This window comes from Anolis sagrei, chromosome 11 (assembly GCF_037176765.1).
Source record: "Anolis sagrei isolate rAnoSag1 chromosome 11, rAnoSag1.mat, whole genome shotgun sequence".
NCBI classification, from domain to species: Eukaryota; Metazoa; Chordata; class Lepidosauria; order Squamata; family Dactyloidae; genus Anolis; species Anolis sagrei.
Window position 1 is genome coordinate 32,491,716 of NC_090031.1, and position 70,000 is coordinate 32,561,715.

Consider the following 70,000-nt stretch of genomic DNA (forward strand, 5'->3'; position numbering starts at 1 on the left):
GCACAGCTGGCTCCGGGGGCCCACGCCGGGCAGGGAGAGCCCCGCCAGGTGACCCACCGTGGCGTGGTTGGGGACGACGGCCCGCATCACTTCCCCTGCAAGAGGAAGGAGGGTATTGGACGTGGAAGGGGTCGGCATAGAAGATACCCCACTGAGACACTTATGGATACAACAACAACAACAATAATAATAAATACAATACGTATCTATTATTATTATTATTATTATTATTATTATTATTATTATATTTATACCCCACTTAGATCCTTATATATACTTATGGATACAATAATAAAATAATAATAATAATAAATACATATCTATTATTATGATTATATTTATACCCCACTTACATCCTTATATATACTTATGGATGCAATAATAATAATAATAATAATAATAAATACAATACGTATCTATTATTATTATTATTATTATTATTATATTTATACCCCACTTAGATCCTTATATATACTTATGGATACAATAATAATAATAATAATAAATACAATACATATCTATTATTATTATTATATTTATACCCCACTTAGATCCTTATATATACAGAATCGACATAGGAGATACAACTAATACAATACATATTATTATTATTATTATTTATACCCCAGTTAGATTCTTATATATACAGAATCGACATAGAAGATACAACTATTACAATATGTATCCATTATTATTATTATTATTATTATTATTATATTTATACCCCACTTAGATCCTTATATATACAGAATTGGCATAGAAGATATAACTAAAACAATACATATCTATTATTATTATTATTATATTTATACCCCACTTAGATCCTTATATATACTTATGGATACAATAATAATAATAATAATAATAATAAATACAATACGTATCTATTATTATTATTATATTTATACCCCAGTTAGATCCTTATATATACAGAATCGACATAGGAGATATAACTAATACAATACATATTATTATTATTATTATTATTTATACCCCAGTTAGATCCTTATATATACAGAATCGACATAGAAGATACAACTAATACAATACATATCTATTATATCATTATTATTATTATATTTATATCCCACTTAGATCCTTATATATACAGAATGGGCATAGAAGATACAACTAATACAATATTATTATTATTATTATTATTTATACCCCACTTAGGTCCTTATATATACAGAATGGACATAGAAGATGCAACTAATACAATATTATTATTATTATTATTATTATTATTATTATTATTTATACCCCACTTAGGTCCTTATATATACAGAATGGACATAGAAGATACAACTAATACAATATGTATCTATTATTATTATTATTATTATTATTATTATATTTATACCCCACTTAGATCCTTATATATATATACAGGAATCAACATAGAAGATACAACTAATACAATGCGTATCTATTATTATTATTATTATATTTATATTTATATCCCACTTAGATCCTTATATATATACAGAATCGACATAGAAGATACAATTAATACAATACGTATCTATTATTATTGTTATTATTAATATTATTATTATATTTATACCCCAGTTAGATTCTTATGATGCACGACGAAAGAGGCGGGCGGCTCCTACCTAACAAGCAGGAGAAGGGGACGAAGGTCATGTAGGCCATTTCTGGGCTGAAGACTTTCTGCAGCTCCAAAAGAGCCAAGGGGTCCGGGGGAGACGTCCTCACACCGGGGGGCTGCAGCATCACATCCTGGGTGGGAACGAAGGAAGGAAAGAAGGAAAGAAGAAGAATAGCAAAGCAATCACTGGGCCATGAAAGTGCCATTTATTATCATTATTATTATTATTATCAGTATTATTATATTATATATTATTATAATATATTATTATTGTGTATTATTACCATTACCAGTATTATTATATTATGCATTATTACAATATGTTATTATTATGTATGATCATTATCAATATTGTTATATTATATTATGCATTATTATTATGTATTTATATCTCACCTTTTCTTTTCGCAAGGAGACTCAAAGTGGCTCTGTATGCATTATTAGTATTAGAATGAATTATTATTATTATTACTATTATTATTATATAATTATTATATTATACTGGTTGCTCTGGTTGCTCTGACTGGTCGCTCTGACACAACAAATAAATAAATAAATAAATAAAAATATATTTTACTTTATTATTATTATACATTATTATTATTATTTTATTATTATTATTAATACTATTCTATGATTATTATACAATATTACAATTTATTTATTTATACCCCATTTTTTCTCTCCACCAGGAAACTCAAAGTGGCTATGTATCCATGATTAGTATTACAATTAATAATAATAATAATATGTGTATTCATACCCCACCTTTTCCCTCCACCAGATGACTCAACATGCCTATGTATCCATGATGTATTAGAACGTATTATTATTATTATTATTATGTGTATTCATAGCCCGGCTTTCCCTCCCCCAGATGGCTCAACGTGCCTATGTATCCATGATTAGTATTAGAACATATTATTATTGTTGTTGTTGTTGTTACTGTTGTTATTATTATTATTATTATTATTACGTGTATTCATAGCCTGCCTTTCCCTCCCCCAGATGACTCAACATGCCTATGTATCCATGATTAGTATTAGAACGTATTATTATTATTATTATTATTATTATTATTATTATGTGTATTCATAGCCCATCTTTCCCTCCTCCAGATGACTCAACGTGCCTATGTATCCATGATTAGTATTAAAATGCATTCTTACTATTATTATTATTATTATTATTATTATTATTATTATGTGTATTCATAGCCCACCTGTTGAGACTCAGCGTCTGTCTCATGCACCTACTACTAGTAGTAGGAGGAAACGTAGCTTAGAGAATGATGAAGCTCAGCGGCAGCTGAAAAGGATCAGGGATTTGTTCCTAGAGACGACCGATGAGGAGGATTTTGCAGGTTTTACTCGCGAGGAGATGGAGCTGGATGATTACAGAGGTGTAAAAAGAGTAGCCAGCAGCTCAAATAGCGATGTAGGATCTGTTGCTAAACGCCTGAGAGATGTAGCAGATTGTGGGGAATTTGACAGTGAAGAGGAAAATCTGGATTGGACTAAAGTGCAAGAAGTCATGGATGTCCTTAACGCCCCCACCTCAAGCGATGAATTCCAGGGGTTTCAGGATAGTTGGGATGTAGATAATTCCTTGCAGGATGGAGCACGGAGTGCTGACTGGCAACAATGGCGCAGCATGGATTCACCTGAGGAATTGGACCCAGCTGACAGTAACTCCAGCGATTCGGATGAGATTTAAGCAGCAGCTTGGGGACAGACTAATCGCAGAGTTCAAAGTGTCGCATGCCGTGTGCCTTGTGTTAACTCCTGCCTGAGTTCTTGTGGCAGCTTCGTGTTACCTGATCCTGTGAACAACCCTGCTGGTTCCTGACTCGTGAGTCTTCTGTGCTTTGACCCTCGGACTGCCTGACTACGCCCCTGCTTAATCCTGATAACTTCGTTGAACCGCTCCTCATGAGGATTGCTGTATGCGGTTTCGTTGGCTTTTGGAATGGACTATGTTTTCCTGCTGAATTCAAGCTGTTTGTTTTAGTTTAAGACTGACTTTCCTTTTCGTCAGCCAAAGCTGACGGGGACCGCTTTGTTTACTTCTCTGCTGCCTGCAAGCCTCTTTAATTTAAATCTCTGAAGTGAAGAGTCTCCTTTTGTTTTGTTAATAGACATTAAACACCTTCTTTTAACTCTAACGGTGCCGTTTGTGTTCCTGCCTGGCCTGGGTCTTGACACCACCTTTCCTTCCACTAGATGACTCAACGTGCCTATGTATCCATGATTAGTATTAGAACGTGTATTATTATTATTATTATTATTATTATTGTGTTCATAGCCCGCCTTTCCCTCCACCAGATGACTCAACGTGCCTATGTATCCATGATTAGTATTAGAACGTATTATTATTATTATTATTATTATTATTATTATTATGATGTGTATTCATAGCCTGCCTTTCCCTCCATGATTAGTATTAGAACGTATTATTATTATTATTATTATTAATAATAATAATATGTGTATTAATGCCCTGCTTTTTCCCTCTACCAGGAAACTATATATCCATGATTACCGTAGTATTGAAACTCATTATTATTATTATTATTTAGTAATAATAATAATAATAATAATAATATATTATTATTATTATTATTATTATTGTGTATTCATACTCTGTGGCTCTGAATGCATGATTAGTTTCCCTGCCTTGACCTGGCCAGAAGGATGACCCTTCTCTGGGCGACTCACCTGCTCCGAGACGGAAAAGCTTTGGAAGAACATGCGCAGAGTGTCGCTCAGGTGCAGCTGCGCCATCTCCGCCCCGATGCGCAGGCAAACCAGGGCAGCCAGACTGGCGGTCTTGAGGCAGAGGGCGGTCCGGGCTTGGGCTCCGCCGGGGAAGCTGAGAAGGGAGGCGGGCGTTAGGCCCGTCTGGATGACCTCTGGTGGTCCCAGTCTCAGCCAGTTGGGCTCCAGTATGGCCAAGTCCCCGCTTTACCTGATGGTGGGCGAAGTGAGGAAGTCGAGGGTGGGCAGCAGGACCTCCTGGCTGACTTTGGGGAGGATGTCCATCAGCGTGGAGTCCGAGAGGGAGGCCACCGCCTTGCGGGTCAGCGTCACGGCCGCCAGGAGAGATGCCTCTTTGCGGCTGTTCAGTCGCCCGGCAGACGCCCCACTACCCGGAGCCACCTAGGAGGAGAAGGTGATGTATAGCTCATTAGTCCCCATTGTCAATAATATTAAAAATTAACTCGGTATTTGTAATTACAAAAACGTGAAAGGGTTCAATGGATGCAACGATTCAGCAAAAGCTGCAGTTCAATATAAGTAGATGTGCCTGTAGGTTGGTGGGCCTCTGTGATAGTTTGCCTCAGTTGGAGAAAGGTCTCAGTCTGTGAGAAGGCCTCCCAGTGTGAGGCAGGCCTCAGTCTGTGTGAGAAACCTCTGTGTGAGATATGAGGGGCATTCATTAAAGATTTCCCCTGACCCACTTCTATTTATCACAGGACACATACCAAAGGAGACGTTTGCCTCAGTAGGAGAAAGGTCTCAGACTGTGAGAAGGCCTCACAGTATGAGGCAGGCCTCAGTCTGTGAGAGAAGCCTCTGTGTGAGATGCGAGGGGCATTCATTAAAGATTTCCCCTGACCCACTTCTATTTATCACAGGACGCATACCAAAGGAGAGGTTTGCCTCAGTGGGAGAAAGGTCTCATTCTGTGAGAAGGCCTCGCAGTGTGAGGTAGGCCTCAGTCTGTGAGAGAAGCCTCTGTGTGAGATACGAGGGGCATTCATTAAAGATTTCCCGTAACCCACTTCTATTTATCACAGGACGCATACCAAAGGAGAGGTTTGCCTCAGTGGGGGAAAGGTCTCAGTCTGTGAGAAGGCCTCGCAGTGTGAGGTAGGCCTCAGTCTGTGAGAGAAGCCTCTGTGTGAGATATAAGGGGCATTCATTAAAGATTTCCCCTGACCCACTTTTATTTATCACAGGACGCACACCAAAGGAGACGTTTGCCTCAAGTAGGAGAAAGGTCTCAGTCTGCGAGAAGGCCTCGCAGTGTGAGGTAGGCCTCAGTCTGCGAGAGAAGTCTCTGTGTGAGATACGAGGGGCATTCATTAAAGATTTCCACTGACCCACTTCTATTTATCACAGGATGCATACCAAAGGAGACGTTTGCCTCAGTGGGAGAAAGGTCTTAGTCTGTGAGAAGGCCTCACAGTGTGAGGTAGGCCTCAGTCTGTGAGAGAAGCCTCTGTGTGAGATACGAGGGGCATACATCAAAGATTTCCCTTGACCCACTTCTATTTATCACAGGACGCACACCAAAGGAGACGTTTGCCTCAGTGGGAGAAAGGTCTCAGTCTGTGAGAAGGCCTCACAGTGTGAGGTAGGTCTCAGTCTGTGAGAGAAGCCTCTGTGTGAGATACGAGGGGCATACAAAGCAGTTATGTATCTGTATTAGAATGTATTATTATTATTATATATTATTATTATCACGTTTATTTATACCCCACTTTTTCTCTCCACAAGGTACTCAAAGCAGCTATGTATCTGTATTAGAATGTATTATTATTATTATTATTATTATTATTATTATTATTTTGATTATTATTGTTTATTTATACCCCACTTTTTCTCTCCAGAAGGGACTCAAAGCTGCTATGTTTCTGTATTAGAATATATTATTATTATTATTATTATTATTATTATTATTATGTTTATTTATACCCCACTTTCTCTCTCCACAAGGGACTCAAAGCCGCTATGTATCTGCATTAGAATGTATTATTATTATATTATTATTATTATCATGTTTATTTATACCCCACTTTTTCCCTCCACAAGGGACTCAAAGCAGCTATGTATCTGTATTAGAATGTATTATTATTATTATTATTATATATTATAATTATTTTGATTATTATTATGTTTATTTATACCCCACTTTTTCCCTCCACAAGGGACTCAAAGCAGCTATGTATCTATTAGAATGTATTATAATTATATATTATGATTATATTATTATGTTTATGTTTATGTTTATGTATACCCTACTTTTTCCCCTCTGCATAAGGATATCAACACACCCAGGGAAAGCAATAGACAACCCCATGTCTGCGAATGCTTGCTTTGCGCCGATGGTGAGACTGACCAGGTAGGCAGCATAGGGCAGGTAGAGGTAGGTGAGGACAGGCTCCCCGTAGAGGTGTGCCAGGTGTGCCAGGCAGGCCAGGACGGGCTCCGAGACCAGGTCGCCCTGCACCAGCCGCTCCTGGAAGATGCTCCCGCCGCCCGGGGGTCCGCTCTCCTCAGACACTGCTCCGGGCACAAGCTGCTGTCTGGCGGGACCTGCAAAGAAAAAGGGGCGGTCAGAGCAGCGCCACACCGGCACGGACCCCCTCTTCCCTCTAAGGGACGACCCTCTTACCAACGTAGCAGGAGGTCAAGAGGCGGAGGAGGTTCCTGGCGATGTAGCGAGATGCCGTGGTGGGGCCGAGCTTGGCCGAGAGCCAGCGCACCATCTTGCAGGCCGTGTCTAAGGGAAAAGGAGACATAGGGTAACCCATTGGGAGAGGACGACAGCGCTACTCTCTGAATACACAGATAAATGGGAGGCGGGGCTCACCCAGCAGGACAGTCCGCTCGTTGTCGCCTGGGGGGTGCGGCAGACCCCGCTCGTCCCGCTCGGTCCCAGCGGTCGCCCCGCCATCCTCATCTTCGGCCTCGTCTAGAGAATGGCCGGCGGGTGTTGCCGTTGACAGGCCGTTGATGGGCCCTTCCTCCTCTTCTTCCTCGTCCTCCTCCTCCATCCCTTCTTCTTCCTCCTCTTCTTCCTCTGCGGGATGCTCTTCCTCCTCCTCGTCTTCCTCCTCCTCGTCTTCCTCGCTGTGCTTGAGGTCCTGGCTGCTGCCCAAGCTACGCTCCTTCTGGTCCTCCGCCTCGCTGGCGCTGCTCCGGTCGCTCGCCCGGCCCAGGCTACTCGAGTCACCTTCCTCGCCCGCTGGAGGACCCTCCGAGGATACGTAGAGTCCGTTCGGAAAGTCCTCGCCCTCCGTCGGGTAGCCCTGGTCGTGGAGGCTGACTCCGGAAAGGAAGTCCAGCAGCCGTTCGCGAGGGGCCGCCGACCCCTTGTCCTCCTCCTCTTCCCCGGGCCCCCCAACACCAGTTTCCTCCTCCTCCTCCTGCAAGGCGTCCGCACCGCCCCCCTCGGCCACCAAGACCTGCAGGATGTGGGGCAGGAGGCTGGAGAGGAAGACGGGCAACCCGAGACGGACCAGCAGCTGGGCCACGAAGCAGTCCGTGTAGAGGTAGAACCGGCCGCGGGGTCCACGGGGGTTCTCGTAGGCGGCCACCAGCAGCTTCAGCAGGTACTTGTTGGCGTTACGCGGGCCCAGCGCCCGCGCGACAGGCTCAAAGAGGTACCAGGCGGCGTGTACGGCGGTCTGCTCACCGGACATCAGGGCCAACACAAAGGGCAGCAAGATCTCCAGGCCCTCGGGGGTGACAGCGGCCAGGACGGCCTCCAGCTGCTGCCACAGGCGGAAGACCAGCTCGCGGCCGTGACCCTCCTCCGCCCGTGCGGGGCGCAGGCAGCAGGTCAGGACGAACCGGTGAAGCGCCGGGAAGTAAGCCGGGAAGGGCAGCACCCCACTGAAGGGGCTCAGCAGCTGTGCGGGGCTTGGTGGAGGCAGTCCCTGCCGTACCGGCTCGTACGCGAACAGAGGACCCTTCCGCCCGGCGGCCCCACTCCACGGCTGGCCCTCCTCCCGGAGCTGCAGCAATGTGTCCAAGAGGTGTTGCAAGGGTGGCGGGATCTCCTTGGGGTGCGAGCGGCACAGAGCAACGGCTGCCTGGTGGCGCTCCCAAAGCGAGGCCTCAGGACCCAACGTCCGCAGCCTGGGGGCGAAGACGATCTCAGCCACCAGAACGCCCAAAGCCTGCATGTCCCGTTGGAAGAGGTCCGAAAGGGAGACGGGCGTCCCGTCGAGGAGCTCCTCCGCCTGTTTTCCGGTCCCTTGCACCGCTCGCTGAAGGAAGGCGTGCAGCTTCTCCAGCTCCTCCAGCGGCTGCAGCGGGCGGAAGCCGTCGGGGAGGTGGATCTTGGCCTCCCCGGTTTCTGCAGCCAGACCTTTGTTCGTCCTCCGGCCCTGAGTCTTGCTTTCCGTGGGAGACGGGCTCGGAAGCTCCACTGGTGTCCCGCCTCGCCCAGGCGCAGGGAGGGCCTCCAAGGCTTCGGCCCCTTGTTCCACCTCCTCTTCCTCCAAGGTGATGTCGGAGGGGGGTCCCTCGAGGACGCGGGCCTCCCGGACGGCGGGGAGGAGGGGTCGGGCAGCGAGGGGGGCCTCGGGTGGGGGGAGTCCCGCTGGACGCCGGGGGTGTGGCTGATCGAAGAGCTGGACGACCCCAAAACTGGTCAGGTGGGTGTGGTTGTCCACCAAGTGGAGGCAGACGTTCTTCTCCTGCACGGCCGCCTGGCCCTGCAACTTGTAGCCGAAGGTCAGGTCGATCCAGTGGTGGAGGTCCTGGGACACCTCCTTGCTCTCCAGGAGGGCCCGGTGCGCGGCCACGAAGGCCTCCCCAGAGCCAAACCAAGGGGGCGCTTCCAGGTCAGGCATGTCTGGGTGTATGGAACGGAAGACGTCCGGGTCCGAGAAGAACTCGGGGATGCACTCGTCGGGGGTCCAGCCCTGCATTCGGCCCACGCTGGCCGGGTACTCGTTGGGCTCCCACTGGGAACGCACGTGGGCGCACAGCACCGACCGGGGCGTCCGGCGGGCCGTGTAGACGTAGTAGGTGATGTCCGAGAGCACGTCCGAGACGTGGTGCGGCACGTGGGGGGGCTCACCCGACCCCGGCCCCCCACCCCCGGCCGCGAAGGCCTGCTTGGTCATCTCGTAGGTGAAGTCCAGCTGCTTGTCGCCCTTGTTGAGGCGGAACTTGGACTTGCGGAGGTCGCGGAACTTCCCCTCGCGGGTGCTGAAGTCCACCACCCAGGGAAGCACCGGGTGGTAGTTGGGGTCGCCCGCCCGCCGGCCCGCCAAGCGGTTGAGATGCATCAGGTAGTCGAAGTTGCTCAAGCGACCAGAGACCCAGTCCTGGACCAGTTCTCCCAGCGATGCGCTGCCGGACGGCGCGTCGACCGGACAACGTTCAACTGGACTCGTGCTCTCTTCTTCTTCCTCCTCCTCTTCGTAGTCCTGCAACCGGACCCTGAGCCAAGCGCAGAGCTTCTCGTCGACGGCCACTTCGCGCAACGAGAGGGCACCACACGCTACCCCGGCTCGGTGGCAGGCCTGCATGGCTTGCAGCACCTGAAACAGGACGAAGAGAAGCTTGGCATGGCTGTTGGTCAGCTTGGCCGGGCTGAAGGTCACCACGTCATGGAGGCAGTACTGGACGTAGGGGAAAATCACATAGAGCATTTGGGGCGACTCCAGCAAGGCCTCCGCTGGAAGGAGGCTCGGGCAGGGCGGCGAGGACGAGGGGAACTTGCTCGGGGCGGGACCCTCTTTCGGGAGGCCGGCGCATGGGAGCCAGGGGCAACCATACAGCCTCTGGAGAGCCCCCCGGAGTGCCTCCAGTGCTGGGGTAGAGGTCACGCTAGGGGCCCGGGAGTAGGGCCGAGCGTGTAGGCGGTGCGCCCGCCGCCAAAGGTTGCGGTAGTTCTGGGCGGCCACTTGGCGCATGAAGCCGTGCAGCGTCTCCGGCCCCTCTTTGGCCTCGGCGCCGTGCCCGACCGCCATCCGGTAGCGTAGCCGCTCCTTCCGCAGGCCGTGGATCTCCACGCGCACCCATCCGGCGGGCAGCTTCTGCACCGAAGGCTGCAGGCAGGTGCGGACCTCCACCTCGCTCAGACCCTCCGGCCGCGGACACGGACCGGGTGGAAAAGCAGGACGCTCCTTCAGGCTGGACAGCCACTTCTGAGGCACCAACGCCACCAGGTGAGCACCGCCCGCCGCGGCCGCCAACTGACCACGGCTGATGCCCAGGTCCCTCTCCACTTGGCCTAGGAGGGCCTCCATCCTGCGGGAAGAAGAGGGCAGCCGGTCAGACTCCGGCCAACACAGTAGCCTCCAGTTACTATTACTAATATTTGACTTTATTTTTACCCCACTTTTCCCATTATTATTGTTATTATTATTATTATTGTCGAAGGCTTTCATGGCCGGAATCACTCAGTTCTTGTGGGTTTTTTCGGGCTATATGGCCATGTTCTAGAGGCATTTCTCCTGACGTTTCGCCTGCATCTATGGCAAGCTTCCTCAGAGGTGAGGTTCCTCAGAGGACCTCACAACCTCTGAGGAAGCTTGCCATAGATGCAGGCAAAACGTCAGGAGAAATGCCTCTAGAACATGGCCATATAGCCCGAAAAAACCCACAAGAACTGATTATTATTATTATTATTATTCTGCCTTCTTCCCTATATAGCACACATGGGCAAACTTCGGCCCTCCAGATGGTTTGGACTTCAACTCCCATAATTTCTAACCACTGGTTGTGGGAGTTGGAAGTCCAACTGGAGGGATAAAGTTGGCCCATACCTGGTATAAATAAATACATAATAATAATAATAATAATAATAATAATAATGTGTAATAATAATAATACATTTTAATACTAATCATGGTTACATGGTTTCCTGAGTCTTCGGAAAGCAGCGTATGAATAATAGACCAATAGATATTATTATTAAATTATTATTATTGTTATTATTTAATTATATTTAATAATAAAGACCAATAGATATTATTATTTAATTATTATTATTATTGTTATTATTTAATTATATTTAATAATAAAGACCTACAGATATTATTATTAAATTATTATTATTATTATTATTATTATTGTGATTTCATACCCAAAAATAGATATTATATTATTATTAAATTATTGTTATTGTTATTATTTAATTATATTTAATAATAAAGACCTACAGATATTATTATTAAATTATTATTATTATTATTATTATTATTGTGATTTCATACCCAAAAATAGATATTATATTATTATTAAATTATTGTTATTGTTATTATTTAATTATATTTAATAATAAAGACCTACAGATATTATTATTAAATTATTATTATTATTGTGATTTCATACCCAAAAATAGATATTATTATTATTATTATTATTATTATCTAGTCTTCTTCTCTATATAGGGTCTATATAGGCAGCTACCAGCAACAATACAACAGGTCCACATTATCCCTTCAATGGACTTTACAAAGATATTATTATTATTAGATTATTATTTATTATTATTTCCGCCTTTCTCTCCATAGAGGTGGGTGACAGCAAAAAAAAAAAACTTAGCACACAGAGCCCCCATGACCCACTCTACATCTTGGTGCAGTTTGGAAGAGGACAGACCATGGATGATGGGACATCAAGTACCCTTCCCAAGATCCACTCCCTTCCCAAGATTGCTCAACCCTCATCTAATGACCAATCTAGACCAAACTTGGCACACAGAGCCCCCATGACCCACTCTACATCCTGCTGCAGTTTTGGAGGAGAGTTGACCATGGATGATGGGACTTGCAGTACGTCTACTCACTTACTGAAACCACTACGACCCTAATCCAATGACCAGTCAAGACCAAACTTGGCACACAGAGCCAAGTTTCTACATCCTGCTGCAGTTTGAAGGAGGATGGACTTTGGATGATGGGACTTGCATTACCTTCACTCACTTACTGAAACCACTACCACCCTCATCCAATGACCAATCAAGACCAAACTTGGCACACAGAGTCCCCATGACCCACTCTACATCCTGCTGCAGTTTTGGAGGAGGGTTGACCATGGATGATGGGACTTGCAGTACGTTTACTCACTTACTGAAACCACTACGACCCTAATCCAATGACCAATCAAGACCAAACTTGGCACACAGAGCCCCCATGACCCACTCTACATCCTGCTGCAGTTTGAAGGAGGATGGACTTTGGATGATGGGACTTGCATTACCTTCACTCACTTACTGAAACCACTACCACCCTCATCCAATGGCTGATAAAGACCAAACTTGGCACACAGAGATCCCATGACCCACTCTATATCCTGCTGCTGTTTGGAGGAGGGTGGACCATGGATGATGGCACTTCAAGTACCTTCACTCATTTCCTGAAAACAATGCAGCCATTATCCAAAGACCAATAAAGACCAAACTTGGCATACAGAACCGCCATTACCCACTTTCTCTAGCCGGGTCCCCAAGCTAGTATATGTATAAATTCAACATTATCTCTGCAATGCAGCCCCAATATTTATATTTATTATTATTAAATTATTATTATTATTAATTTTATTTTTATCCTGCCTTTCCTTCTATATAGGGACTAGTAGCAACACACACACACACACATATATTAATTCAACATTATCTCTGCAATGCAGCCCCAATATTTATATTTATTATTATTATTAAATTATTATTATCCTGCCTTTCCTTCTATATAGGCACTTAAATGGACTAGCAGCAATATATATATATATATATATATAGGAATACAACATTATCTCTGCAATGCAGCTCCAATTCAGACTTTGCAGATATTATTATTATTATTTTACTTTATTTAATCCACTTTTTCCCCATTGCAAAACATACCTATATATATAAAACAATTCAACCTTCTCCTTGCAATGCAGCCCCCATTGCAAATATTCTTGCATTGCATTGCATAAGTTATTATTGTTGTTGTTTTGCTTTGTTTCCAATCCCACATTTAATAATAGAATAATGCTAATATTGAAGGCACAGACCTTCCTGGCTTCTGCTCTTCGCAGGTCAGCTGATCAGGGCAGGGTCACGTGACACAGAAGGAGAGAGAGAGAGAGGAGCTTGCAAAAGCAGGAGAGGCCCGCGCATGCGCAGAGGAGGTTCCCTCTTTCCCTCTGAGCACTGCAGCATTGGAACTTCTTAGAACTATTTTAAAAATATAATAATATATAATAATACCATTCAGACTTATAATACTTATAAGATTTATTTGTTGTAATAGTTTTTAGAGATTTATTATATCATTTATTATAGGGATTTATTGTATTATATTATTTTATATTATTTTATTTATATTATATATTTATATTATTTGATTTATTATATCATTTATTATAGAGATTTATTGTATTATTTATGTATTTATTTATATTATATATTAATTAGATTTATTAGAGTATTATAGAGATTTATTTATTATATTGTTTATATATTATTTACATTTATATCTATATTATATATTTATATTATTTATTATATTTATATCATTATAGATATTTATTATATTATTTATATATTGATTAATGTATATTATATAGTTATATTACTTATTATATTTATTATATCATTTATTATAGAGGTTTATTATATTATTTATATATTACTTATTTATATTATATATTTATTATTTATTAGATTATTTATATATTAATTAATTTATATTATATATTATATATTTGTATTACTTATTATATTTATTATATCATTTATTATAAAGGTTTATTATATTATTTATATATTACTTATTTATATTATATATTACATATTTATTATTTATTAGATTATTTATTATAGGGATGTATTATGCTATTTATTTATTTATATATTTTAGATTTATTAGATTATTTATTATAGAGGTTTATTTATTATATTATATATATTAATTAATTTACATTATATATTATATAATTATATTATTTATTATATTTATTATATCATTTATTATAGAGGTTTATTATATTATTTGTATATTACTTAATTTATTTAATTATATATTAAATATTTATTATTTATTAGATTATTTATTACAGAGATTTATTTATTATAGATATTTATTATATTGTTTATACATTATTTAATTTATATTATATTATTTATATATTATTTTTATTTATATCTTTATTACACATTTATATTATTTATTATAGGGATTTATTTGTTGTCATATTTTTGCCTTTGGTCCCTGTATCAGGAGAATTGTAGTTCCATAATAATAATAATAATAATAATAAGGCCTTGCCGTGGTAATAATACTTTATAAAGCAAATTATTGTAATATTAATTAATAAAGTAAATTAATAATAGCAATAATATTTTTGCCTTGAGTCCCTATATCAGGGGAAAGGGGCAAAAATCAATACTACTACTACTACTACTACTACTACTAATAATAATAATACTTATAGAGATAGCATCACTTTATTGGTTTCTTGTGAGTGTTCCGGGCTGCCTGGGCATGTTCCAGCAGCATTCTCTCCTGACATTTTACCTACATCTATGGCAGGCATCCTCAGAGGTTGAGAAGCTGTTGGAAAACTAAGCAAATGGGGTTGAATAATGTCCAGGGTGGGAGAAAGAATTGTTGTCTGTTGGGGAGCAAGTGTGAATGTTGCCATTGGACACCTTGATCAGCATTGAATCGCCTTTCAGCTTCAAAGCCTGGCTGCTTCCTGCCTGGGGGATCCTTTATTGGGAGGTGGGCGGTCAGTGTTTCCCTTAATGTATGGTAAGGACACTTTTCCTCTGGGTGGATCTTTGCCTTGACCCCCATGGCTTTGTCTTAGCCTTGCAGCTCTTCTGAGGAAGGAAAGGAATTACCAGCTGAAAGAACCCTTATCAAAAGACACTCTTTGCATGGACAATAACAAAGGCTCGTGACCTCTGGCCTCGGAGGTTTTGGCCACCAGAGGAAAAGGCCACTTGGCAACTATTGATTATATCACAATGGGACGGAGAGGAGCCTTCAGAAAGCCATACCTCGTCCTGATCTGTCACCAATTCAATCCCTCTCACTGAGGCATCCATCTAAGTTTCCCACATTGTTCCTCTGTCTTGGCATGGAAGAAAATCGGGATTATGGCGATATCGCCAGATAACATTGATATCTGGTGATACCGCCATAATCCTGATTTTCTTCCATGCCAAGACAGAGGAACAATGGGGGAAACTTAGGTGAATGTTTTAGTTGCAGCCATTCAGAACAATAGTCTGGCTAGCTTGTAGGCCTTTAGGACTCGCCAGCCCCTTGGACATTTCCTGAATTTCCATAATCCACTCAAAAATACATTGTATTCCCTTGTCCCGCCTCCCTTCTGATTCGTCAAAGCGCCGAGGCGGCGGAATCCCTCTGATTGGCCCAGGCGTGCGGCAGAAACCTTGTGATTGGCCCAGGCGCTCGAGAGGCGGCCGAGCCTCCTCCCAGATGTTGAAGTGCCAGCCAATCACCTTCAAGCTGGGCGGAGGGCGAGGAGCGGGAGATTCAAACCGGGCAACTCTGTGTCTCTATTAAAATGGCTTTTATTTGTACTCATGCATGCTTAGCTTGGCGAATGATTGCTGCTCTGCATCCTTTTCAGCTGAATCGCTAATAAAACATCTCGGTGGCGCTTCTTCAACTTTGGCGAGACCTTGATTAGCATCGAATGGCCTTGCAGCTTCAATGGCCTTGCAGCCTGGCTGCTTCCTGCCTGGGGGAATCCTTTATTAGGAGGTAGGAGGTCAGTGTTTCCCTTAAAGTATGGTAAGGACACTTTTCCTCTGGGTGGATCTTTGTCTTGATTCTCATGGCTTAGTCTTGGCCTTGCAGCTCTTCTGATGTCTTTGGTGGAGTCTCCATTGGCCTGAATTGGGGCCGCAGTACCAAGGTCTAGCCAGGAGATGGCAGCAAAGGGCATGTCTGGAGGAAAGGGAAGGGCGGGGTCGCATTGCTGGCATTCCAAGGCTCAACGTCATTGGGCCAGGGAGGGGTATCATCATATTTATTATATTACATTATATATTATTATTATTATTATTTTATTTTTTTATTTTTATTATATTATAAATATTACAAATATTATTATAATATTTATTATATTATTATTATATATTTATTATATATAAATAATATAATAAATATTATAATAATATTTATAATATAATATTATTATATTTATTATATTATTATTTATATATTTATTATATATATAAATAATGATAATATAATAAATATAACAATAATATTTATAATATAATAATAATTTATATTATTTATATTATTATTATTTTATATATATATAGAGAGAGAGAGATTTTTACTTACTAGTATTTATTTATCATATGTTATTAAATTAGGTTAAAAAGGTAATATTATAATATTAGGTAATATTATAATATTATCAGTTTACTTTCATTATGTATTATTATATTTTTATATTATTATTATTATTATTTTTATTATGTTATTCATTTTATTATTATTATATTTAATTTATTATTGTGTATTATTATATTATTATTGTTATATTATAAATATTATTATAAATATTATTATTATTATATTTATATAATAAATAATAATATAATAAATATAATAATAATATTTATAATATAATAATAATGTATTATTATTTATATTATTATTATATAGAGAGAAAGAGAGAGAGAGAGAATTTTACTTACTAGTATTTATTTATCATATGTTATTAAATTAGGTTAAAAAGGTAATATTATAATATTATGTAATATTATAATATTATTAGTTTACTTTCATTATGTATTATTATATTTTCTATTACTATATTATTATTTATTTTTCTTTTATTATGTTATTCATTTTATTATATTAAATTTAATTTATTATTGTGTATTATGTTATTAATTGTATTAGTTTTTCTCATTATTGTATTGTAATTTATTCTTATGTGTTATGCTATTATTTTTATTACTATTTTATATTTATATAGATAGATAGAGAGAGAAATTTTTTTACTTACTAGTATTTATTTATCATATGTTATTAAATTAGGTAAAAAGGGTAATATTATAATATTACCTAATATTATAATATTATTAGTTTACTTTCATTATGTATTATTATATTTTTATATTATTATTTATTTTTCTTTTATTATGTTAATCATTTTATTATTATTATATTTAATTTATTGTGTATTATTATATTATTATTTATTTTTCTTTTATTATGTTATTCATTTTATTATTATGATATTAAATTTATGATTGTGTATTATATTAATAATTGTATTAGTTTTTCTCATTGTATTGTAATTTATTCTTATTGTGTGTTATTATTTATTATTATTATTATTATTATATATATAGAGAGAGAGAGATTTTTACTTACTAGTATTTATTTATCATATGTTATTAAATTAGGTAAAAAAGGTAATATTATAATATTAGTTTACTTCCATTATGTATTATTATAGTTTTATATTATTATATTATATTATTATTTATTTTTCTTTTTTATTGTTATTCATTTTATTATTATTATATTAAATTTATTATTGTGTATTATATTATTAATTGTATTAGTTTTTCTCATTGTATTGTAATTTATTCTTATTTGTTGTTGTTGTTGTTCATTCGTTCAGTCGTCTCCGACTCTTCGTGACCTCATGGACCAGCCTACGCCAGAGCTCCCTGTCGGCCGTTACCACCCCCAGCTCCCTCAAGGTCAGTCCAGTCACTTCAAGGATGCCATCCATCCATCTTGCCCTTGGTCGGCCCCTCTTCCTTTTGCCTTCCACTTTCCCCAGCATAATTGTCTTCTCTAGGCTTTCCTGTCTCCTCATGATGTGGCCAAAGGACTTCAACTTTGTTTCTAGTATCTTTCCCTCCAATGAGCAGTCAGGCTTTATTTCCTGGAGGATGGACTGGTTGGATCTTCTCGCAGTCCAAGGCACTCTCAGCACTTTCCTCCAACACCACAGCTCAGAAGCATCGATCTTCCTTCGCTCAGCCTTCCCTAAGGTCCAGCTCTCACATCCGTAGGTGACTACAGGGAATACCATGGCTTTGACTAGGCAATGGATCTTTGTTGCCAGTCTGATGTCTCTACTCTTCACTATCTTATCGAGACTGGACATTGCTCTCCTCCCAAGAAGGAAGCGTCTCCTGATTTCCTGGCCACAGTCTGCATCTGCACTCATCTTTGCGCCTAGAAATACAAAGTCTGTCACGGCCTCCACGTTTTCTCCCTCTATTTTCCAGTTGTCAATCATTCTTGTTGCCATAATCTTGGTTTTTTTGACGTTTAGCTGCAACCCGGCTTTTGCGCTTTCTTCTTTCACCTTGATTAGAAGGCTCCTCAGCTCCTCCTCGCTTTCGGCCATCAGAGTGGTGTCATCTGCATATCTGAGGTTGTTCATGTTTCTTCCAGCAATTTCCACCCCAGCTTTGCATTCATCCAGCCCCGCACATCCACGCATGATGTGTTCTGCATACGAGTTAAAAAGGTTGGGTGAGAGGATGCAGCCTTGCCGGACGCCTTTCCCAATCTTGAAAGCATTATGTATTATATTATTATTATTAGTTTATATCATTATTATGTGTTATATTTTTATATTACTATTACATTCCTTTTCCCTTAATTATTTTTATTACATTTAAAATTATATTTTAATTTATTATTATATTATCTACATTACTATTGTATTGCTTTTCCTTTATTATTATTATATTTTAATTTATTTTATACAATATATTTATTATTTTATTATATATTATTACATTTTATTTTTATTATTATGCACTCTTATATTATTTATTTTATTATTATATTAATTTCCTTTAATTTTAATATATCATTACATTATTTGAATATTGTTTTATTATATATTATTATATTTAATTTTTTATTATTCTGCGCCCTTATTTATTTTATTAATATTTTATATTATTTATTTTATTATATTAATTTCCTTTAATTTAAATTTATTATAATATTTTATTGTTTTATATTATTATTTTTTATTTTGTATATTATGCACTCATATTATTTATTTTATTATTATATTTTATATCATTTATTTTAGTATTATATTTTATATTATTTATTTATTATTATATTAATTTCCTTTAATTTTAATATATTATTATATTATTTGAATTTATTATTTTATTATATATTATTACATTTTATTTTTTATTATTATACACTCTTATATCATTTATTTTAGTATTATATTTTATATTATTTATTTATTATTATATTAATTTGCTTTAATTTTAATTTATCATTATATTATTTGAGTTTATTATTTTATTATATATTATTACATTTTATTTTTAATATGCACTCTTATATTATTTATTTTATTATTATATTATTTGCTTTTTTAATTCTATATTTTTATTTATTAATTATTATTAATATTATTTAGGTTGTTTATTTATTATTATATTTTATATTATTTATTTTATTATTATATTAATTTGCTTTTATTTTAATTTATTATTATTATTATTATTTGAATATACTATTTTATATTATTCTTATTTTTAATATTATTCACTATTTTATTATTTATTTTATTATTATATATTTTTTGTTTTTTTAATTCTATATTTTTATTTATTATTATTTATTATTATTATTTAGTTCTTTTTCCTTCTTTCTCTGATTTCAAGCCGAAAGGCATGATGGGAGCCCTCCCCCTCCTCCTCCCCCCTCCCTTCGGGAGGAATCCGGGAAGCGGCGCGTGGGCGTCACGTGGGCGGGGTGTGGAGGCCTCCCATTGGCCCTCGCTCTGGAAAAGGGCGCCTGTCCCTTTAAATAATCTGCGCCGTCATCCTCCTCCCGGCCAGGATTGCCAAGTCACCGGGTTCAGCCGAGTTCCCTCGGCCACGCCCCCTCGCCTCGCCCTGATTGGACGGAGCCGGCGAGCGCAGCCGCTTCCGATTGGCCCACGCACTTTGCAGCAACTTCTCGGAATCGGGCGCCTACGTCACCGCCGCCGGGGAGGGAGGGGCCTCGGAGGGAGCCTCTCAAGGACGGAAAATGCCAACTCACAGCCAGCTAGAGCCCGCCCCTTTCCTCGCCATGGCAACCGGGCGGTGGCCCCGCCTTCTCTGTCAATCACCGCAAAGGAGCCGGCTTCTAAGCGGAGAGGGGGCGTGGCCGGGGGCGTGGCCGAGGTTTCTCATTGGTCCAAATCTCCTGCCAATCGGTGGGCGGTGCGGCTGGGCGGGGCTCAGGCTCACAGCTGATCAGAAGCAGAAGGGAAGGAAGGAAGGAGCAGCAGCAGCAGGCTGGCCAGGCAGAGAGATTATATATTATATAAATATAATATAATATTACATACTATATTATGTATTATAACATTGATATATATTGCAATTAAAAATATTAATAGTATATATTATATTATTATTATATATTATTGATATTATATTGAGACAATATTACATTATATATTATATATTATTGATATTTTTGTTATTATATATTATAACATGTCATTGATGTATTATAACATGATATTATATATTATTGGCATTATATTATAATAGTATTATATTATATTATATTCATATTATATTATATTATATATAATTGGCTTTATATTATATTATGTATTATTGGTATTATATTATATATTGTGTATTATTAGCATTATATTATATTATATTATTATATTGGTATTATATTATATTATGTATTATTGGTATTATATTATATTATATTATATTATATTATATTATATTATATTATTGGCATTATATTATATTATATTGGTATTATATTATATTATGTATTATTGGTATTATATTATATTATATCTAATATATTATTAGTATTATATTATATTATATTATTATATTGGTATTATATTATATCATATCATATCGATAATATGTTATAATACAATATCATTGATATTATATTATGTATCCTAACACATAATAACATGTTATTTATATAATATAATATTCTTATATAGTATATATTATATATTATTTATATTAAGATATATAATGTAATATCCATAATGTTATAATATTGATATTATATATTATAGCATATTATATATATATATATATATATATATATATATAGTTATGGTACTGTTTTATTGATATTATAATAAATCATTGATATATTACATAATAATCATAATATATTGCTATGGTACTATATTATTGATATTATATTATATGATTGATATTATATTATGCAATAATCATAATATATTGCTATGGTACTATATTATTGATATTATATATTATATATTATACTATAGTATTGATATTATATTATTGATGTTATATGACACAATAATCACATTATATATTGCTATGGTCCTATATTATTGATATTATATTATATTATTGATATTATTATTGATATTATATTATATTATTGATATTATATTATGCAATAATCATAATATATTGCTATGCTACTATATTATTGATATAATATTATATTACTGATATTACACAATAATCATATTATATAGTATAATATATTGCTATGGTACTGTATTATTTATATTATATTATTGATATTATATGACATAACAATCATATTATATTGCTATGCTACTATATTATTGATATATTATATTATTATTGATATTCTACGACATAATAATTGTAATATATTGCTATGGTACCATTTTATTTATATATTATTGATGTTGTATTATATGATTGATATTATATTACATAATAATCACATTATAATATATTGCTATGCTACTATATTATTGATATTATATTATATTATTGATATTATATTACATAATCATATTATATTGCTATGCTACTATATTATTGATATATTATATTATTGATGTTAAATGACACAATAATCATATTATAATATATTGCTATGGTACCATATTATTATTATATTATATTATTGACGATAATCATATTATATAGTATAATATATTGCTATGGTACTGTATTATTGATATTATATTGTAGTATTGATATATTATACATTATATTGATATATTATTGATCCTATATTAAATATTATATTGTTGATATTATATATTAGACCATATTATTGATGTTATATATTATTATTATATTTATTATAATATCATAATGGACCATGTATTTTTCTTCTGAGCCTTTGGGCCTTGCATGCAGTCTCTTTGGCCTTCTTCTCCTCCTTCTTCCTTCTCTCTCTCTCTTATGCAACTGGAGGGAGGGAGGGTTCAAAAGGGGAGGCGCCGGCCAGCCGGGCCATGATGATGATGCTGATGATGATGAGGATGATGAGGCCGAGGTGACCTTCTCCTTTGGCCGAAGGGACAGCCAGGCCTCTCCCTCTCTCCCTCCCTCCGCCATTGCGGCTAATCCACTTCTAGGAAGGAAAGAAGGAAGGAACGAGAAAGAGAAGAAGAAGGAGGAGAAGAAGGAGGCCTCGTCCCACCCTTTAGCCCCAGGAATGCAAAGAGGGGGGAGAAGAGCAAACACGCCTGGAATGAATGCCCTTTCGGTCGGTCGGCTGGGTAAGGAGATTTCCCTTTGGAGCCGGGGGACGGATGGCCATCTGCCGGGAGGGGTCGAGTGCTGCCTCTCCTTCTTATGCCCAAACTGGGTGGGACTGGGTGGCCTCGAGGGGTCCCTTCCAAGGCCTGGGTCCTACAGCTAGAGTATATAATAATTAATACAGTTAATAATAATTAGTTAATAATTAGTTAATTAATAATCAATAATGATCAGAGGGTGTCTCCCTTGTCATGGCGGGACCGGGTGGGACTGGATGGCCTCTGGAGGTCCCTTCCAAGGCCTGGATCCTACAGCTAGGGTATGTAATAATTAATAAAGTCAATAATAATTAGTTAATAATAATTGATTAATAATCAATAATGATCAGAGGGTGTCTCCCTTGTCATGGCAGGACCGGGTGGGACTGGATGGCCTCTAGAGGTCCCTTCCAAGGCCTGGGTCCTACAGCTAGGGTATGTAATAATTAATAAAGTCAATAATAATTAGTTAATAATAATTGATTAATAATCAATAATGATCAGAGGGTGTCTCCCTTGTCATGGCAGGACCGGGTGGGACTGGATGGCCTCTGGGGTTCCCTTCCAAGGCCTGGATCCTAATAATAAAGTTGATAATAATTAGTTAATTAGTAATAAATAATAATAATGGGAGGGGGTCTCCCTTTTCATGCTAGGACCAGGTGGGACTGGATGGCCTCTGGGGGTCCCTTCCAAGGCTTGGGTCCTACAGCCAGGATATGAAATAATTAATACAGTTAGTAATAATTAGTTAATAATAATTAATTAATAAGAAATAGTGATCGGAAGGTGTCCTCCCTTTTCATGGCAGAACTGGGTGGGACTGGATGGCCTCTGGGAGTCCCTTCCAAGGCCTGGGTCATACAGCCGGGCTATCAATAATAAAGTTAATAATAATTAGTTAATTAATAATAAATAATCATGGGGGGGGGTGCTCCCTATTTCATGGCAGGACTGGGAGGGACTGGATGGCCTCTAAGGGTCCCTTCCAAGGCTTGGATCCTACAGCCAGGATATGAAATAATTAATAAAGTTAATAATAATTAGCTAATTAATAATAAATAATAAGAGAAGGGCACCTCCTAATTAATTAATAATAAAGGGAGGGTGCCTCCCTTGTCATGGCAGGACTGGGTGGGACTGGATGGGCTCTGGGGGTCCCTTCCAAACTCTAGGGTCTTTTAGTCAGGGTATAAAGAAATAGTAAATAAAGTCACTACTAAATATAAGTAATATAATATTATAATAATATAAATAATAATTGGAGCGTGTCTCCCTTTTCAGTCTCACCCGACAATACTGGGTAGGACTGGGTGGTCTCTAGGGGTCCCTTCCAAGGCTAGGGTCCTACAGCCAGGGCATATAGAGTTCACAATAAATAAAGTTAATAATAATCAATGATAATTGGAAAGTGCCTCCTCTTTTTATGGCAGGACCAGGTTGGACTAGATGGCCTCAGGGGGCCCCTTCCCAGTCTCCGGGACTCCTTTTCCCGGCCCCTGCGCAGCAGTTCTTCAGCGGCATCGCTTTACGTCCCCTTTAAGAAGCTAAAGCTGCCAGTTGAAGAACTGTTGGCCGGGGCCCCAAGCCACGAGGAAGAGGAAGAGGAAGAGGAAGAAGGACAAGAGGGTGAGTCCCGGGACCCCCAGTGGGACCCCCCCCCCCCCGTATTATATCATTATTATTAATGTGTATTATTATTATTATCATATTCTATTATTATTATTATTATCATCATATTCTATTATTATTGCTATTATACTAGATTGTTATCTTATCATATTATTGCTGTATTTTATTATTTTATTATGTTATTATAATATAATTATATTTATTTTATGGTATTATTATACTAGGTTATTATATTGTTTTATTATAGTATTGTTATTTTAGTATATTATTTTTACTAGATTAATATTATTATATTTTATTATAGTATTCTTACATCATTATTACTTTATTTCATTATTATATTATTACTGCATTGATATTTTATTAGAGTATAATATTACATTATTATATTTCATTATAGTATTCTTACATTATTATTTATTGTATTATTGTATTATTACTGCATTGATATTCTATTATATTTTATTATAGTACAATAACACAGTATTATTATATTTTATTATAGTATTCTTACATTATTGTTACTTTATTTTATTAGATTATTATATTATATTTTACTAGATTAATATTATTATATTATAATATTATTATATAATTATATTACATTTTATGGTATTATACTAGGTTATTATATTGTTTTATTATAGTATTATGTTATTATATTTTATTATATTATTATATTTTATTAGGTATTATTATACTAGGATATTATAGTTTTATTATAGTATTATGTTATTATATTTTAGTATATTATTATTTTTACTAGATTCATATTATGTTATTGTATTTTATTATAGCATTCTTACATTATTATTACTTTATTTTATTATTATAATATTACTGCATTGATATTATATTATATTTTATTATATTATTATATTTTATTATAGTACAATATTACAGTATTAATGTATTTTATTATAGTATTCTTACATTATTATTACCTTATTTTATTAGATTATTATATTATTACTACATTGATGTTATGATATTATATTTTATTATATTATTATATTTTATTATAGTGCAATATTACATTTTTATATTTTATTATAGTATTTTTACATTATTATTACTTTATTTTATTACATTATCATATTATATTATTACTACATTGATATGATATTATATTTTATTATAGTATTCTTACATTATTGTTACTTTATTTTATTAAATTATTAGATTATATTATTACTACATTGATATTACGATATTATATTTTATTAGGTTACAATATTTTATGAGAGTACAATATTACATTATTATAATATTTTATTATAGTATTCTTACATTATTGTTTATTTATTATATTATTATATTATATATATTGATATTATGATATTATATTATATTTTATTATTATATTTTATTACAGTATTCTTACATTATTACATTCTTACATTATTATTACTTTATTTTATTAGATTATTTTATTATATTATTACTAGATTTATATTTTATTATATTATTATATATTATTATAGTACAGTATTACATTATTATTATATTTTATTATATTATATCACTATATATTATATATTACTAGATTCATTTTTATTATATATTATATTTTATTATCATGCTCTTATTAAGCTATTATTATATAATTACTATGTTCTTGCCAATATATTATTATTATTATTATACATTATTATTTTACATTATTATTATTATTCTCTCCAGAAAAGAGAGTTGATGGCCATTTCCAACCCCACTGCGCCCTCTCCTGGCTGTCTGCAGAATGGCAGCTGCTTCCTAATAATAATAATAATAATAATAATAATAATAATAATAATAGTAAATTTTAGTTATTACCCACCTCTCCTGATGATGATGATCTCCAATATCAGATGCCGACAAGGGCTGATGAGCTCCGTAGTCCAGCCGCATGGGAGAAGATATTTAATATAGAATAATAATAATAATAAATTATATTTATTTCTTTAATATTTTGTAAGCTTTGGTTTCAATGGCTTTGAGTGTTGTGAAAAGTTTTGATTTCTTGCTAAAGTAAAATTAATTACATATGTGTGTATGTATTCCAGTTTCTTAATTATATATTATATAATATTTTATATTATTATTATTATTATACTATATATATAGCTTCAGTTTCAATGGTTTTGGTTTCTGGTTAGTTTTTTAAAGATTATTATTATTAATAATAATAACCTGCCGTCTATGTGTGTGTGTGTATATATATATATTTAAAGTATATTATTATTATTATTATTATTATTATTATTATAACCTGCCATCTGTGTGTGTGTATATATATATTTAAAGTATATTATTATTATTATTATTATTATTATTATTATTATAACCTGCCATCTATGTGTGTATATATATATATATATATATATATATATTTAAAGTATATTATTATTATTATTAATAACCAGCTGTCTATGTGTGTGTGTATATATATATCTATATATTTAAAATATATTATTATTATTATTATTATTATTATTATTATTATTAATTATAACCTGCCGTCTATGTGTGTGTGTGTGTGTATATATATATATATTTAAAGTATATTACTATTATTATTAATAATAATAACCTGCTGCCTAAGTGTGTGTGTATATATATATATATTTAAAGTATATTATTATTATTATCCTGCCGTCTATGTGTGTGTGTATATATATATATATTTAAAGTATATTATTATTATTATTATTATTATTATTTATAACCTGCCGTCTATGTGTGTATGTGTGTGTGTATATATATATATATATATATATATATACACACACATATATATACACATACCTATTTTAAGCTTCAGTTTCAATGGCTTTGAATATTGTGAAAAGTTTGTATTCCTCAATAAAGTAATATTATTTTCAATTATATATTATATTTTTTCGTTTTTGTCTCGATGGCTTCGACTGTTTTATAAAGTTTGTATTCTGGGTCAAAAAGTCCTGCCTCCATCCTCTGTTGGGAGGGATCGGATGGTGTTCTTCCACCGTGTCAGAAGGGGGTTGGTCTGGATGGCCTCTAGGTGCCCCTTCCCCAATCTATTGATTCTATAGCCTTCACCATTGACCTGGTAGTATCTATGAGAGGATGGATGTCGAAAGGGAGTTGGTCTGGATGACCTTTGGGTGCCCCTTCCAACCCGGGGATCCCATGATTGGTTGGTTGGTTCACTCATTTGAGTGTATGACAGGCTAGATGGCTCTCTGTTGGGAGGGATCAGATGGTGTTCTTCCTCCCATGTAATGAGATTGGTCTGGATGGCTTCTGGGTGCCCCTCCTCACTCAATTTGAGTCTATGAGAAGCTGAGTGGCCCTCTGCCGGGAGGGATCAGATGGTGTTCTTCCTCCCATGTAATGGGGGTGGGGTCTGGATGGCCTCTGGGTGCCCCTCCTCACTCAATTTGAGTCTATAAGAAGCTGAGTGACCCTCTGCCAGCAGGGATCGGATGGTGTTCTTCCTCCCATGTCGTAATGGGGTTGGTCTGGATGGCCTCTGGGTGCCCCTGCTCACTCAGTTTGTGTCTATGAGAACCTGAGTGGCCATCTCTCGGGAGGGATTGGATGGTGTCCTTTCATGTCGTAACGGAGTTGGTCTGGATGGCCTCTGGGTGCCCCTCCTCATTCAATTTTAGTCTATGAGAACCTGAGTGGCTATCTCTCGGGAGGGATCGGATGGTGTTCCTCCTCCTATGTTGGGATGGGGTTGGTCTGGATGGCCTCTGGGTGCCCCTCCTCACTCAATTTGAGTCTATGAGAAGCTGAGTGGCCCTCTGTCGGGAGGGATCGGATGGTGTTATTCCTCCCAGGATACTATTAATATTAATATTAATTATTCTTCATGTGAGTCTATGAGAACCTGGGTAGCCCTCTGTCGGGAGGGATCGGATGGTGTTCTTCCTCCCATGTCGTAACGGGGTTGGTCTGGATGGCCTCTGGGTGCCCCTGCTCACTCAATTTGAGTCTATGAGAACCTGAGTGGCCCTCTGTCGGGAGGGATCGGATGGTGTTCTTCCTCCCATGGTGTAATGGGGGGTCTGGATGGCCTCTGGGTGCCTTTTCTCACTCATGTGAGTCTGTGAGAAGCAGAGTGGCCCTCTGTCAGGAGAGATCGAATGGTGTTCTTCCTCCCATGATGTAATGGGGGGTCTGGATGTTCTCTGGGTGCCCCTGCTCACTCAATTCAAATCTATGAGAAGCTGAGTGGCCGTCGGGAGGGATCGGATGGTGTTCTTCCTCCCATGTCGTAATGGGGTTGGTCTGGATGAGCTCTGGGTGCCCCTCCTCACTCATGTGGGTCTATGAGAAGCTGACTGGCCCTCTGCTGGGAGAGATCGGATGGTGTTCATCCTCCCATGTCGTAATGGGGTTGGTCTGGATGGCCTCTGGGTGCCCCTCCTCACTCATGTGAATATTATTATTATAGTAATAACGGTGTTATGTTTAACAATAATTATTAATATTATCTGAAAATAATTATATATTATTTATATATTATTATAGTAATAATAGCACTGTTATGAGTAATAATAATAATAATAATAATATATTATTATTATTATTATTATTATTATTATTATTATTATTTATTCTTCATGTGAGTCTATGAGAAGCTGAGTGGCCCTCTGCCGGGAGGGATCGGGTGGTGTTCTTCCTCCCATGTCAGAATGGGGTTGGTCTGGATGGCCTCTGGGTGCCCTGCTCACTCAAATTGAGTCTGGGCAGCCCTCTGTCGGGAGGGATCAGATGGTGTTCTTCCTCCCATGTCATAATGTGAATATTATTATTATTATTATTATAGTAATAACACTGTTATGTTTAACACTAATTATTAATATTATCTAAATGTAATTATATATTATTTATATATTATTATAGTAATAATAACACTGTTATGACTAATAATAATAAGAGTCTATGAGAAGCTGAGTGACCCTCTGCCGGGAGGGATCGGATGGTGTTCTTCCTCCCATGTCGTAATGGGGTTGGTCTGGATGAGCTCTGGGTGCCCCTGCTCACTCATGAGAGTCTATGAGAACCTGAGTGGCCTTCTGCTGGGAGGGATCAGATGGTGTTCTTCCTCCCATGGTGTAATGGGGTTGGTCTGGATAGCCTCTGGGTGCCCCTGCTCATTCAATTTGAGTCTATGAGAAGCTGAGTGGCCCTCTGCCGGGAGGGATTGAATGGTGTTCTTCCTCCCATGGTGTAATGGGGTTGGTCTGGATGGCCTCTGGGTGCCCCTGCTCACACAATTGGATTCTATGAGAAACTGAGTGACCCTCTGCCAGGAGGGATTGAATGGTGTTCTTCCTCCCATGGTGTAATGGATGGCCTCTGGGTGCCCCTGCTCACTCAATTTGAGTCTATGAGAACCTGAGTGGCCATCTCTCGGGAGGGATCGGATGGTGTTCTCCCTCCTATGTCGTAATGGGGTTGGTCTGGATGAGCTCTGGGTGCCCCTGCTCAATCATATAAGTCTATGAGAAGCTGGGTAACCCTCTGCCGGGAGGGATCGAATGGTGTTATTCCTCCCAGGATACTATTAATATTAATATTAATTATTCTTCATGTGAGTCTATGAGAACCTGGGTGGCCCTCTGTCGGTAGGGATCGGATGGTGTCCTTCCTCCCATGTCGTAACGGGGTTGGTCTGAATGGCCTCTGGGTGCTCTTTCTCACTCATGTGAGTCTATGAGAACCTGAGTGGCCCTCTGCCGGGAGGGATCGGATGGTGTCCTTCCTCCCAGGATACTATTAATATTAATTATTCTTCATGTGAGTCTATGAGAACCTGGGTGGCCCTCTGTCGGTAGGGATCGGATGGTGTCCTTCCTCCCATGTCGTAATGGGGTTGGTCTGGATGGCCTCTGGGTGCCCCTCCTCACTCAATTTGAGTTTATGAGAAGTGGCCCTCTGCCGGGAGGGATCGGATGGTGTTCTTCCTCCCATGTCGTAATGGGGTTGCTCTGGATGGCCTCTGGGTGCCCCTCCTCACTCAATTTGAGTCTATAAGACTATCCTTATTGGGTTTTTTAAATTATATATTATTGTTTAATTAAATTAAGGTAACAGCCTGAATCCCAAAGAGATGTCCACTCGGTCCCATTGTCCACCCGGAAGGGCTTCACTTCTCCATCGACCTGGAAGGAAGGAAAGGGCCGAGGGGTCAAGGTAGCGGGGGAATATGGTTGGGTTGGGGTCTCTCTCTCTCCGGGGGTCTTGGGGACTGACCACTGCCTTACTCACTCGGCCTCCTCCTTGGAGATCCTCCGGCCTGAGAGCAGGACTTCGGCCAGCGAGGCCACCGCAGGGTCAAAATTCAGGCTGGCCGCGGCCGTCACAAACCCTTCCCTACACAACACACAAGCGAGGTACAAGAAGACTAATTAATAATAATATTAATAGTATCCTATTAATAATAATAATAATAATATATTATTATTATTATTATTAACAATAATAATAATAATAATAATCATAACAGTGTTATTACTATAATAATATATAAATAATGTATAATATTAATATAATATTAATAATTATTGTTAAACATAACAGCATTATTACTATAATAATATATTATCCAGATATTATTATTATTATTATTATTAATAATAATGGTAATTATACGACTTTAATGATGTTCAATTAATATAATTAAATATATTTATAATACAATAGTTATCAATATAATAATAATATAATTCTGCTATTATTACTATAATAATATATATATAATCTAATAATAATAATAATAATGGTAATTATACAACTTTAATGATGTTCAATTAATATAATTAAATATATTTATAATAAAATAGTTATCAATATAATATAATCATTAAAATATTAATAATTATGTAATAATTACTATTAATAATATATTGTTAATGATAATATATTTTTCAGATATTATTATTAATAATAATAATTGTAATTATATGTCTTTAATGATGTTCAATTAATATAATTAAATATATTTATAATAAAATAGTTATCAATATAATATAATCATTATTATATTAATAATTATGTAATAATTACTATTAATAATATATTATTAATGATAATATATTATTCAGATATTATTACTATTAATAATAATGGTAATTATATGTCTTTAATGATGTTCAATTAATATAATTAAATATATTTATAATAAAATAGTTATCAATATAATAATAATATAATTCTGTTATTATTACTATAATAATATATAGTAATCTAATAATAATAATAATAATGGTAATTATACAACTTTAATGATGTTCAATTAATATAATCAAATATATTAATAATAAAATAGTTATCAATATAATATAATCATTATTATAATATTAATAATTATGTAATAATTACTATTAATAATATATTATTAATGATAATATATTATTCAGATATTATTATTAATAATAATAATAATCGTAATTATGTGCCTTTAATGATGTTCAATTAATATAATTAAATATATTTATAATAAAATAGTTATCAATACAATATAATCATTAATATAATACTAATAACGATATTATAATATCAATATAATATAATTATTGAAAATATATTAATAATAATAATAATATAATTCTATTTTTTCCTATTATTATAATGGTATTATCATTATTCAAAATGTTATGTTACGTTATCTCACACCAGAAGCAACTTGAAGTTTCTCAAAAAATAAAAATTATATATATATATATATATATATATATAAACACATACAGACCACACACATTCACCCTTGTAATAATAATAATAATAATAATAATAATAATAATAATAATAATAATAATATAAGCACCTGAGATAGAAAAGGAGGAAGCGCTCCTGTTCGAGGCTGCCCTTCAAGACGGTCTCTGTGTATCCCATGCCGAAGCCTGGAAACAGGAAGGATAATATATAATATAATCTATAATAGATCTATTATTTATGGTCGTTATATCGTAATTATTGCATTTATTCCCTCGACAACCAAGCCTTGGACTGACCTGCGTAGCGGATGGTCTTGCCTTGGATGCGGGTCCAGAAGAAAGGGACCGTCTGGAGTGCCTTTGGCTGCCCCAAAATGTTCAGGGCGGCCACGCGACCTGCATTGGGGGGGATCACACAGCCCAAGAGTGAGGAGGGGCACCCAGAGGCCATCCAGACCAACCCCATTACGACATGAGAGGGAGAACACTATCCAATCCCTCCCGACAGATGGCCATCTAGCCTTTCATAGACTCAAATGAGTGAGGAGGGGCACCCAGAGACCATCTAGACCAACCCCATTAAGATATGGGAGGAAGAACACCATCTGATCCCTCCCGACAGAGGGCCACCCAGCTTCTCATAGACTCACATGAGTGAGAAGGGGCACCCAGAGACCATCTAGACCAACCCCATTAAGATATGGGAGGAAGAACACCATCTGATCCCTCCCGACAGAGGGCCACCCAGCTTCTCATAGACTCACATGAGTGAGAAGGGGCACCCAGAGACCGTCTAGACCAACCCCATTAAGATATGGGAGGAAAAACACCATCTGATCCCTCCCGACAAAGGGCCACCCAGCAGACCAACCCCATTAAGACATGGGAGGAAGAACACTATCTGATTCCTCTCGACAGATGGCCATCTAGCCTCTCATAGACTAAAATGAGTGAGGAGGGGCACCCAGAGGCCATCCAGACCAACCCCATTACGACATGAGAGGGAGAACACTATCCAATCCCTCCTGACAGATGGCCATCTAGCCTTTCATAGACTCAAATGAGTGAGGAGGGGCACCCAGAGGCCATCCAGACCAACCCCATTACGACATGAGAGGGAGAACACTATCCAATCCCTCCTGACAGATGGCCATCTAGCCTTTCATAGACTCAAATGAGTGAGGAGGGGCACCCAGAGGCCATCCAGACCAACCCCATTATGACATGAGAGGGAGAACACTATCCAATCCCTCCTGACAGATGGCCATCTAGCCTTTCATAGACTCAAATGAGTGAGGAGGGGCACCCAGAGGCCATCCAGACCAACCCCATTATGACATGAGAGGGAGAACACTATCCAATCCCTCCTGACAGATGGCCATCTAGCCTTTCATAGACTCAAATGAGTGAGGAGGGGCACCCAGAGGCCATCCAGACCAACCCCATTACGACATGAGAGGGAGAACACTATCCAATCCCTCCTGACAGATGGCCATCTAGCCTTTCATAGACTCAAATGAGTGAGGAGGGGCACCCAGAGGCCATCCAGACCAACCCCATTATGACATGAGAGGGAGAACACTATCCAATCCCTCCTGACAGATGGCCATCTAGCCTTTCATAGACTCAAATGAGTGAGGAGGGGCACCCAGAGACCATCTAGACCAACCCCATTATGACATGAGAGGGAGAACACTATCCAATCCCTCCTGACAGATGGCCATCTAGCCTTTCATAGACTCAAATGAGTGAGGAGGGGCACCCAGAGGCCATCCAGACCAACCCCATTATGACATGAGAGGGAGAACACTATCCAATCCCTCCTGACAGATGGCCATCTAGCCTTTCATAGACTCAAATGAGTGAGGAGGGGCACCCAGAGGCCATCCAGACCAACCCCATTATGACATGAGAGGGAGAACACTATCCAATCCCTCCTGACAGATGGCCATCTAGCCTTTCATAGACTCAAATGAGTGAGGAGGGGCACCCAGAGGCCATCCAGACCAACTTATTACGACATGGGAGAAAGAACACCATCTGATCCCTCCTGACAGAGGGCCATTTGGCCTTTCATAGACTCAAATGAGTGAACCAATCAGAGTGGGTAAGGGGGCCCAAAGCCCATCCAGACCAACCCCCTTCCGACATCCAGCCTCTCCTAGGTGGATGGAGAAGGCTATAAAAGCAATAGAGTGGGGAAGGGGCACCTAGAGGCCAATCCAGACCAACTCCATTACAGCATGGAGGGAAGAACACCATGCAATCCCTCCCGAGAGAGGGCCACCCAACCACATAGATAGTAACAGGTTGGTGGAGAAGGCTATAGAATTAATAAGAGTGGGGAAGGGGCACCCAAAGGCCATCCAGACCAACCCCATAACAACATAGAGGGAAGAACACCACACGATCCCTCCCAACAGAGGGCCACCCAACCACATAGATAGTAGCGAGTTGGTGGAGAAGGCTATAGAATCAATAGAGTGGGAATGAGGTGCCTAGAGGCCATCCAGACCAACCCTCTTCCGACATGGAGGGAAGAACACTGTCCGATCCCTCCCGGCAGAGGGCCATGCTCACCGTGGGCCTGGGCGATCTGCCAGTGCCGGATGGGCGCGCTCTTGCCACCCAGCAGGGCTACGGGGAAGGAGACCACGTCCCCTGCGGCAAAGACAGAAGGGACGTTCGTCTTCATGAACTGCGGGAAGAAGAGAAGAGAACGGGTTCAGAAAGGAAGGAAGGAAGGAAGGTAGGAAGGTAGGTCTTTCCTCAGTCTCCTCCTTACCAGGTCCACTTGGACATTTCCACCTTGGTCCAGCGCAATGGGCGTCCCTTGGAGGAAAGCAGAGTTTGGGACGACACCTGCGAGGTGGGAGGAAGGACAACTTCAGGTCTCTTGGATGACCTCCCTTCCGGGGCAAACATGAGGTTGGACTAGATGCCCTTTGGGGGACTCTCCTTCTCACCCTTCTAAGCCCACTCACCGATTCCCACCACCACCACATCCGCTGGGATCGCGTGCCCGCTGCCCAGGACGACGTGGGTGACCTAGGAGGGAGGGACATCACAACAACAACAATAGAATGATATAATAATAATAATAATAATAATAATAATAATAATAATAATAATATCTTCTTGGGGAACGTCACTACAACTCCTGGAACCTCCAACAAGGTCTTCCGTCTCACAATGAGGAGATCTTGAAAGAGGTTATGCCAGTGTCCAACCATCCGGACCAGGTGCTTTGCCAGATCTCAACTCCTTAACCTCTGTCACAATAACGATGTATTACCCGCCTCTCCTCTTTGCTCAAGACAATGTACAACTGGGCTAAAACAGAGAGGGGGGACGTCACTATGATTCCCGGAACCCTCCAGCAAGGTCTTCCATCTCACAATGAGGAGATCTTGAAAGAGGTTATGCCATTGTCCATCCATCCGGACTGGGTGCTTTGCCAGATCTCAGCTCTTTAACCTCCTCCATAATAACAACAATGTATTACCCGCCTCTCCTCTTTGCTCAGACAATGTACAACTGGGCTAAAACAGAGAGGGGGGACGTCACTACGACTTTGGGGAAAATCGACCTTGACATTTGGGAGTTGTAGTTGCCAGGATTTATAGTTCACCTACAATCAAAGAGCATTCTGAACCCCAACAATGATAGAATTGGGTCAAATTTCCCATGACCAACAGAAAATACTGTGTTTTCTGATGGTCTTTGGTGACCCCTCTGACACCCCCTCGCGACCCACCCAGGGGTCCTGACCCCCAGGTTGAGAAACACTGGCTTAAGACAATGTACAACTGGGCTAAAGCAGAGAGAGGGAACGTCACTACGACTCTTGGAACCCCCCAGCAAGGTCTTCCATCTCACAATGAGGAGATCTTGAAAGAGGTTATGCCAGTGTCCATCCATCCGGGCCGGGTGCTTTGCCAGATCTCAACTCTTTAACCTCCGCCATAATAACAACAACGATGTATTACCCGCCTCTCCTCTTTGCTCAAGACAGTGTTTCTCAACCTTCCTCCTGCTGCGACCCCTTAATACAGTTCCCCATGTTGTGGTGACCCCCAACCATAAAATTGTTTCCGTTGCTACATCATAACTGGAATTTTGCTACTGTTGTGAATCGTCATGTAAATATCTGATATGCAAGATGGATTGTCATTCACTGGACCAAATTTGGTCCAAATACCCAATACGCCCACATTTGAATACTAGTGGGGTTGTGGTGGGGATTGAATCTGTCATTTGGGAATTGTAGTTGCTGGAATGTATAGTTAGCCTACAATCAAAGAGCAACCTGAACTCCACCAATGATAGAACTGACCCAACTTGGCACACAGAACTCCCATGACCAACAGTAAAAACCCTGGAAGGGTTGGGTGGGGATTGACCTTGAGTTTTGGAGTTGTAGTTCACCTACATCCAGAGAGCATTGTGGACTCAAACAATGATGGATCTGGACAAAACTTGGCACGAATACTCAATATGCCCAAATGTGAACACTAGTGGAGTTTGGGGTAAATCGACCTTGACATTTGGGAGTTGTAGTTGCTGGGATTTATAGTTCACCTACAATCAAAGAGCATTCTGAACCCCAACAATGATAGAATTGGGCCAAATTTCCCATAACCAACAGAAAGTACTGTGTTTTCTGATGGTCTTTGGTGACCCCTCTGACACCCCCTCGCAACCCACCCAGGGGTCCCGACCCCCAGGTTGAGAAACATTGGCTCAAGACAATGTACAACTGGGCTAAAACAGAGAGAGGGAACGTCACTATGACTCCCGGAACCCCTCAACAAGGTCTTCCATCTCACAATGAGGAGATCTTGAAAGAGGTTATGCTGTTGTCCATCCATCCGGACCGGGTGCTTTGCCAGATCTCAACTCTTTAACCTCCGCCATAATAACAACAACGATGTATTACCCGGCTCTCCTCTTTACTCAGACAATGTACAACTGGGCTAAAATAGAGAGAGAGTTGGTGAATTCTCGTGGCTAAAACAGATGAACCCATAGTTAATATTTAAATTTAATTTAAATATTTATTTTAACAGTACCTTGCTGTTAACGCCTCAAATTGTTGCCTATCTGTAAGCCACCTTGAGTCCCCCTCGGGGTCGAGAAATTTAAATGTAAATTTAGTAAACAAACAATTAATAAATAAATTATAAAAGGGAAATTATTAATTATTATTATTAAATTATGTATGTGTGTGTGGTTGGGGTGTCCACTTCCGTCGCACTCACCTTCCCTTCCTGGCCCTTGAGCTCTGCCACGTCCGCTTCCAGGTGGAATTCCACTCCTTGGCTTTGAAGCATCTGAAGGGAGGAAAAGGAAAGGAAATGAAAGGAAAGAAGAGGAAGGGGTCACCGCAATGGCCATCTGTCCAGAGGGATCGAAATGGCCCTCTTTGAGGGAGGGTCCCTTTGGACTCTTTTGAGATCTCTCAACCTCTCAATCTTATCATATGGTCATCTTGGACTTTGGTTGGAGTGTCGTCTGTCAGGAGGGGTTTGATGGTGTCTAATAATAACAATAATAATAATAATAATAATAATAATAATAATAATTTGATAATTATAATAATTATAATAATAATAATCAGCCACTCTGAGTCCCCCCTCGGGGGTTGAGAAGGGCAGGGTAGAAATGATGTAAATAATAATAAATATTAATTAATTAATTAATAATAAACACTAATGATAAATGAATAATAATGATAAAATAGATATTATTAATAATAGTCAATAATAATAAATGGATAATAAATAATAATACATTAAATAATAAATTAATGATAATAAATAAAAACAACAATAAATAATTATACATTAATAATAAAATAAATTAATCATGATAATGTGAACAATAATAAATCGATAGTGATAATAAAATAAATAAATACTAAATTGATGATAATAATAAAACTAACAATAATAATAAATTAAGAATGAAAATGTGAATAATAATAAATTTTTAATGATAATAAAATTAATAATACATTAAGAATGATAACATGACTAATAGATAATAATATAATAAATAATAAATTGATAGTAGTGATAAATAAAATAATAATATAATAATATGAATAATAATAATAAATTTTTAATGATAATAAAATTAATAATACATTAAGAATGATAACATGACTAATAGATAATAATATAATAAATAATAAATTGATAGTAGTGATAAATAAAATAATAATATAATAATATGAATAATAATAATAAATTTATAATGATAATAAAATTAATAATACATTAAGAATGATAACATGACTAATAGATAATAATATAATAAATAATAAATTGTTAGTAATGATAAATATAATAATAATAAATAATGATAATAATATTACTAATAATATTGCTAATAATAATATTAATAACATTAATAGTTGATTTATGGTAATAGCAATAATAATAATAATAATAATTGCTCATGGGACTGCCTACCTTCATGGCCACCTGTCCCACCTGGCCGCCCAACACCGCGTGGTATGGAAGGTGTCCCCTCTCCACCACCTGGATGCTGGAAGCCTTTCCGGCCAGGCTGGACGCCAGCTCCATCCCTGCGGGGGGGGGGGGGACAGAGAGAGACAGGTGACTTTTGACCCACTGCTCCCCCCTGGACCCTCCCCTCGACCCCTACCCATTTACCAATGAAGGAGCCCCCCACGATGGCCACCTTCCTCCCCGTGGCCAGGCGCAGGATCCGGGCCGCGTCCTCCGGGGTCAGCAGGGTGCAGACGCCCTCCAGGTCACAACCAGGGCAACGGAGGAGGCGAGGCCTGCAGATGGAGCAAGACATTGTTATTACTAGTATTATTACTACTACTATTATTATTACTATCAAAATTAGTGCTATTAGTATTTGTATTATTAGTAGTAGTATTGGTAGTATTATTTGTATTATTATTAGTAGTATTGAATCAGTATTATTTTATTGTTAGCATTACTATCAGTAGTATTACTATTAGTAGTAGTATCAGCATTACTACTATTATTACTATTATTTTTACTACTATCATTACAATTACTAGTGGTATTAGTATTATCAGTGTTAGTACAATTATTGCTATTAGTACTATTTCATTATTATTATGATTAGTAGTAGTAGTATTATCAGTAGTATAAGTATTAGTACTATTATTGCTATTACTTGTACTATTTGATTACTATTATTAGTAGTATTATCAGCATTAGTACTATTATTGCTATTATTTTTACTATTATTATTACTATCATTAGTAGTATTAGTATTATCAGTGTTAGTACAATTATTGCTATTAGTACTATTTCATTATTATTATTATTATTAGTAGTAGTAGTAGTAGTAGTATTATCAGTAGTATGATTATTGCTATTATTTTTACTTTTATTATTACTATCATTAGTGGTATTAGTACTAACAGTATTAGTACAATTATTGCTATTAGTACTATTTCATTAGTAGTATTACTATTATCAGTATTCGTATGATTATTGCTATTATTAGTACTATTTTATTACTATTAGTAGCATTAGTATTATCAGTATCAGAATTAGTATTATTGCCATTATTTTTACTATTATTACTATTAGTATTATCAGTATTAGTGCTATTATTTTTACTATTATTATTATTAGTATTATTATTAGCAGAATTCGTATTATCAGTAATAGTACTATTATTGTTATTATTATTACTATTATTATTAGTGATATTAGTATTATCAGTATTAGTACTATTATTTTACTATTATTATTACTATCATTAGTAGTATTAGTATTATCAGTATCAGAATTAATATTATTGCTATTATTTTTACTATTATTACTATTAGTGCTATTATTGCTATTATTTTTACTATCATTATTAGAATTACTATTAGTGGAATTCTTATTACCAGTAATAGTACTATTATTGTTAGTGTTACTACTATTATTAGTGGTATTAGTATTATCAGTATTAGTACTATTTTGCAATTATTTTTACTATTATTAGTAGTATTACTATTTGTAGAATTCGTATTATCAGTACTAGTACTATTATTGTCATTATTACTACTATTATTGGTGGCATTAGTATTATCAGTATTAGCGCTATTATTGCTATTATTTTTACTATTATTAGTAGTATTACTATTTGTAGAATTCGTATTATCAGTAATAGTACTATTGTTGTTATTATTACTACTATTATTGGTGGCATTAGTATTATCTGTATTAGTGCTATTATTGCTATTATTTTACTATTATTATTAGCATTACTATTAGTAGAACTTGTATTATCAGTAATAGTAATATTATTGTTATTATTACTACTATTATTGGTGGCATTAGTATTATCAGTATTAGTGCTATTATTGCTATTATTTTTACTATTATTATTAGTATTACTATTAGTAGAATTCGTCTTATCAGTAATAGTACTATTATTGTTATTATTACTACTATTATTAGTGGTATTAGTTTTATCAGTATTAGTACTATTATTGCTATTATTTTTACTATTATTAGTAGTATTCCTATTCGTAGAATTCGTATTATCAGTAATAGTACTATTATTGTTATTATTACTACTATTGGCAGTATTAGTATTATCAGTATTAGTACTATTATTGCTATTATTTTTACTATTATTAGTATTACTATTCGTAGAATTCGTATTATCAGTACTAGTACTATTATTGTCATTATTACTACTATTATTGGTGGCATTAGTATTATCAGTATTAGTGCTATTATTGCTATTATTTTTACTATTATTAGTAGTATTACTATTCGTAGAATTCGTATTATCAGTAATAGTACTATTGTTGTTATTATTACTACTATTATTGGTGGCATTAGTATTATCAGTATTAGTGCTATTATTGCTATTATTTTTACTATTATTATTAGTATTACTATTAGTATAATTCATACTATCAGTAATAGTACTATTATTGTTATTGTTATTATTGGTGGTATTAGTATTATCAGTATTAGTACTATTTTTTTACTATTATTATTACTATCATTAGTAGTAGTAATATTATCAGTTTTATTATTGCTATTAGTAGTAGTAGTAGTAGTAGTAGTAGTATTCTCCTTGGAAGGGACCCCCACTGACCTGCTCCCGGTGGCTATTAGCAGGTTGTCATATCCCTGAGACGTCCCATCGCTAAACTGGGCTACTTTGTCGTCCGGATTGATGGAGACCACCTGCAGAGGCCAAACACAGGAGCAAAAGGTACCACTGTGAACACGAGGAAGAAACAGAGCAGTGGATTATATGGACGGCCATCTGTCGGGAGGGATCGGATGGTGTCTTCCTGCAAAAGGGCAGGAGGGGGTGGACTGGATGTCCTTTGGGGGTCTCTAATAATGATAATGATAACTAATAATAACAAATATTTTAATAATAATGATTAATAATAATAATAATAAATATTATGATAATTATGATAAATAATAATAATAATCCTTTTGCACCTCTTTCTGCTTCCAAACTTCGATGCCGTACGTCTCCATGAAGCTCTGCGGCCGCAGCAAGATGTCCTCGGCTTGGACCCCGAGGTCCTGCCAAAGAGGAGACCCGTGTTACCCGTTCCATAGCGTGTACACATCGCATGTACATCACTAGCCATGATTCGCACCCCCCCCCCGGATATATCACCTTGCTGAGCTTGGTCCGGTCATACGGCAGGTGTCCCTCTCGAGTGACCATGACGATCCGGCCGGAGAAGCCTTCCTGCCGAAGGGTCTCTGCGCAAGTCAGGGCCGCCGGACCTGGCAATAAATGGGGGGGGGTCAGCTGGTCAAGTGGTCATCCTTTGAGCCCTGACCCCCTTCTAGGTGACCTCACCTGCGCCCAGGAGCAGCACCGTGCGAGGGTCAAGGGGGTCCCTTTTGGTCATAAGCTTGAGCCGCCGGCCGCGTTCCAGATCCTATTCGGAAGACGAGAAGACTCAGGCAAAGTGACCCCCATGCGACCCCGAAAGTGTCTACCTGGGGTGTCTACCTGTCGCCTCACCTTCAGTTTCGCAGTGATGTACACCTGGCCCTCGTCCACATCCACCTGCAAAGAGAATTCAAGGATGCTGAGGCTAAATGGCCATCTGGCGGGAGGGCTTCCTTTCTGGCTCAAGGAGGGATGGACTAGATAGTCTCTAAAGGTCCCTCCCAAGCGTATGGTGGTATTATTAACAGGTAAAGGTGTTCCCCTGACATTAAGTCTAGCCGTGTCACCGGGGGTTCCCGGATAATAATAATAATAATAATAATAATAATAATAACAATATAATAATAGTAATAATATATAAATATAATAATAAAAAATAATAGAATACTAATAAAATAAAAATAATATAAATAATAGAATAATAAAAACAATAATAGAAGACTAATAAAATAATAATAATAGATAATAGAATAATAAGAACAATAATAGAATACAACAATAACAATAAACAATATAATAATAATAACAATAATGTATAACAGAATGACAATATAATAATATATTATAGAATATTAATAAAATAATAATAGATAATAGAATCATAAAAACAATAATAAAATACTATTAAAATAATAATACTAGATAATAGAATACTAATAAAATAATAATAATAGATAATAGAATAATAATAATAATGTATAATAAAATGACAATATAATAATATGTTATATAATAACAATAATGGATAATATAATAACTATAATAATATAATATTAATATAATAATAATAGATGACAATAATAATGATGGATAATAGAATAATAACAATAATAATAATAGAATATTAATAAAATAATAAGAGATAATAGAATAGTAATAATAGATAATAGAACTATAATCATATAATATTATATAAAAATATTAGTAATGGATAATAGAATAATAACTGTAATATAATAATAATAGATAATAGAATAATAATAACAATAATGGATAATAGAATGACAATATAATAATATATTATATAATAACAGTAATGGATAATAGAATAATAATATAATTTATATAATAATAATAATGGATAAAAGAATAACAATAATAGTAGAATACTAATGTAATAATAATAGATGATAGAATAGTAATGAGGGATAATAGCATAATAACATTAATAATAGAATACTAATAAAATAATAGATAATAGAATAATAACAATAATGGATAATAGAATGACAATAATATATAATAACAATAATGGATAATAGAATAATAATAATATAATGATTTATATAATAATAATGGATAATAGAATTATTAGAATACTAATATAATAATAATAGATGATAGAATAATAATGATGGATAATAGAATAATAATAACAATAATAATAGAATACTAATAAAATAACAATAGATAATAGAATATTAATAACTAATAGATAATAGAACTATAATAATATAATATTATATAAAATATTAGTAATTGATAATAGAATAATAACAGTAATAGAATAATAATAGATAATAGAATAATAACAACTAATAGATAGTAGAATTAAAATAATTTAATTTTATATAAGAATGGATAATAGAATAATAACAATAATAGAATAATAATCATTGATAATAGGATGATAACTAATAGATAATAGAATTATAATAATATAATCTTATATAAGAATAATGGATAATAGAATAATAACAATAATAGAATGATAATAGAATAATAATAATAGATAATAGAATAATAATTAATAGATAATAGAAATATAATAATATAATTTTATATAAGAATAATGGATAATAGAATAATAACAATAATAGAATAATAATAATAATAGACAATAGAATAATAACTAATAGATAATAGAAATATAATAATATAATTTTATATAAGAATAATGGATAATAGAATAATAACAATAATAGAATAATAATAATAGAATTATAACTAATAGATAATAGAATTATAATAATATAATCTTATATAAGATTGGATAATATAATAATAATAGATAATAATAGAATAATAATAATAGATAGAATGATAACTAATAGATAGTATAATAATAGATTAATAATAATACATAATAGAATTATAATAATATAATCTTATATAAGAATAGGAATAATGGATAATAGAATAATAAAATAGAATAATAATAGAATAATAATGTTATAATAATATGTTATATAATAACAATGCATTAATAATAAATAATATTAATAAAAAATCAATAAAATATTTGCATGAATAAAATCAATAATAATATAAACATGAATAAAATTAACACTAATATTAAGATGGATAATATTAACAAGACGAAGAATGGATGGCCACCTGTCGGGAGGGCATCAAGGTGAGGTGGGGTGGGGTGGGGTGGGGCGGGGCTGGATAGCCTCTGGGGGTCTCACCTTGAAGGTCGGGAGGCAGTCCAGGGTGGGGAACTCCTCAATGTCCCCCGTCTGGACACTGAAGCAGGCGCCGTGCCAAGGGCAGCGCAGTCGGTCTCCCGACAGGTAGCCTGGAAGGTGAAAGCAGGCACAGGTGAGCCTCCAGGCAGGTAAGTGCTGGGACCCCCCAAAAATCCCTTGTAGAGCAAGGAGGGGCACTCACCTTTGGAGAGGGGACCCCCTGCGTGGGGACAGCGGCCCCCCACCGCCCAGAAGCGCATCCCCTCCTTCGCCAGGACCACCGGCCAGCCCGCCACCTCCACCTCGCGCAACCTGGAACGCATTCATAGCCTCAGCATAGTGTATTGCCCCCTATAGGGCTCCCCTATATGTATATATATATCCCCCTCCCCAAAAGGATAGCGGTACTCACTCCCCGTCGGCCATCTCCTCCGCTCGGCACACCTGTTGCGTGACGGCCGTGTCCCCCAATTCCTCCATGTTTCCTTTCTGCGGGGATATTATTATTATTATTTGGGGAGGGGGCGCAATTAGTAATAATAATACTAATAATATGGGACAACACCCCACTATTCAATGGCTTTGAGTCCCTCGTATGCAAAGCAAAGAGAGGGAAAAGGGCAGGACATTGTTGCAGGTGTGCTGGAAGGGTGCAATTATCCCGTCACCTGCTTCTGCGCGTGTCCCCTCCCCCCCCCTTCCTCAGGTGATGCCACCCTCAAGGCATTCCAGTCTGGGGACTCGGCGCCTGGGCATGTCCAGAGTGCGGTCATGGGCACCACACCCAGTCGGGAAGAGAAGGAGGAGGAGCAGGGGGCTCACCTGGATAGGCTACCTGGACAGGTGTGAGTCACCTGGATGGGTCACCTAGTCAGATAGTAAAAAAGGAAGGGGAGACTAGTCTGTAATGGGAGGGAGGGGGTTGTCTAGTGGCCTCCCTGGCATCATCCATTTACCTGGACAGGTGCAAGTCACCTGGATAGGTCACCCAAGAACCTGGATGGGTTGCCCAGTTAGATAGTGAAAAAGGAAAGGGGAGACTAGTCTGCAATGGGAGGGAGGGTGTTGTCTAGTGGCCTCCCTCGCATCATCCATTTACCTGGACAGGTGCAAGTCACCTGGATAGGTCACCCTGGAACCTGGATGGGTCACCCAGTTATATAGGAAAAATATAAGGGGGAGACTAGTCTGCAATGGAAGGGAGTTGTCTAGTGGCTTCCTCAGCATCATACTTTTACCTGGACAGATGAAAATCACCTGGAGGGGTCACCCAGTTAGATAGTAAAAGAGGAAGGGGGAGACTAGTCTGCAATGCGAGGGAGGGGATTGTCTGGTGACTTCCTCGGCATCATCCATTTACCTGGACAGGTGCAAGTCACCTGGATGGGTCACCCGGTCAGATAGTAAAAGAGGAAGGAGAGACTAGTCTGCAATGGGAGTTGTCTAATGGTCCCATTGGCATCTCCATCCATTTACCTGTACAGGTGCAAGTCACCTGGATGGGTCACCCAGTAAGCAAAAGAGGGAAGACTGGCCTGCAATGGGAGGGGGCTGACTAGTGCCCCCCTCGGCATCTTAACTCATTTACATGGACAGGTGTGAGTCACCTGGATGGGTCTCTGAGTCAGCAAAAGAGGAAGGGGGGAACTAGTCTGCAATGGGAGGGGGTTGTCTAGTGGACCCATTGGCATTTCCATCCATTTACCTGTACAGGTGCGGGTCACCTGGATGGGTCATCGAGTCAGCAAAAGAAGAATGGGAGACTAGTTTGAGATGGGAGGGGGGATGTCTCGTTGACCCATTGGCATCATTCATTTACCTGTACAGGTGTGCATCACCTTGATAGGTCACCCAAGCACCTGGATAGGTCACCCAATCAGTAAAAGAGGGAGATTAGTCTGTAATGGGAGGGGGGTGTCTAATGGCCTCCTTGGCATCTCCATCCATTTACCTAGACAGGTGTGATTCACCTGGACAGGTTCGAGTAACCTGGATGGATCACCCAGTCAGCAAAAGAGGAAGGGGGAGACTAGTCTGCAATGGGAGGGGGTGTCTAGTGTCCCCTTCAGCAACTCCATCTATTTCCCTGGACAGGTGCGAGTCACCTGTGCAGGTCTGAGTCACCTGAATAGCTCTCCCAGTCAGCAAAAGAGGAAGGGCAATATTAGTCTGCAATAGGAGGTGGTTGTCTAGTGTTCCCCTCAGTAACTGCATCCATTTACCTGTACAGGTGTGAGTCACCTGGATGGGTTGCTGAGTCAGTAAAAGAAGAAGGGGGAGACTAGTCTGCAATGGGAGGGGGTGTCTATTATTATTATTATTATTATTAACTTTATTTATACCCCGCAAAATCTCCCGAAGGACTTGATGCGTCTAGTGTCCCCTCAGCAACTCCATACGTTTACCTGGACAGGTGCGAGTCACCTGTGCAGGTCTGAGTTACCTGAATACCTCAGCCAGTCAGCAAAAGAGGAAGGGTGATATTAGTCTGCAATAGGAGGTGGTTGTCTAGCATCAAACTTAGCAACTCCATCCGTTTACCTGTACAGGTGTGAGTCACCTGGATGGGTCGCCAAGTCAGCAAAAGAGGAAGGGGGAAACTAGTCTGCAATGGGAGTGGGGCTGTCTAGTGGACCCTTTGGCATCAATCATTTACCTGGACAGGTGAGCATCACCTGGACAGGTGAGCATCACCTGGACAGGTGTGAGTCACCTGGATAGGTCGCCCAGTCAGTAAAAGAGAGGGATTCGTCTGCAATGCGAGGGGGGTGTCTAGTGGACCCCTTGGCATCAATCATTTACCTGGACAGGTGAGCATCACCTGGACAGGTGCCGGTCGCCTGGATAGGTCACCCAGTCAGTAAAAGAGGGGGATTCGTCTGCAATGGGAGGGGGGGTGTCTAGTGGACCCATTGGCATCAGTCACTTACCTGGACAGGTGAGCATCACCTGGACAGGTGCGAGTCACCTGGATAGGTCACCCAGTCAGTAAAAGAGACGGATTAGTCTGCAATGGGAGGAGGTTGTCTAGCACCCCCCTCGGCATCTCCATCCATTTACCTGGAGAGGTGCGTCACACCTGGGCAGGTGGAAGTCACCTGGACAGGTAAATGGACAAATGGCAAAAGGGAAGGCAGGTAAACCACCCCTGCCAGGTAGGACACATTGAAGGCCTATCCCCCCCAATTCCTACCTGTCTGTGCATGGCTCCGTCTCCTCCTTGTTCCCAATGGTGGCAAATGAGCCCCGAAAACCGGTTCCCTCCTCTTCCTCCTCCCCCTCCCTTCTTGCACAAGGCCCCAGTCAGTCAATCAGGAGGGCGTTTCCTGGCAACCAAGGCTTAGGCCCGCCCCCTCACAGCCCTGCTTCTTCTTCTCCTTTGGGGAAGCCCACGACGTCACTTTGCTAAACCACGCCCACGGAAGAGCGAGGGGCGTGGCTTCGTCATTTTAACCCGCCTGTGGCGTGAGTAGGCGTGGCTTCTAGAAGACTCCACCCACCGGGGCATGGCTTTTGATTCTGGTGGGATGAGTGGGCGTGGCTTGGCGGGGACTCCTCCCCTCTCAATGCAAAGGGGCGTGGCTTTGTTAGTAGAACCCGGCCCTGTTTAACACTGTGAAGAGTGGGCGTGGCTTTGTGGGTGACCCCGCCCCTCTGGATGTGGGATGATATTTACTAATAAATAAATAAATAATAATAATAATAAATAATAATAATAATAATATATAAATAAATAAAATAGATAAAATAAAAATAAAAATAAATAATATATATATAAATAAAATAATAATAATATATAAATAAAATAGATAAAATAAAAATAAAAATAAATAGTAATAATATATAAATGAATGAAGTAAATAAAATAAAAATAAAGAAAAATAATATATAAATAACATAAAATAATAATAATAATATAAATAAATAAAAACGATAAAATAAATAATAAAAATAAATAATAATAATAGATAAATATATAAATAAATAAAAACGATAAAATAAATAATAATAAACATATAAATAAATAAAATAAAAATAAATAACAATAATATATATATAAATAAAATAATATAAATAAATAATAATATATAAATAAATAAAAACGATAAAATAAAAATAAACAAAATAATAATAATTTTTTTAACAATAAATAAATAATAATAATATATAAATAAATTAAATAAATAAAATAATAATATAAATTAATAATAATAATAAAATAATATATAATAAATAAAATAAATAATAAAATAAATAATAATAATAATAAATAAAATAATATATAAAGTAATATATGAATGAATTAATAAAAAGAATAACAAAAATAATAAATATATAAATAATATAATATAAATAAATATTCACTACATATTTATATAGAATAGGCGTGGCTTCGGCCACATTCCAATGCGGCCCAATGCGCAAAGGGGCGTGGCTCCATTATTTTAACCCTCCTCTATTTAGCATCGCAGTGACGCAAAATAGGCGTGGCTTTGCGTAGACCACGCCCTCCTCCCGCATATGGCTCCTTCCACATGGGCGTGACCCTTGACTCTATTGTGAGTGAGTGGGCGTGGCTCTGTGGAGACCCCGCCCACCTCGAAATGAGACTCCTCCCACTGGGCTGTGTAGCTTTCAACTTTTTTACTCTGTGTTGTTTGCGTGGGGCTGGCTTTCTTGTGACCTCGCCCACCTTGAAATACGACTCCTCCCACAAGGGGCGTAGCTTTGTTGTGACCCCGCCCTCCTCTAAATAAGGCTCCTCCCACAAGGGCGTGGCTTTCAACTTTTTTACTAATTATTGCTTGAGTGGGCGTGGCTTTGGGATGACCCCACCCACCTCGAAATAAGACTCCTCCCACAAGGGTGTGGCTTTTAACTCTGGCTTTTTGAGTGGGCGTGGCTTTGGGGAGACCCCGCCCACTTTTAAATAAGACTCCTCCCACAAGGGCGGGGCTTTCAACATTTTTCTATTTCTGGCTTGAGTGGGGGCGTGGCTTTGTGGTGACCCCGCCCACTTTGAAATAAGACTCCTCCCACAAGGGCGTGACTTTCATCATTTTACACTTTGTGGCTTGAGTGGGCGTGGCTTTTCTGAGACTCCGCCCCCTTTCCAGATAAGGCTCCTCCCACAAGGGGGCGTGTCTTGTACTGTTTCCCCGCCTGTGGAGCGAGTGGGCGTGGCTTTAACCTCTCCTTCCGCCTGTGGCGTGAGTGGGCGTGGCTTCGCGCCCGTTTCCAGGGCGACGGGGTGTAGCCAGCCAACGGGCGTCGAGCGTCGCCTGAGGGGCGAGTCTTTGTCTCTATGGCGACGGGGCGGAGCCAGCCAATGGGCGTCGAGCGGGAGGCTGAGGCGAGGGGAGACTCTTCATTCGAGCGGAGGACATGGAGAGCATGGAGAGCGGCGTGGCGCTGGTGGGGGTCTCGGCGGGCGCTTTCCGGCTGCTCAACGCCGGGCTCGAGCGGCTGGCTCCTTCCCCGGCGAGGGGGAACCCGTGGAAGTGGCGGAACCTCTGGACCTCGCTGGCCCACAGCCTCCTCAGCAGCGCAGGCGCACTCCTCGGGTCAGTCTTGAGGGGAAACACACTCCTTAGTGCGCATGCGCAAGCTGGGGCCCTCCAGGGGGCTTTGGACTTCAACTCCCACAATTCCTAACAGCCGTTCCGGCTGTTAGGAATTGTGGGAGTTGAAGTCCAAAGCTCCCTGGAGGGCCCAAGCCTGTTTCCTAACTGTCCCTTCCTTTCTTCTTCCTTCTCAGGTTCGCACTGCACCCGAGCATGGCCCAGGACCTCATCGAGGGGCACCCGCCCGCCTCCCACCGACTCCTCGGCGTCTCCCTCGGTGGGTGGCAAAACAACAACCGCGCCCATTCTCTCAGCCCCCCCCCCTCTCGCCCACTGGACACTTCACCCCCACGGGTGGCCCTATCCCCCCCCCCCATTCGATTCTTTCGTTTGTATGCGGTTCCTTCCTTCCTTCCTTCCTCAATTTCTTCCCTCTTCCTTCCTCCTTTCCCTCCTTTTCTTTCCTCTTCTTTCTTTCCTCCCTCCTTTCCCTCCTTCTTCCTTCCCTCTTTCTTTTTTTCCTTTCTCTCCTCCCTTCTTTTCTTCCTCCCTTTCTTTCCTCTTCTTTCCATCCTCCTCTCCTTCCTTTCTTTCCTCTCCCCTTTTTCCTCCTTCCTTCCCCCTTTTCTTCCCTCTTCTTTCCTTCCTTCTGCCTTTCCCCCTGCTTTCCTTCCTTTCCCTCCTTCCTTTTTTCCTTCCTTCCTTTTTCCCCTCCTTTCTTTCCATCCTTCTTCCTTTCTTTTCTTACTTTCTCTCTTCTTTCTTTCCTTCCTCCTTTCCTTCCTTTCTCTCCTCTCCTCTCCCCCTTTCCCTCCTTCCTCTTTCATTCCTTCTTTCTTTTCTTCCTTTCTCTCCTCCCTTTCTTTCCTCTTCTTTCCATCCTCCTCTCCTTCCTTTCTTTCCTCTCCCCCTTTTTTCCTCCTTCCTCCTTTCCCTCCTCCTTCCTTACCCCCTTTCTTCCCTCTTCTTTCCTTCCTTCTGCCTTTCCTTCCTGCTTTCCCCCTTCCTTTTCTTTCCTTCCTCCTTTCCCTCCTTCTTCCTTCCTTTTTCTTTTCTTCCTTTCTCTCCTCCCTTATTCCTTTCTCCCTTCCTTTCCTCTTCTTTCCATCCTCCTTCCTTCCTCCTTTCCCTCCTCCTTCCTTTCTCCCTTCCCTCCTTTCTTTCTTCCTTTTTTCCTCCCTTTTCCCCTCCTTTCTTTCCTTCCTCCTTTCCCTCCTTCTTCCCCCTTTTCTTCCCTCTTCTTCCTTCCTTCTGCCTTTCCTCCATGTTTTCCTTCCTTCCTTTGCCTCCTTCTTTTCTCCCTTCCTTCCTTCCTTCCTTCCTTCCTTCCTCCCTTTCCCCCCTCTTTCCTTTCCTTTCTCCTTTCCCTCCTTCTTCCTTCCCCTTTTCTTCCCTCTCCTTTCCTTCCTTCTGCCTTTCCTTCCTGTGTTCCCTCCTTTTTCCTTCCTTCTTTCCTTCCTCTTTTCTCTCTCTCCTTCCTTCCTTCCTTCCTCCTTTCCCTCCTTCTTCCCTCTTCTTTCCTTCCTTCTGCTTTTCCTCCCTGCTTTCCCTCCTCCTTCCTTTCTATCTTCTTTCCTCCCTTTCCCCCCTCCTTTATTTCCTTCCTCCTTTCTCTCCTTCTACCTTCCTTCTTTCTTTTCTTTCTTTCCCTTCTTTCCATTCTCCTTCCTCCTTTCCCTCCATCTTCCTTCCCCCTTTTCTCCCCTCTCCTTTCCTTCCTTCTGCCTTTCCTTCCTGCGTTCTCTCCTTCCTTCCTTCCTTCCTTCCTCCTTTCCCTCCCTTCTTTCTGACCCAGTGGTTCTCAGCCCGTGAGTCCCCAGGTGTTTTGGCCTACAACTCCCACAATTCCCAGGATTGGGGACCAAGTGTTCTAGGAGAAACAGGACCCCCAGAGACAGGCTCAAACAGACCCAGGCCCCATCCCCAACCTTCTATCAGCCAGGATCTCTATCACCCTTTTTGGGCCTTTCCACACAGCCATACAACCACAATATCTGCTTTGGGCTGGGCTGTCCACACTGCCATACACTCTGGCTCAATGTGGGTTTTGCACAGCTGTGTGGAAGGGGCCTACATCCCCCTTCAAGCCTCCCATCTTCAGCCCTTCAAGCTTCAGGTGTGCTTCTGGTTCGTTGAAAGGAGTGGGAACGTGTGCTGCCCCACCTTTGGCACAAAGAAGGGGCCCAGGAGGCTTTCCCTCAAAGTTGGGGTGTAGATCAAAGCGCCCCACCAGGAACGCAATTAAAAAGCCCTCAAAAAGGAGGCGCACTTCCCGCAAATTGCATCCGCAGATGAGATAGGGCTCCTGTCCTGGGGGCGAGAGAATGAGAGAAGGGAATTGCTTGGGCCGGGCTGCGTCAACGCTGCTCCTCTCCTTCTCTTTAGGTTACTTCCTCCAGGACTTTGTGGACATGGCCAGCAACCAGACGCTGCAGCAGTGCTGGGAGCTCCTCTTCCATCATTCGGTGGTGAGTCAGGGAGGGAAGGAGGCGGGCCCCAGGGCCAAAGGACAGACGGACGAACGAACGGGGTTTTGTAACGGGTGGCTTCTTCTTCGGCGCTTACATAAAGCGGAGCCAACATTCCCGGGCAAGGCAGGGCAGGGCAGGGCCACCGTTGTATAACCTCTGATATAACCTCTCATGCACTTTGGTCTGCGTTTAAGGTGTCTCCAGGGAGAGCCTAAGCACACACAGGCATTATTACGCTGGGTAGGAGTTGTAGTATTACTATCTCACTTACAGAATCCTAGTCGGAAGAGACCACGTGGGCCATGCAGGGAAAGCACAATCGAAGCACCCCTGACAGATGGCCACCCACCCTCTGTTTGATAATAATAATAATAACAATAATAATAATAATAATAATAATAATAGTAAATAGAGTTAATTATGATGATGCTAATAATTATTATAATAATAATTAATAGAGTTGGAAGAGACCCCCCATGGGCCATCTAGTCCAACTTCTTGCCATACAGGAAGAGCACAATCAAAGCATCCCTGACAGATGGCCATCCACACTCTGTATGATAATAATAATAATAGAGTTGGAAGAGATCATATGGGCCATCTAGTCCAACCCCTTCCCTTTCAGGAAAAGCACAATCAAAGCACCCCTGACAGATGGCCATCCAGCCTCTAATAATAATAATAATAATAATAATAGTAAATAGAGTTGGAAGACACCTCATGGGCCATCTAGTCCAACCCCTTGTCCTGCAGGAAAAGCACCACCAAAAACACCCCTGACAGATGGCCATCCAGCTTCTGTTTGATGATGATGATAATAATAATAAGTAGAGTTGGAAGAGACCCCCATGGGCCATATAGTCCAACCTCTTGCCATGCAGGAAAAGCACAATCAAAGCACCCCTGACAGATGGCCATCCACACTCTGTATGGTAATAATAATAGAGTTGGAAGAGACCCCATGGGTCATCTAGTCTAACCCCTTCCCCTGCAGGAAAAGCACCACCAAAGCACCCCTGACAGATGGCCAGCCTCTGTTCGATGATGATGATGATGATGATAATAATAAGAGTTGGAAGAGACCCCATGGGCTATCTAATCCAACTCCGTGCCATGCAGGAAAAGCACAATCAAAGCACCCCTGACAGATGGCCATCCAGCCTCTGTTTAATGATTATGATAGTAGTAGTAGTAGTAGTAGTAGTAATAATAATAATAATAATAGAGTTGGTAGAAACCTCATGGGCCATCTAGTCCAACCCCTTCCCCTGTAGAAAAGCACAGATGGCCATCCAGCCTCTGCTTGATGATGATAGTAATAATAATAGTAATATAGAATTGGAAGAGACCCCACAGGCCATCTAGTCCAATAACTTGCCCTGCCGGAAAAGCACCACCAAAGCACCCCTGACAGATGGCCATCCAGCCTCTGCTGATGTTGATGATAGTAGTAGTAGTAGTAGTAGTAGTAATAATAATAATAATAATAATTAATAGAGTTGGAAGAGACTCCCATGGGCCTTCTAGTCCAACCCCCTGCCATGCAGGAAAAGCACCACCTAAGCACCCCTGACAGATGGCCATCCAGCCTCTGCTTGATGATGATAGAAATAATAATAATATAGAATTGGAAGAGACCCCATAGGCCTTCTAGTCCAATAACTTGCCCTGCCGGAAAAGCACCACCAAAGCACCCCTGACAGATGGCCATCCAGCCTCAGCTGATGATGTTGATATTATGATAGTAATAATAATAATAACAATAATAATTAATAGTTGGAAGAGACCCCATGGGCCATCTAGTCCAACCCCCTGCCATGCAGGAAAAGCACCACTAAAGCACCCCTGACAGATGGCCTTCCAGCCTCTGTTTAATGATGATGATGATAATAATAATAGATTTAGAAGAGACCCCATGGGCCATCTAGTCCTTGCCTTGCAGGAAAAGCACAATTAAAGCACTCCCGAGAGATGGCCATCCAGCCTCTGGGCGTGGTCAGACCCTTCTCCTCAAGAAGAGGCCTTCTTCCCTTCGAGAGAGATCTGCTGGCACTCTTCCCTTTGAGGCTGCTGCCAGATGGATCCAAAAAGGGAGACTTCCATAATCCATCTAATCCAGGCACTTAAAATCAACTCTAATCCCATTACAGGTGGATGGAAGGGTCTCCAATCTGCCCTTGAAGGGCAATGGAAGGGAGGAGGAGGAGGGAGGTTCCTTGGAAGGCAGCCACCCTTTCCTCGGAAATCCTGCCTAAGTCCCAGAGGAGCTGAATAATAGGAGCTTCTCTTCCTGGCACTGAACCAACAGGAGAGGCTGCAGTTCGGTGCCTGCAGCAAGTCAGACCATAAGGGTTAGGGTTAACTCTATGAATTAATAATAATAGCAATAATAAAAGATAACAGTAATAATAAATGATGGATAATATTATAATTCCAGCTCTATCTTCCATCTTGGTGGAAAGGGGTTGGACTAGATGGCCCTTGGGGTCCCCTCCAACCCTAATCTAAGAATTAATAATAATAATAGTAATAGTAGTAATAAAAGATAATAATAATTATTATAACAATAATTATTGATGGATAATAATATAATTCTAGTTCTGTCTTCCGTCCTGGTGGAAAAGGGTTGGACTAGATGGCCCTTGGGGTCCCCTCCAACCCTAATCTAATAATTAATAATAATAATGGTAATATTAATAGTAGTAATAAAAGATTATTATTGTTGTTATTATTAATGATGGATAATAATATAATTCTAGTTCTATCTTCTGTCCTGGTGGAAAGGGGTTGGACTAGATGGCCCTTGGGGTCCCCTCCAACCCTAATAATTATTAATAATAATAATGATGATGGGTAATAATATAACTCTAGTTCTATCTTCCGTCCTGGTGGAAAGGGGTTGGACTAGATGGCTCTTGGGGTCCACTCCAACTCTACAAATTAATAATAATAGCAGTAATAAAAGATAATAATAATAATGAATAATATAATTCTAGTTCTATCTTCTGTCCTGGTGGAAAGGGGTTGGACTAGATGGCCCTTGAAGTCCCCTCTAAACCTAATAATTAATAATAATAATAATAGCAGTAGTAGTAATAGTAATAGCAGTAATAAAAGATAATAATAATGAATAGTGATATAATTCTATTTCTATCTTCTGTCCTGGTGGAAAGGGGTTGGACTAGATGGCCCTTGGGGTCCCCTCCAACACTAAGAATTCATAATAATAATAATAATAATAATATAAATAAATAAATAAATGATGGATAATAATATAATTCTAGTTCTATCTTCCATCCTGGAGGAAAAGGCTTGAACAAGATGTCCCTTGGGGTCCCTTCCAACCCTAATAATTAATAATAATAGTAATGAAAGATGACAATAATAATTAAAGATAGATAATAATATAATTCTAGTTCTATCTTACGTCCTGGAGGAAAGGGTTTGGACTAGGTGGCCCTTGGGATCCCCTCCAACCCTAAGAATAGATGACAATAATAATTAATGATGGATAATATTATCATTCTAGGTTCTTGTGGGTTTTTTCGGGCTATATGGCCATTTTCTCCTGATGTTTCGCCTGCATCTATGGCAAGCATCCTCAGAGGTAGTGTGGTTGCGTGCCTGGCAGACCTCACTACCTCTGAGGATGCTTGCCATAGATGCAGGCGAAACATCAGGAGAAAATGGCCATATAGCCCGAAAAAACCCACAAGAACCTAGTGATTCCAGCCATGAAAGCCTTCGACAATACGTTATCATTCTAGTCTGCTCGCCAGATGTTGTTCCTTTCCACGGCCCCCACAGACTTCCCGACCCTTCCCCTCCTCCTCCTCCGCAGGTGATAGTCTGCTTCGGCTTTGCCTTCCTGACCGGCCGCTTTGTGGGCTTTGCCATGGTGGCCCTGCTGGTAGAGGTCAACTCGGTCTTCCTGCACCTGCGCAGCCTGCTGCGGATGGCCGGCAAGGCTCCGGGGGCCGCCTCCTACCGGCTGACGCGCCTGCTCAACCTGGGCACCTACCTGGTCTTCCGCATCAGCACCTTGGCTTGGATGACGCGCTGGCTGGTGCTCCACCGAGAGGTCGTCCCCACGGGGCCCTACGCCCTCAGCCTGGTGGGCATGTCCATCATGATGCCCATGAACATCATCCTCTTCTGCCGGCTCCTGCGCAGCGACTTCCTCGCCTCCGGCCAGCGGGAGAAGGACAAGTGACCGCCGGGGAGGCGGGAGGGGCCGGAGGACCTCAGACCACCCTTTGCCCGCCGCTGGTCACAACAAAGGTGTGACACGTCTCCAAAGTCGGGCCTCTCTGAGAGCAGGTGAACTACAACTCCCAAGGGAAGAAGCAGCTATTGGGGACTCTCTGTATCGGAGAGATCTAGTTTCGCCCTTGCTATGCCTTGAGGAGAAATAGCAGGACATCCCTTTTAAAAAAGCCAAAGAATTTGAATGGCAAATTAATAATAGCTAATTATCAGCATTATTATTGATCACCATCATGCATCATTATTATTTATAATTATTATTGAGCGCCATCATTAATCATTATTGATCAATATTATTGGTCACCATCATTAGTAATGATCATTTATCATTATTATTGGTCACAATAATTAAAAATGATCATTTGTAATTATTATTGGTCACCATCATTAATAATGGACATATATCATTGTTGATCACCATAATTAATAATGATCATTTATCATTGTTATTGGTCACCATCATTAATAATGATCATTTGTAATTATTATTGGTTACCATCATTAATAATGATAATTTATCATTATTGTTGATCACCATCATTAATAATGATCATTCATTATTATTATTGATCCCAATCATTAATAACGATAATTTATCATTATTGTTGGTCACCATCAATAATAATGATCATTTATAATTGTTATTGATCACCATAATTAATAATGATCATTTATCATTGTTATTGGTCACCATCATTAATAATGATCACCATCATTAATAATGATCATTTATCATTGTTATTGATCTCAATCATTAATAATGATCATTTATCATTATTATTGGTCGCCGTCATTAATAATGATCATTTGTCATTATTATTGGTTGCCGTCATTAATAATGATCATTTGTCATTATTATTGGTTGCCGTCATTAATAATGATAATTTATCATTATTATTAGTTACCATCATTAATAATGATCATTTACCATTGTTATTGATCCCAATCATTAATAACGATCATTTATCATTATTTTTGGTTACCATAATTAATAATTATCATTTTTCATTGTTATTGATCCCAATCATTAATAATGATCATTTATCATTATTATTGGTTACCACCATTAATGATCATTTATTATTAGTTACCATAATCAATAATGATCATTCATCATTATTGTTGGTCACCATCATTAATAATGATCATTTATCATTGTTATTGATCCCAATCATTAATAACAATAATTTATCATTATTGTTGCTTACCATCATTAATAATGATCAGTTATCATTATTATTGATCCCAATCATTAATAATGATAATTTATCATTATTGTTAGTTACCATCATTAATAATGATCATTTATCATTATTATTGGTCCCCATTATTAATAATGATCATTTATCGTCATTATTAGTTAATGTAATTAATAATGATTATTTATCATTATTGTTGATCATCATTAATGAAAATTTATCATTATTGGTCACCATAATTAATAATGATCATTTATCATTATTATTGATCACCATCATTAATAATGATCATTTATCATTTTTATTGATCCCAATCATTAATAACGATAATTTATCATTATTGTTGGTTACCATCATTAATAATGATCATTCATCATTATTATTGATCCCCATTAGCATTATTATTGGTCACCCTCATTAATAATGATCATTTATCAAGTATTAATGATGGCAATAAACGCTAATAATTGTGGTGACAGTTCTTAATTATTAATAATGGTGCTTATGGGAAATGCTTATTAATAATTGATAATAACCATTATTTTGCTTGGAGATAAACCTGGTGTCCGTACATTTCTCGAAGGATAGGGAGAGACAGGCGAAATGGCGGGGATTTTGGGAGCCGGGGACCAAAAGTGGGGTTCTGTTGAGCTCTATTGGGGAGGGATCCTTCCTCTTGGCAGAAGAGCTTTAAGCCAAAACAAAAACTACTCTGCTCCTTCGCTCTCGTTGGCCCGAAAACAGGCTTTGGAGAATTCAGGGATATCAGCCGCCATTGCCGAGCCTTTCCTAGACGTTGAGGGCTGTGCCTTTAACCTGCTCAGAGCTTCTTAAAGGGGAAATAAATGCACACACATGCTCTCTTTTATTACTATAATTATTATAATTATTATTTTAATATATATATATTTTGGATAACCAGTTGTATTAATGTGTTTGTACTGAGTAACAGAAATAATTATTATTAATAAAACGAATTCCGAAAAGGACGATGCTGGGGTTTGATCCTCTGGTCCCAGGGAGAGGGGTTGTGCAAAAAATATCCTCAGAAATCAAAGTACAGAAGCAGCATTGTGAACTATGAATACAAAAGCAGAATAAATCCAAAACATGGGATTCGGAAACGGTCCTCAAAAACTTGGAAACATGAACAAACAGGAAACATGGGACTAGAAACCTCCTGACTTGGCAAAAGTCAATGCCCACCAGACCCTCCCAATATTTTATTTTGGTCATGTGAGTTCTGTCTGTCGAGTCTGGTTCAATTCCATCGTTGGTGGGGTTCGGAATACTCTTGGATTGTAGGTGAACTATAAATCCCAGCAACTACAACTCCCAAATGACATGGTCTATTTTCCCCAAACTCAACCAGTGTTCATATTTGGGCATATGGAATATTCGTGCCAAAATTGGTCCAGATCCATCATTGTTTGAGTCCACAACACTTGCTAGATGTAGGTGAACTACAACTCCCAAACTCAAATACCCTTCCGGTATTTTCTATTGTTCATGTGAACAATAGTCTAGTTCAATTCCATCCTTGGTGGGGCTCAGAATGCTCTTTGATTGTAGGTGAACTATAAATCCCAGCAACTACAACGCCCAAATGTCAAGGTCCATTTCCCTCCAAAATCCACCAGTGTTCACATCTGGGCATATTACATATTCATGCCAAGTTTGCTCCAGATCCATCATTGTTTGAGTCCACAGTGCTCTCTGGATATTGGTGAACTACAACTCCCAAACTCAAGGTCAATCTCCACCAAACCCTTCCAGTATCGTATCTTGGTTGTGGGAGTTCTGTGTGCCAAGATTGGTTCAATTCTATCATTAGTGCATATTGAGTATCTGTGCCAAGTTTGGTCCAGATCCATCATTGTTTGAGTCCACAGTGCTCTCTGGATATAGGTGAACTACAACTCCCAAACTCAAGGTCAATGCCCATCAAACCCTTCCAGTACCTTATCTTGGTTGCAGGAGTTCTGTATGCCAAGGTTGGTTCAATTCCATTGTTGGTGGGGTTCAGAATGCTCTTTGATTGTAGGTGAACTATAAATCCCAGCAACTACAACTCCCAAATGACATGGTCTATTTCCCCCAAACTCTACCAGTGTTCACATTTGGGCATATTGAGTATTTGTGCCAAGTTTGGTCCAGATCCATCATTGTTTGTCCACAGTGTTCTCTGAATGTAGGTGAACTACAACTCCCAAACACAAATACCCTTCTGGTATTTTCTACTGTTCATGTGAGTTTTGCCTGCCAAGTCTGGTTCAATTCCATCGTTGGTGGAGTTCAAAATGCTTCTTGATTGTAGGTGAACTATAAATCCCAGCAACCACAACTCCCAAATGTCAAGGTCCATTTCCCTCCAAAATCCACCAGTGTTCACATTTGGGCATATTGCGTATTCATGCCAAGTTTGGCCCAGATCCATCATTGTTTGAATCCACAGCGCTCTCTAGATGTAGGTGAACTACAACTCCCAAACTCTAGGTCAATGCCCACCAAACCCCTCCAGTATTTTTTCTTGGTCATGTGAGTTCTGTCTGCTGAGTCTGATTCAATTCCATCCTTGGTGGAGTTCAGAATACTCTTGGATTGTAGGTGAACTATAAATCCCAGCAACTACAACTCCCAAATGCCAAGGTCTATTTTCCCCAAACTCCACCAGTGTTCAAATTTGGGCATATGGAATATTCGTGCCAAGTTTGGCCCAGATCTATCATTGTTTGACTCCACAGGGCTCCCTAAATGGAGGTGAACTACAACTCCCAAACTCAAGGTCAGTTTCCACCAAACTCTTCCTGTATCTTATCTTGGTTGTGGGAGTTCTGTGTGCCAAGTTTGATTCAATTCCATTGTTGGTAGAGTTCAGAATACTCCTTGTTTGTAGCTGAACTATAAATCCCAACAACTACAACTCCCAAATGCCAAGGTCTGTTTTCCCAAACTCCATCAGTGTTCACATTTGGGCATATTGAGTATCTGCGCCAAGTTTGGTCCATATCCATCATTGTTTGAGTCCACAGTGCTGTCTGGATGTAGATGAACTACAACTCCAAGACTCAAGGTCAATGCCTATTAGACCCTTTCAGTATTTTCTGTGGGTCGTGGGAGTTCTGTGTGCCAAGTTTGGTTCCATTCCATCATTGGTGGAGTTCAGAATACTCCTTGTTTGTAGGTGAACTATAAATCCCAACAACTACAACTCCCAAATGCCAAGGTCTGTTTTCCCCAAACTCCACCAGTGTTCACATTTGGGCATATTGAGTATTTGTGCCAAGTTTGTTCCAGATCCATCATTGTTTGAGTCCACAGGGCTCCCTAAATGGAGGTGAACTACAACTTCCAAACTCAAGGTCAATTTCCACCAAACCCTTACAGTATTTTCTGTTGGTCGTGGGAGTTCTGTGTGCCAAGGTTGGTTCAATTCTATCATTGGTGCATATTGAGTATTTGTGCCAAGTTTGGTCCAGACCCATCATTGTTTGATTCCACAGTGCTCTCTGGATGTAGGGGAACTACAATTCCCAAACTCAAGGTCAATTTCCACCAAACCTTTCCAGTATCTTATCTTGGTTGTGGGAGTTCTGTGTGCCAAGATTGGTTCAATTCCATCATTGATGTAGTTCAGAATACTGTTTGATTTTAGGTGAACTATAAATCCCAGCAACTACAACTCCCAAATGCCAAGGTCTGTTTTCCCCAAACTCAACCAGTGTTCACATTTGGGCATATTGAGTATTTGTGCCAAGTTTGTTCCAGATCCATCATTGTTTGAGCTACAGGGCTCCCTAAATGGAGGTGAACTACAGCTTCCAAACTCAAGGTCAATTTCCACCAAACCCTTACAGTATTTTCTGTTGGTCGTGGGAGTTCTGTGTGCCAAGGTTGGTTCAATTCCATCATTGGTGGGGTTCAGAATAGTCTTGGATTGTAGGTGAACTATAAATCCCAGCAACTACAACTCTCAAATGCCAAGGTCTATCATTGTTTGATTTCACAGTGTTCTGTGGATGTAGGTGAACTACAACTCCCAAACTCAAGGTCAATGACTACCAAACCCTTCCAGTATTTTATCTTGGTCGTGGGAGTTCTGTGTGCCAAGGTTGGTTCAATTCCATCATGGTGGAGTTCAGAATGCTCTTTGATTGTAGGTGAACTATAAATCCCAGCAACTACAACTCTCAAATGCCAAGGTCTATCATTGTTTGATTTCACAGTGTTCTGTGGATGTAGGTGAACTACAACTCCCAACTCAAGGTCAATGACTACCAAACCCTTCCAGTATTTTATCTTGGTCATGAGAGTTCTGTATGCCAAGTTTGGTTCAATTCCATCATTGGTGGAGTTCAGAATGCTCTGTGATTGTAGGTGAACTATAAATCCCAGCAACTACAACTCCCAAATGCCAAGGTCTGATTTCCCCAAAGTCAACCAGTGTTCACATTTATGCATATTGATTATTGATACCAAGTTTGGTCCAGATCCATCATTGTTTGAGTCCGCAGTGCTCTCTGGATGGAAGTGAACTACAACTCCCAAACGCACAGCCAAGCGGTTTTGGCGCATGAAGCAACCTGCTTTCCTCTGCTGGCTTGCAACCTTCTCATAGGGGAAGCTCTCCGCTTCCCTGCAGGAAATGACTGAGCAGAGCGAGGTTCCTCCAAAGTGCAGAAGCGGGGAGATCTCACCCCGGGGGCCACGATGGTGCTGCCGGAGGGGTCCGCCGCGGGCCTGCCACCCCTGTCCCCGCTCTCCTTGAAGGCCTATGGCACTATGGGAGAACTTTGGGGGCCCACCAAGACCCCCACCCAAAGGTCGTACCTGGTGGTGGCCGTGCTGTGCTTCCTCAACCTGGTGAACTACATGGACTGGTTCCTCGTGGCAGGTGAGTCCCTCCTAGTGGATCTACAGACTGAAGGGATTGATGACCGGGGATGTCTGTGGTGGAGGAAAGACATACAATCTAGGATGGGACTGTCCTCATATGAAATCCTTCCCTTGGGTGGTGGGCAATGTGGTGTCTGTGGAGGACACTGGACATGTATACGGCGCTTATTATAATTCCACATCAATGGGGAGAGTCAGAAACACTGAGATGTCTGTGGTGGAGGACATTGGACATGTTTACTCGCTATAATTCCACACTAATGGAGAGATTCAGAAACACTGGGATGTCTGTGGTGGAGGAAACACATACAATACAGGATGGGATTCTACCCATATGAAAGCCTTCCCTTGGGTGGTGGGCAGTGTGGTGTCTGTGGAGGACACTGGACATGTTTACGGCTCTCACTATAATTCCACACCAATGGAGAGAGTCAGAAATACTGGGATGTCTGTGGTGGAGGAAAGACATACAATCTAGGATGGGACTGTCCTCATATGAAATCCTTCCCTTGGGTGGTGGGCAGCGTGGTGATTGTGAAGGACATTGGACATGTTTACAGCACACACTATAATTCCACACCAATGGGGAGAGTCAGAAACACTGGGATGTCTGTGGTGGAGGAAAGACATACAATCTAGGATGGGATGGTCCTCATATGAAAGCCTTCCCTTGGGTGGTGGGCAGTGTGGTGTTTGTGGAGGACACTGGACATATTGACTGCGCTTATTATAATTCCACACCAATGGAGAGACTCAGAAACAATGGGATGTCTGTGGTGGAAGAAACACATGTAATCTATGATGGAATTGTCCCTTGGGTGGTGGGCAGTGTGGTGTTTGTGGAGGACATTGGACATGTTTACGGCACTCACTATAATTCCATACCAATCTAGATAGTAAGGAACACTGGGGTGACTGTGGGGGAGGAAACACATGTAATCTATGATGGAATTGTCCCTTGGGTGGTAGGCAGTGTGGAGTTTGTGGAGGACATTGGACATATTGACGGTGCTCACTATAATTCCACACCAATGGAGAGAGTCAGAAACACTGGGGTGTCTGTGGTGGAGGAAACACATGTAATCTATGATGGAATTGTCCCTTGGGTGGTGGGCAGTGTGGTGTTTGTGGAGGACACCCGACATGTTTACGGCACTCACTATAATTCCACACTAATGGAGAGAGTCAGAAACTTTGGGATGTCTGTGGTGGAGGAAACACATGTAATCTGTAGTGGAATTGTCCCTTGGGTGGGATGTCTGCAGTGGAGGAAAGGCATACAAACTACGATGGGACTGTCCCTTGGGTGGTGGGCAGTGTGGTGTTTGTGGAGGACATTGGGCATGTTTACGGCGCTCACTATAATTCCACACCAATGGAGAGAGTCAGAAACACTGGGATGTCTGTGGTGGAGGAAACCTTGGAGAGGGGACCATTGGTGTCTGATGACCATGGCTCCTTCCTCTCTTGCAGGGGTGCTTCTCGACATCCAGCGATACTTCGGACTCGGAGACAGCACCGCAGGACTGCTGCACACAGGTAGTTTGGAAATTTTGGTCTAACTTGCATCACGCTCCCCCTTTCTCTGTGCTGAAACCGAGCTCTGAGAGCGGAGGTCTTCCTGCAAATGCCAAAGGAAACCAGGAACGAGGTGCAATCGTCGTTTTGCAAGGCCTTTGGTAGACGACCACAGCTTCACGGTGAAGGGGGAAAGGCAGGAAGTGGCTTCGGGGTGCAAAATCCAGCTTCCTGAGAAAAGAGGGCCTTTCGTTTAAATAATAATAATAGTTTTGCTTAATTTGTCTGCATAATGGACCCCTTTTTTCCTGTGTAGCTTCTATGTGTAGAGGGAGCAGGAGACCTGTCTATCTCTATCTATCTATCTATCTATCTATCTATCTATCTATCTATCTATCTATCTATCCCTCTATCCCTCTATCCATCCATCCATCCATCCATCCATCCATCCATCTATCTATCTATCTATCTATCTATCTATCTATCCCCCTCTCTATCCCTCTATTCCTCTATCCATCCATCCATCCAACCATCTATCTATCCCTCTATCCTTCTATCTATCCCTCTATCCATTTATCTATCTATCTATCTATCTATCTATGTATCTATCTATCTATCTATCTATCTATCTATCTATCTATCTATGTATCTATCTATCTATGTATCTATCTATCTATCTATCTATCTATCTATCACTCTCTCTATCCCTCTATCTATCTATCTATCTATCTATCTATCTATCTATCCCTCTAACTATCACTCTACCTGTCCTCTATCACTCTCTTACTCTCTTACTCTCTTACTCTCTTACTCTCTTACTCTCTTACTCTCTTACTCTATCTATCTATCTATCTATCTATCTATCTATCACTCTATCTATCTGTCTATCCCTCTATCTATCCCTCTATCTATCCATCTATTCCTCTATCTATCTATCTATCTATCTATCTATCTATCTATGTATCTACCTATCTATCTATCACTCTCTCTATCCCTCTATCCCTCTATCTATCTAACCCTCTACCTATCACTCTATCTATCCCTCTAACTATCACTCTACCTATCCTCTATCACTCTCTCTCTCTCTCTCTCTCTCTCTATCTATCTATCTATCACTCTCTCTATCCCTCTATCTATCTATCTATCTATCTATCTATCTATCTATCTATCTATCTATCTATCCCTCTAACTATCACTCTACCTGTCCTCTATCACTCTCTTACTCTCTTACTCTCTTACTCTCTTACTCTCTTACTCTATCTATCTATCTATCTATCACTCTATCTATCTATCTATCTATCTATCTATCTATGTATCTACCTATCTATCTATCACTCTCTCTATCCCTCTATCCCTCTATCTATCTAACCCTCTACCTATCACTCTATCTATCCCTCTAACTATCACTCTACCTATCCTCTATCACTCTCTCTCTCTCTCTCTCTCTCTCTATCTATCACTCTCTCTATCCCTCTATCTATCTATCTATCTATCTATCTATCTATCTATCACTCTCTCTATCCCTCTATCCATCCATCCATCCATCTATCTATCTATCTATCTATCTATCTATCTATCTATCTATCTATCCAGAGGATGGATAGATAGATAGATAGATAGATAGAGAGAGTGATAGATAGATAGATAGATAGATAGATAGATAGAGTGATAGTTAGAGGGATAGATAGAGTGATAGGTAGAGACCTATCACTCTATCTATCCCTCTATCACTCTACCTATAACTCTCTCACTCTATCTATCTATCTATATATCCATCTATCCCTTTATCCCTCTATCTATCCCTCTATCTATCCCTCTATCCAGCCATCCATCCATTAATCCTTTTATCTATTTAATCTATTTATCTATCCATCTTCCTGTCTCTCTGTTGTCCTGTCTTTTTTTCTATCTGTCTGTCTGTCTGTCTAGGGAAGGCTAGATAAAATTACCTTGTAAGACTCACATTCCCGAAATCCTGTGTTGTCTGATTCTGATGGTGATCTCTTACAGGGCTGAGTTGTGATCTATGCCCTGGAATGCTCTCCCGGATGCCCTAATCCTGGCCCTCCTTTGCCTCCTTCCCTGCCTTTCTCTCTCCGCCACAGTTTTCATCCTCTGCTTCTTGTTCTCGGCGCCACTCTTCGGGTTCCTGGGCGACCGATACAACCGGAAGATCATCCTCGGGGCCGGGATCCTGCTCTGGTCTGGCGTCACCCTTGGAAGTTCGTTCATCACAGAGTCGGTAAGAAAACGTTCACCATTTCCGCTCCCTTGGCAGCCCCCTCTCCACCAAAGTCAACATCGACACCAAAATACAACACCGCCTGAGCTCTGCGAGTGCAGCATTCTTCCGAATGAAGCAGAGAGTGTTTGGGACCGGGACATCCGTAGGGAGACCAAGGTACTTGTTTATAAAGCTATTGTCCTCCCAATATTGTTCTACACCTGCAAAACGTGGACTGTCTACAGACGTCAAATGCAACTTCTAGAACAATTCCATCAGCGCTGTCTCCGAAAAATCCTGCAAATCTCTTGGGAAGAAAGGCGGGGAAACATCAGCGTGTTGGAAGAAGCAAAGACCACCAGCATTGAAGCGATGGTCCTCCACCATCAACTCTGCTGGACCGGCCACGTTGTCCGGATGCCCAACCACCGTCTCCCAAAGCAGTTGTTCTACTCCGAACTCAAGAACGGAAACAGGAAAAGAGATTGAAAGATGGGCAGGTGGGGAAACGTCAGCGTGCTGGAAGAAGCAAAGACCACCAGCATTGAAGCGATGCTCCTCCACTATCAACTCAGCTGGACCAGACACGTTGTCCGGATGCCTGACCACCGTCTCCCAAAGCAGTTGTTCTACTCCGAACTCAAGAATGGAAACGGGAAAAGAGATTGAAAGATGGGCTCAAACGTGCTGGAAGAAGCAAAGACCACCAGCATTGAAGCGATGCTCCTCCGCCACCAACTCGGCCGGACCAGACACATTGTCCGGATGCCCAACCACCGTCTCCCAAAGCAGTTGCTCTACTCCGAACTCAAGAACGGAAACGGGAAAAGAGATTGAAAGATGGGCAGGCGAGGAAACGTCAGCGTTCTGGAAGAAGCAAAGACCACCAGCATTGAAGCGATGCTCCTCCGCCATCAACTCGGCTGGACCGCCCACGTTGTCTGCATGCCCGACCACCATCTCCCAAAGCAGTTACTCTACTCTGAACTCAAGAACAGAAATGGGAAAAGAGATTGAAAGATGGCAAGGCGGGGAAACGTCAGTGTGCTGGAAGAAGCAAAGACCACCAGCATTGAAGCGATGCTCCTCCACCATCAACTCGGCTGGACCGGCCATGTTGTCCAGATGCCTGACCACCATCTCCCAAAGCAGTTGCTCTACTCCGAACTCAAGAATGGAAACGAGAAAAGAGATTGAAAGATGGGCTCAAGAGTGCTGGAAGAAGCAAAGACCACCAGCACTGAAGCGATGCTCCTCTGCCATCAACTCGGCTGGACCGGCCACATTGTCTGGATGCCCGACCACCGTCTCCCAAAGCAGTTGCTCTACTCCGAATTCAAGAATGGAAACGGGAAAAGAGATTGAAAGATGGGCAGGCGGGGATACGTCAGCGTGCTGGAAGAAGCAAAGACCACCAGCATTGAAGCAATGCTCCTCCACTATTAACTTGGCTGGACCAGACACGTTGTCCGGATGCCTGACCACCATCTCCCAAAGCAGTTGCTCTACTCCAAACTCAAGAACGGAAACAGGAAAAGAGATTTGAAGCCAACCTTAAAAACTCTGGCATAGACACTGAGAACTGGGAAGCCCTGGCCCTTGAGTGCTCCAGCTGGATGTCAGCTGTGACCAGCAGTGCTGCAGAATTCGAAGAGGCACGAATGGAGGGTGGAAGAGAGAAACGTGCCAAGAGGAAGGCGCATCATGGGACCGCCTTCTGTCTGGAAACAGATGCCCTCACTGTGGGAGAAGATGCAGGTCAAGAACAGGGCTCCACAGTCACCTACAGACCCACCCCCAGGACACCGAACTTGGAGGACCATCATCCTCGGACTACGAGGGATCGCCTAAGTAAGTCAAGTAAAAAAAAAGTCCCTTACTGATGGCTATCTAAGGAAGATGAAAGAATCCATCTTTCTCTCTCCTCTGTGACTCAGTGTGAGTATCTACCTATGTTGTAGATGACTATTTAATGACTATGAATCCCGTTTCCCTTGGGGAGATAGGGTAGAATCAGAGGCGGCCCTAAGTAATTTTCAACGGTAAGCAAACAGTATTTTGGCGCTCCCCCCCCCCCAACCAATCATTGATAGATATTTTCTGTTCATCGTGGGAGTTCTGTGTGCCATATTTGGTTCAACTCCATCATTGGTGGAGTTCAGAATGCTCTTTGATTGTAGGTGAACTATACATCCCAGTAACTACACTTGCCGCACTTGCTCCCTTGCCTGGCCCGCTTTGGGTCCGGAGGCGTGCCTGAAGACCCCGGCGTGTGCACCAAAAGTCACCTCTTCTCCTGACTTTCTCCTCAACCATTGGGACCGAGAGAGAGAGAGAGAGAGAGAGAGAGACAGAGGTGGAGATGCCGACCTTTCCTGAAGGTAGGATCCAAAACAAAGGAGGGAGCGGAGGTGGGAGATAACTCCAGCCGGAGGATCTCTCTCTCTCTCTCTCTCTCTCTCTCTCTCTTGGTCCCAATGGCTGAGAGAGAGAGAGAGAGAGAGAGAGGTGGCGGTGCCCACCTTTCCTGAAGGTAGGCGCAAAAACAAAGGAGGGAGCGGAGGTGGGAGATACCTCCAGCCGGAGGGGCTCTCTCTCTCTCTCTCTCTCTCTCTATTGGTCCCAATGGCTGAAGAGAAAGTCAGTAGAAGAGGTGACTTTTGGTGCACACGCCGGAGTCCCTTGGCCCACTGGCGAAGAGGAGGCGGGTGGAGCACTGGGGGATCGGGAAAGGGAGCCGGTCATGGGGATCGAACGCAGAGAACGATTGAGTGCCAGACTGTTAGGGCTGTTGTGAGCTGAGGGAGCGCTCCTCAAGTGGTCGTCGAGTGGCATTTACAGAGGCGCCTCTGCACCCTTGGCAAAAAAAAAGTGTTCTGCGACCGCTTACTTCGCGTAATGGATGAGCCGCCCCTGGGTAGAATGTAAATAAAGTATTATTATTTAACCGTGGTGCCTTCCCTTGCTGCAGATGGCCTGGCTGTTCTTTGTCTCGCGGGGCCTTGTGGGTGCCGGCACCGCCAGCTATTCGACCTTAGCGCCCACCCTCATCGCCGACCTGTTTGAGAAGGACCACCGGACTTGGATGCTCTCCCTCTTCTACATCTTCATCCCAGTCGGAAGGTAAACTCAAGTCGATAGAGGTATCAAGGAACACAACATTGGGGCCGTGTGTCTGTGAGCATGAGTCCACTTCGGGGGTCTCGGCTCGGCCTTTGGGCATCAACGTTGTGTCTTTCTTCCACTCCAGCGGCCTCGGCTACATCCTGTCTTCGGGAATGGCCCAGGCCACCGGTCATTGGAGCTGG

The 70,000-nt window shown here is 39.8% G+C and overlaps 5 protein-coding genes across 5 annotated transcripts in view; 3 read left to right on the plus strand and 2 right to left on the minus strand.

The window, feature by feature from the left end:
• SMYD4 (SET and MYND domain containing 4) overlaps nt 1–1,724 on the plus strand; it is a 53,217-nt gene extending 51,493 nt beyond the window's left edge. Inside the window, exon 12 of the mRNA XM_067472155.1 lies at nt 1,573–1,724. The gene's annotated coding sequence lies outside the window, so the exon portion shown is untranslated. The remainder of the gene's footprint in view (nt 1–1,572) is intronic.
• The window catches only part of WDR81 (WD repeat domain 81), an 18,280-nt gene extending 4,867 nt beyond the window's left edge, over nt 1–13,413 (minus strand). The window contains exons 1-8 of the mRNA XM_060756754.2: nt 13,363–13,413; nt 7,211–10,608; nt 7,013–7,120; nt 6,737–6,933; nt 4,580–4,770; nt 4,330–4,483; nt 1,617–1,743; nt 1–95 (exon numbers count right to left, since the gene is read on the minus strand). The exon at nt 1–95 is cut by the window's left edge and continues 544 nt beyond it. Coding sequence (XP_060612737.2) covers nt 1–95; nt 1,617–1,743; nt 4,330–4,483; nt 4,580–4,770; nt 6,737–6,933; nt 7,013–7,120; nt 7,211–10,607 — 4,269 coding nt within the window. The 5' untranslated portion in view covers nt 10,608; nt 13,363–13,413. The remainder of the gene's footprint in view (nt 96–1,616; nt 1,744–4,329; nt 4,484–4,579; nt 4,771–6,736; nt 6,934–7,012; nt 7,121–7,210; nt 10,609–13,362) is intronic.
• Nucleotides 13,414–30,516: 17,103 nt separating this feature from the next.
• On the minus strand, nt 30,517–47,980 carry LOC132763889 (apoptosis-inducing factor 3-like). Its single transcript, XM_060757723.2, has 19 exons — nt 47,748–47,980; nt 44,967–45,043; nt 44,757–44,866; nt 44,555–44,664; nt 42,216–42,260; nt 42,048–42,129; nt 41,859–41,971; nt 41,675–41,761; nt 41,313–41,404; nt 38,876–39,006; nt 38,672–38,787; nt 37,457–37,528; nt 35,180–35,243; nt 34,981–35,057; nt 34,776–34,893; nt 32,493–32,591; nt 32,306–32,381; nt 30,748–30,852; nt 30,517–30,641 (listed from the first exon to the last, which is right to left on the minus strand). The coding sequence occupies exons 1-19, from the start codon at nt 47,757–47,759 to the stop codon at nt 30,626–30,628; spliced, it is 1,602 nt and encodes a 533-aa protein (XP_060613706.2). The 5' UTR covers nt 47,760–47,980; the 3' UTR covers nt 30,517–30,625.
• Nucleotides 47,981–49,802: 1,822 nt separating this feature from the next.
• TLCD2 (TLC domain containing 2) lies at nt 49,803–57,286 on the plus strand. The gene is made up of 4 exons (XM_060756753.2): nt 49,803–50,118; nt 50,313–50,395; nt 52,504–52,586; nt 56,431–57,286. The coding sequence occupies exons 1-4, from the start codon at nt 49,940–49,942 to the stop codon at nt 56,800–56,802; spliced, it is 717 nt and encodes a 238-aa protein (XP_060612736.2). The 5' UTR covers nt 49,803–49,939; the 3' UTR covers nt 56,803–57,286.
• A 5,487-nt stretch (nt 57,287–62,773) lies between these two features.
• Nucleotides 62,774–70,000, plus strand: part of SPNS3 (SPNS lysolipid transporter 3, sphingosine-1-phosphate (putative)) — a 22,635-nt gene continuing 15,408 nt past the window's right edge. Inside the window, exons 1-5 of the mRNA XM_060757646.2 lie at nt 62,774–62,948; nt 64,424–64,489; nt 66,574–66,710; nt 69,664–69,815; nt 69,943–70,000. The exon at nt 69,943–70,000 is cut by the window's right edge and continues 9 nt beyond it. Of these exons, the coding sequence (XP_060613629.2) occupies nt 62,837–62,948; nt 64,424–64,489; nt 66,574–66,710; nt 69,664–69,815; nt 69,943–70,000 (525 nt within the window). The 5' untranslated portion in view covers nt 62,774–62,836. The remainder of the gene's footprint in view (nt 62,949–64,423; nt 64,490–66,573; nt 66,711–69,663; nt 69,816–69,942) is intronic.

Coding starts and splice junctions, on each gene's coding strand:
- TLCD2 (XM_060756753.2), top strand. CDS start 49,940: ATGGAGAGCATGGAGAGCGGCGTGGCGCTGGTGGGGGTCTCGGCGGGC. Junction 50,396..52,503: donor ACTCCTCGGCGTCTCCCTCG/GTGGGTGGCAAA, acceptor CCTTCTCTTTAG/GTTACTTCCTCCAGGACTTT. Junction 52,587..56,430: donor TCCTCTTCCATCATTCGGTG/GTGAGTCAGGGA, acceptor CCTCCTCCGCAG/GTGATAGTCTGCTTCGGCTT.
- LOC132763889 (XM_060757723.2), bottom strand. Junction 44,665..44,756: donor AGGGGGTCCCCTCTCCAAAG/GTGAGTGCCCCT, acceptor TTCACCTTCCAG/GCTACCTGTCGGGAGACCGA. Junction 41,405..41,674: donor AAGTTTGGAAGCAGAAAGAG/GTGCAAAAGGAT, acceptor TGGCCTCTGCAG/GTGGTCTCCATCAATCCGGA.